Genomic DNA, 72,089 nt, shown 5'->3' with positions numbered 1-72,089 from the left:
TCAGAAGAAGAGACTTAACCAGAGGAAAAATTTAGGCCAACGGTGTCTAACCTTGGCAACTTGAAGACTTGCGGACTTCAACTCTGGGGAATTCTGGGAGTTGAAGTCCACAGGTCTTTAAATTGCCAAGGTTGGACACCGTTGGCCCAAATTTTTCCTCTGGTTAAGTCTCTTCTTCTGAGGAAGACCAAGTGAGTCAGAGGTTTTTGTGCAGAAATAACCCATGGAGATCCTTGCAGCGGGCAAAACTCTTGAATATTGGCCTAAGTCCATATGCTAAAGTCCTTTAATGGCAAGATGGGCAGCAAATAAATAAATACATAAACAAACAAACCCTCTGCATTCAGCTAAAGACTGAAGAGGTAAAAAGAACAACATAACACACCAGCATCATATAACATGCTGCCACTTGGATATGCAGTGCAAGCCGAATATCAGGGGATATAAGGCGACGAGGTGTCCAAGCCTGAGTTATACAACAAGTAGCTTTCCTGTTCATGTTGAACCACAACTTTTAGCAGACTCAGAGAGGGGTGACGGATGTTGTTAGCAGGGGTAGGCTGCTGGGGGTTTGCACGGATTCGGGCTATCCTCTAGCAAAGAACCCCCAAATCCCACTCCTGGCTGGTCCCATCCACCCCATCCTTCCAACCCCTCCCCTCTCCACCCAGGACTCTCCACATGGCCAGTTCCTCATGCCAGGTAAGTGCAGGGCCCACATGGAGGCTCGGGGAGGGGGGGAAATGGGCCTACTGGAGATTCCAGAAGCCCGGAAACAGGCCTGTTTTTGGCCTCCGGAGGGCCTCCGGAGTCTATGGTAAGCAGTTTTCACCCTCCAGGAGGCTCAAAAAAAGCCTCCAGAGCCTGGGGAGGGCAAACCCCTCCCTCACCCCTGCGCTGGTGCAGGAGGTCAACTAGGCTATGTTCACCATGGCCATGCCCACCCAGCAATGGGGAAGCGAACCCGTTCCTGCAATTTTTGAAGCCCATCCCTGGTTGTAAGTGGTAGTTGGGACACAGCGTCCATGGCTGAGCTTCCACAGCTAAGCCTTCATCTTACGAACAATACATCACTTGACTTTCTCTGCTGGTAAAACCTTAATCCCTTCACGTTGTTTTAGTCCTATTGTGATTCTTGTGTTGGACATGCATACGCCCCTCCGTCTTTTGCAAAGCAGAGAAAGGGGGGGGGGGGGGAAAGATTTGCTGCCGTTTCTCATCTCCGTCCTCCGAAACCCTCCCACGGACGCAACCAAAAAAAAAAAAAAAGCAAGCCCAAATTTCTGCAAGAGGGCCCGTTATTCATCAGCCAACTCCGAACCCAAAATGGTGGCTCTTGCCAGCCCAGCTGGTTCTCGCTGGCACCGTTGCTACGGAAGTTGCCAAGCAGCGACCAAGTCAAGAATCTGCAAGCTTTGTAGGGGGAGGACTATAATCAATTCCATGTGCTTCTTTCTTTTTGTTTATTGCCTAGCAGAAAGTAATGTATTCAGAGATTCCAAATCATATTTTAGAAACATAACAAATAGACCATTGTGCATCTGTGTGTTGGCCCGGGCTGGGAAATGTTCATTATATGCAATATTATAAAGGTCCCTTCTTGTTATTTCCAAATATTGTGACTGATTTATCTTCTTCACTTGTCACACTGAGACCTACTCTATGCAATTCCGCTTGGGAAGACAAGTAAAGCAATGTTTTGTTTTTTTTTACTTCCCCCGTGAATGCCATAAACAAGGGGAGACATCCACACTTCTGCATTTGCAAAGAAGAAGCCCACCAAGGATGCCTCACTTGGTTTGCCCCTATTTGGGGGGGGGGGGAACCGGCATCAATGTCAATCATGATCTTTGTAATTTGTAAGGCTTAGACAGAGCCACGTCAGTGGAGCAGGAAAATACGTCTCCTTTGCATAACAAAGGTCCAGATCATCCGATCTATACTCATAGGAGAAACTGGGGGGGGGGGGCGCGACGGCGAGGGGACTTCCTGATTTCCAGATTGAAATGGCTTTGTCCTGTAAAGATTAGGCTTAATTCCACTCCCTAAACACCTTGTGAGGGGCGCAGTGGCTCAGTGGCTAAGATGCCGTGCTTGTCGATCACAAAGGTCGGCAGTTCGGCGGTTCGAATCCCCAGCGCCGTGTAACGGAGTAAGCTCCCATTATTTGCCCCAGCTTCTGCCAACCTAGCAGTTCGAAAGCATGCAAGTAGAAAAATAGTGGGAAGGTAACAGCATTCCGTGTGCCTTTGGTGTCGAGTCATGCTGGCCACATTACCACAGAGACATCTTCGGACAGCGTTGGCCCTTCAGCTTTGAAACAGAGGTGAGCACTGCCCCCTAGAGTCAGGAATGACTAGCACATATGTCTGAGAAGAACCTTTACCTTTTAAACACCTTGTGAGGTTTTATGTGCTGTTTATTGATGCTTCATAGCTTAATTTGAGTTTCAAACAATTTGCCTAAGTCCTTTTGCTAGTATGGATTCTAACGCTTTCTCCCAAAGAGACGAGGCTCGATAAAGATGCTAACCATTGGAGCAGAACTAATTCAGCATGATCAGGATAACAGAATAGCAGAGCTGGGTTAAGGACCTTGGAGATCATCTAGCCCAACCCCCTGCTCAAGCAGGAAACTCGATACCATTACAGACAAATGATTGTCTAATCTTTTCTTAAACACCTCCAGTTTTTGAGCACCTACAATTTCTGAAGGCAGCCATTTCACTGATTAATTGCTCTTACTGTCAGGAAATTTCTCTTTAGTTCCAGATTGGTTCTCTCCTTGATTATTTTCTATCCATTGCTTCTTGTTCTGCCTTCAGATACTTTGGAGAATAGGTTGACTCCCTCTTCCTTATGGCAACTTAAATATTGTAACGCTGCTATCCTATTACCCAGTGGTGGGATTCAATTTTTTTTACAACCGGTTCTGTGGGCGTGGCATGGCTTGGTGGGCATGGCTTGGTAGGCGTGGCAGGGGAAGGATACTGCAAAATCCCCATTCCCTCTCGATCATCTGGGACTCGGGAGGCAGAGAATAGATGGGGGCAGGACAAGTCAGAGATGGTATTTACCGGTATTCTGAACTACTCAAAATCTCCACTATCAGTTCTCCAGAACTGGTCAGAACCTGCTGAATTCCACCTCTGCTATTACCACCAGTCCTTCTTTTCATTAAACTAGACATACTCACTTCCTGCAACTATTCTTCTTATAGTTTTATCCTCCAATCTTCTAATCAGCTTTGTTGACCTTCTCTGCACTCTTTCTAGACTCTCAACACACTTTTTGATATTTTGATCCATGGGTTTATAAAAGATAGCCCACTTTTGGAAAAGCTTATCTTTTTGAAGGATTGTCCAGGATGCATCCCGCTTAAGGATATCACACCCTTAATTGAATGTCTCATACCTTTTCATTTTTAATTATTGTTTTATATTTTATGATGATTGTTTTTCTATTTTTGATGTTTCATTTGACTGTTGTACCGAGCTCAGTCACTTCTTGTGAGGCGGGCAGTCATATAAATGTGAAAAATTAATAAATAATTATTTTTAAATGAAATGGGAGCTTATAAAATGTTCACCTATAATCACTAGATATGAACAAGGACATAAATCACAATCTACTACCGTGTTTCCCCAAAAATGGAGGGGGGGTTGGAAACACGGTAGGTATTGTCATGCTAGATTGCATTTCTCTGTAAATTATAGCAGTGCTTCCTCATTTTGGAACTGTACAAAAATAGCCATTTTTATTTTATTTTATTAAAGGTTTTGTTTAAGTTTGCATTCTTTTGCTGTTGCATTTTATGTTTGTTTATGTTTCTACATTGCCCCCCAAAATTCATAGCTGGTGAATTGTAGGGTATAAAAGCAGTGACAAGTTGGCAAGGAAGCATCATCAACAGATAGTAAAGGGCATTGTAATAGTAAAGGGATAGTAAAGGGATAGTAAAGGGATAGTAAATGGATAGTAAATGGATAGTAAAGGGATAGTAATCAATAGATAGTAAAGATAGTAAAGCTCAGGGTTAAACTGTGGGGTCATTGGTACTTGCTGAACTTGGTTGTTTTCTTGCAGATATTTCATCAAATAAAATGATAGCAAACCCTACACTCTCACTAGCACTGATGATGTTTCCTAGTTTGATCATGAAATGTCTGCAAGAAAACAACCAACCTCATAGAGCACCAAGGACCCCAAAACATCACCAGATCTAGTTATGGTAAAGTTGCACAACTAGAAAACATGTCACATTATTGGGTGCCCCTAAGATTGATCATGTTCCCTCAAATCCCAGAAAACAAAGCCAAAGACAGAGTTTGGGAATGAAATGAATCCTGTCAACCTTTCGTTGGAAGATATGTCTATTTGGGTTCAGTTCCAAGTGGGAAGAAACTAGGCACTGAAAACATGGAGACTGTTTGGAAAGATGGTTTAATGATGCACAGGCCACATGGGTGTTTTGGTCCTGGGCAAAGAAAAAACACATGGGTGAGAGAGAGAGAGAGAGATTTATATCCTCTCTTGGGACCCGCCTTGGAGCTCCCTGTTCCTGTGTAAGAAATGTATTCTGATTGGTTGTCAGACTACCATGGGGCCATGCAGGTGTAATTTTGTAGTGTCTTGAGTCCCAAGCTTGGATGAGCCTTGCTGGGTAATGTAATCTCCCCAGGTGCCGTGTGATGAGTTCTGCTGTTAGATGGGTAGAGGACGAATCCTACTTTTGTTGGATCTTGGGCGAGGGCATTTGCTTATGAATAGACCTAGCTATCTCTTTATCTCTTGTGCCGACATCTGCGTGGGGTATTGAAGAGGGTGGGGGCTATTAAGAGCGAGTCTGCTTCCTGCCTAAAAAAGCATGTTTCTCCATTTCTCATCCAGGGAAGTATAATAATATTTTTATTTTTAAAAAAATTAAAAATATTATTATACCTCCCTTTTTAATATTTCCTAGAATATTTCATTCTTCTAGGAGAGGGGTGGTTGCTAACTTCCTACATTTTCTCGGTAGGTTATTTAATGTCCTCCCTGGATTGGCCAAAAATGACAAAAATTCTGGAAGCCTGAGTAACAGAATGACTTAATTGGTCAATCAAATGACGCTTGCTGAGGGCCAACTGCTCAGTTTGCTCTAGTCCAGGGGTTCCCAAACTTGGCAACTTTAAGACTTGTGGACTTCAACTTCCAGAATTCTGGGCGTTGAAGTCCGCAAGTCTTAAAGTTGCCAAGTTTGAAGACCTCTGCTCTAGTCAACCAAATCCAGAGATCATGGATTTGAAAACTATGGAATTGCATGACCTAACATTGCTCTTCTCTTGGTAATCCTATCCCAGTGGCCAGTTTTGTTCCCTAGCAAAGGAAGAAAACACCCTGAAAATGTTGGCCACCTTTTCTAGTCTCACGCCAGAGTTTACAGTTGCTTATGTCAAAAAAGTCTCATTTGCACCTATAATCTAAGCATTTAAAAAAAAAAAAAACAGAGGACATTATGCCCAGTTCCAGCTGTATACCCAAGCAAGGGCAACGCACCCAAGTTCCATTGTTTTTGGCAAAATGTATGAAACATCTTCCAATGTTGTTGAAATTCTTTAAAAAAAATAATAACGAGTTTCTCAGAATCTTGCCATTAACATTGAATTGGTCTTCATCTCGCCAATGCTGGTTTTTTTATTGCCAGCAGCGAGGGCTATGTAAAATATCTTCTGATAGTGCTGAAATCCTTGGGAGGAAAATCAAAGAATGATCTCACCATCCGTTTTGCAAAACAGCAGACCTGCTGTCCACCCTGTTCCTGGTCATCCTATAAGCTGTTTTTCCTCTCTGATTCTTGTAATTGATGTCTTTCAGATTCAAACACTATTTTCAGCAGGGGAGGAAAATGTCACTTTGAATAGTTGGAGTGCTAACCATCATTAAAGTGTTTGTTTGTCTCAGACGTTTTACTCATTACAACTGCTTATTTGGCCTGCTTCTGTCGTGGCCCACCAGGGGCCATCCACAGCAGATTCGGACAGTAAGGAGGTTGGGAAGGAACATGGGCCACTCCTGGAGTCTGAGGAAGGCTCTGATGAAGGCTCTGTGACGGAGGCAGAGAGGGGGCCAGGGCTGTATGCCAGTTATTAGCTGCCTTCAGAGTCAGACATCAGTGAGGCAGACAAACAGCTGGAGACTGTTTCTAGTGTGTGCATGCGCAGTTGCCAGACGAAGAGAACAGCTAAAGAACAGGGGTTGACTTCGGAGTAAGGCCACAGGTGGACAATGAATGTCCCCTCCCAGAGGAAATAAAAGAGGAACAAAAGGGGAGTGGAGTTTGCAGAAGACAATTAGTTCATTTAATTGGTTTGTGACTCTCTGAGACTACTTGCCACGTTTTGCAGATATCGGCCTGGCAGCTCTCCAAGCCAGATAAGGTCTGTGACTGTAAATCCTCCCTTGAAAGACTTTGCTGGATGTGAATGAGCAGAATTCACAGTAAATTAGTAAAAGGGGTTTGCTTCATGCTCTTTGGAAACCTAGGCCAGAACAGCTCCATATTTCTATTTGTTCTGGGAAAGCAGGGAAAGGAATAATCCAAATAGTCTGTACTCTAAGTAATTCTTGTCCCAAAGATGTTTTTTCAGGAGGCAACTGGACTTTCTTGTTTTTTCTTAGAAGATGTTTTGCTTCTCATCCAAGAAGCTTCAAAGAGAAATGTCTTCAAAAGAACAAACAAGGAAATCCAGTTGCCTCCTGAAAAAGCACCTTTGGGACAACCGTGACCTGGATGACTGAGAATCTCTATAGACTTTTAGCTATATGAAGTAATTCTTGTTTAGTGACCAAAATTGGGACTGGCAACTCGGTCATTAAGCAAAGTTGGCACTAAATGAAACTGTGATATATGATCTTAGTTCAGTTTTCCTTTGCTTTAGGTAAAGTTAAAGGTTCCCTTCGCACATATGCACTAGTCGTTGTCGACTCTAGGAAGCGGTACTCATCTCCGTTTCAAAGCCAAAGAGCCAGCGCTGCCCGAAGACGTCTCTGTGGTCATGTGGCCAGCATGACTAAATGCCAAAAGCGCACGGAACGCTGTTACCTTCCCACCAAAGAGGTCCCTATTTTTCTACTTGCATTTTTTGCGTGCTTTCAAATTGCTAGGTTGGCAGAAGCTGGGATAAGTAACGGGAGTTCACTCTGTTACATGGTGGTAGGGATTCAAATCGCTGAACTGCTAGCCTTTCTGATCGACAAGCTCAACATCTTAGCCACTGAGCCATCACTTCCTTTGCTTTACAGACCTATGAAAGTTGTAAATATGATGATTAATTGTAAAGTTAGTTTTTCATCATTGTCATAACTGCAAATGGTGCTGAATGAGGACTACTTGTAACCACAGTTATGTGGTGGCACAGTGGTTAGAATGCAGTACTGCAGGCTACTTCTGCTGACTGCCTGCAATTTGGCAATTCGAATCTCACCAGCTCAAGGTTGACCCATCCTTCCATCCTTCTGAGATGGGTAAAATGAGGACCCAGATTGTTGGGGGAAATAGGCTGACTCTGTAAACCTCTTAAAAAGGGCTGTAAAGCACTGCGAAGTAGTATATTATAAGTCTAAGTGCTATTGCTATTACTATTGCTATTATTCAGCCACCATTCCTCAATCTCAGGAGGACCCTTTGTGCCATTATCATGAGAGAAATGAAAGGTAAAGAGATCCACACAAAAGAAGTAGATATGAAGTCACAGTGGTCTCATTTCTAGGTGCACTGGAGCGAGATGAGTCTGCTTTTGATCTAAAGTTTGTACCATGGATTTGTAACTGACAGCAACCTTGATTTATTCCTGTGACAATGACAAAATGCCAGTTTAAGGCTAGAAATGCCATTTCTGAAGTAGAAACGAAGATGGTCTCTGATCTTCTGGGGGATGAGGGGGATGGTGGATTTCCCCACCTTACATTCCTGGGATCCCATCCAGCCGCATACCAAGCAGAATTAATTAAAAGAGGCCAAGTACAGAATTGGCAGCACGCCAACATTATGTGTTTGGACAACACAGGCCTGGCACCACCGCACAGAAAGCCAGGAAAATGCTAGAAATCTGTTGTGCTTTTGTGAAGGAGAGGTGATGCGCCTTTTAGTCCCAGATATGAGAAATGCAAAGATACTTCATCCCTGTGGAGTTAGGAGGATTGACAGTTCTGTGCTTGCTGTTTGACTGGTGATTGGTTCTGGATAATAGCACTAGCACTTAGACTTATATATCGCTTCACATTGCTTTCCAGCCCTTTCTAAGCAGTTTACAGAGTCAGCCTATTGCTCCCAACAATCCGGGTCCTCATTTTACCCACCTCGGGAGGATGGAAGGCTGAGTCAACCTTGAGCCTGTGAGAATCGAAGTGCCAAATTCAAGAGGCTGGCAGTCAACAGAAGTAACCTGCACTCTAACCACTGCGCCACCATGGCTCTAAGTTCCAGATTCTCAAATGTAGGAACATGTAAAGGCTGAAGGCTTCCCGGTGAGCTGACAGACCTCAAAATGGTCAAAGCATTCTGGATTAATTTTGGGTACAGTTTAAGTGGACTTCTGAAAAGTTGGAATTTTGAAAGGTTGGCCGTTTAAAGAGACCATGAAAGGATGCATCAGAGATGACAATGTAAGCAAACAGCCTTTTTCTGCAGAAAACAATACAGTCAGCATAAGTAAATTAGTTTGTCCTGCAGCCTTAAGCGTGGCCTTTTTTGTTTCTTCGACAATAGTCACCTTGTTGCAAGTCAACGTTTTAGAGCCACTCCGCAGACTGTGTGGGTTTATTTATATATTTTTCACATTTCTGCTTTGCTGCAAATCAGAGATTCTCATCAGCTTCACAAAGCATAAAACACAAATATATTGTTATCCCCAGTATAACAACTATAAAAGGTCAAGGTTCCCCTCGTGCATATGTGCTAGTCGTTCCCGACTCTAGGGGGCGGTGCTCATCTCTGTTTCAAAGCCGAAGATGTTTTTGTGGTCACGTGGCCGGCATGACTAAATGCTGAAGGCGCACGGAGCGCTGTTACCTTCCCACCAAAGTGGTCCCTATTTTTCTACTTGCATTTCTATATGCTTCCAACTGCTAAGCAGAAGGTGGGACAAGTAATGGGAGCTCACCCCGTTACACGGCGCTAGGGATTCGAACCGTCGAACTGATGACCTTTCTGATCGACAAGCTCAGCGTCTTAGCCACTGAGCCACCCTAGAGCAACTATAAAAATACCAAAACACCACTATCCAACCAGAAAACAATCAATAAAGACAGGAAAATTATGAAAATTTTCTAAAACCAGGGCAAAGTTTTCTGGAACCACTCCATCTTCACAGTTCTCCTGTGGTGAGATGGGTGGCCAACACATTTGACAAATAAATAAAAGCTTCCCAAATCTCTATCAGGAAGTTGTACTTAGACAGCATTGGTGCTGCCACTGATAAGCAGCACCTCTGACCTTCACTACCTCTTCCTGCTCCAAATTTCTCCATGTTTCTGTTTCTCAGGTTTTGTACTCTGTCCCCTATCTAGATTAAGAGATTTGGATTTTACTGATCTGTTCTTTCATGTTTGAACCTTATATGTGTTCCCTCTCACGTCACTAAAACTTTACATTCATTTTCATCAGTTTTCCATCTCAGTTTGTTAGAGAACTGCCTATGGAGATTCTATCTCCCCCCCCCCATGTTTTATTTGTTTTATTTATATAACATTCAATTTTCATCCCACAGTGTGTATTCTGGGTACAATTATGCTTAAATAATCATATTATACATCTTTGTTGTTATAATTCCTCACCATCATATCAGTTATATAATAATATAATAACATTAACATTTGACATCATCTTCTTTAACAACTCTCCTCTTTACCATTTCCTCCAATTGTATCTCCTCCTTTCTAACCAGAGGTGGGTTGCTCCCAGTTCGGCCCGGTTCGGCCAAACCGGTAGTGGTGATTTGGCCTGGGTCACAGAACCAGCAGCAACCCAGGCTGGCCACGCCCCCAAACCAGTTCCCTGGTCTCTCCTCCCGTTGCTGGAATGTTTCTGCACATGCGCAGAACAATTTACAGTCAACTGCACATGCACAAGCAACAAGCGGCGAGTGGACATAAAGCATGCATGCAGCGAACCGGTACTTATGGTACAGGAATCAACCCCTGTTTCTAACTTCTATTATCTAACCATTGATAGAATATGTCCCATATCAAAAAGTACTGTATTCCGTTTCTTCTTTATCCTTAATAGCAAATGTTAATCTATCCATTTCTGCGCAGTCTAATATTTTCTTAATTACATTCCCCTCAAATGGGTTCTCCTCAGATGGAGATTCTCAATCATCCAGGCCATGGTTGTCCCAAAGCTGTTCTTTTTCCAGGCAACAGGACTATCTTGGTTCTTTCCTTGAAAATGTCTCATTTCTCATCCAAGAAGCTTCTTCAGTTCTGACTGAATGGTGGGGAAGAGAAGGATGAATATTGGTAGGGAACTGTACCTCTTAGTCATAGATAGCTGCAAGGATCTCAAGAGAAGAGGTGGTGGCCCCAAGTAGCATATTGCCCTTCACAAATAAAATGTAAAGTATGGGATTCATTTGTAATTGGTTGTCAGATGTGGGATGCTTTTCATGCTGTCCCAGACTGTGTAGGTTCTAATTGTCTGAATAATTTATACGTACAAAATGTCAAAGGAAACTGCTGAGTGCTGTTCAGCTTGGCAGTAAGCCTGAATGCTTGAACATCTTGGACCAAAGGATGAGAATTAAGCAATTCTACTGTCCAGCCACAAATACTACTCTGTGGGTCTGAAATTTTGTTGACAGTAGATTTCTATCATGATACAAAAGTGTACCTTAAAACAGAGCATTTAGAAATGCAGCATAGCTGGACCCCCACTCTAACACTCTTCCGGAAGGTACTGAAGACCTGGTTCTGCCAGTGGGCCTGTGGAACCCAGAGCAAGATGGAGTCCATTAAATGGCTTGTGTGATGTATTGTTGCCAGGGTGGAGGACTTTTATATTACTCTAGTAGTTGATAACCCGGTGTTGCCTGGGTATTTATTTATAGGGGGAAATGTCCAGACTGAATGTAATTTCTAATGTTGGATTTTCCTCTTCACCAGAGGGACCCCCCCCCCCCCGGTGGATTACTGTGAAGCCGTTACCATGGCAACTTCACTGTGCTGCACAGTTGAAGCCATTTTAAGGCACAACGGACTGTATCTTAACAGAACACACATACACCGAGGGGTTTTAGGGGTGTCTTACCCTCACAGTATTTTTTTCCAGAGAGCAAGTCAGATGATTTACTTGGTACAGATATGTACCAAGTTTGGTTGAAATTTTTCAAGGCATTCCAGAGTTATGCTGAAACACACACACACACACACAAACATACAGAGCCATTTAGATAGATAGATAGATAGATAGATAGATAGATAGATAGATAGATAGATAGATAGATAGATAGATAGATAGATAGATGACAGACAGATAGATTAATTTGTTATTTGATTATTTTCTTCTATTAGTTTTATTTTTTACATATGATGTTTTTATATTCCTATAAACCCCCTTGAGTTGCAATGTGCGAATAGGCAGCAATATAAATTTTCTAAATAAATCAATTATCCCAGCCAGGGAATTGGGGAGGGTCCCTTCTGAGCTTGTACTAACTATGCAGCTGCGGGCTCTATTGTGTCTTTTCTGACTTAGGTTATTTTCAGTCATCCAGTCATAGTTGTCCCAAAGGTGCTTTTTCCAAAAGGCAACTGGACATCCTTGCTTTTTTCCTCCCTTTGAAAATGTTTCACTTCTCATCCAGGAAGCTACTTCTGTTTTAAGTGACTGATGGGGAATGGAAGTTTTTAGATGACTGCAGAGAAAGTCCAGTTGCCTTTTAGAAAAAGGTCCTTTGGGATTCTTATCTGACCGTTCCCCAAATAGTATTACACCCTCCAGCCATATATTCAGGCAACTCACATTTCCTATTCAGGAACTGTGTTTAATATTTGAGTAGCTGAGAGAATTACAAGCTACCAGTCAGGATTTTTTATTCTTTTATTAAATATCAGTAAGATCATTTTAGGAATCATATTAGTTTTCACCTCTCTTTCTGTCTCATACCATATTGCCCTTTTTTAACAACAGCTCTCTAATAGGTTTCTTCTCAATCTCTCTGGACAATCACTTCATCCATTTATTATTCCAAGCTACCTTATACAAAACTCAATTTGTATATTTTTAAAACCTTTGGTGGAAACTTGGGTGGGTAGGTGAGGGAGTTATTAATCAACTGAACACGACTCTTCTTTTTATTGTCAACTCTGTTTCAACTCCTGGTGATGCTATCCATCAAACCTAAGTGGTTTATTGCTGCTTTCTTCCCTGATGTCCTAATCTCATCAACAGCCATGGGATACTTAAGTACCTCTCTCTTCCTGGGGAAGGGCTTTTTCCCAGAAGAACTTCTGGCTCCAAAATTTTCACAAATCTTGAAAGACCTGTCTCTTCCAACAATCCTCAGGACAAGATGGATTAGGTTCTCCTCTCCAACAGGAGGTTGGTTAGTTGTCTTAACAGAAAACAGAGTTGGAAGGTACTTTGGAGGACTTCTAGTCCAAATCCCTGTTCAAGCAGCAAACACTATACCATTTCAGACAAATAGTTGCCCTACCTCTTCCTAAAATCGTCCTAATCTTGTGTAGCTTCTTCTCTGGTAATATAGTACTGCTAACCAGAGCATACAAAACATTTGCTAGACCAATTCTCGAATACAGCTCATCTGTTTGGAACCCACACTGCATATCAGACATTAATACAATTGAGCGAGTCTAGAGATACTTCACAAGAAGAGTCCTCCACTCCTCTGCTCACAACAGAATACCTTCTGCCACCAGACTTGAAATTTTGAGCTTAGACAACTTAGAACTATGCTGGCTTCGGTGTGACTTAAGTGTAGCACATAAAATTATCCGCTACAATGTCCTACCTGTTAATGACTACTTTAACATCAACCACAACAATACACCAACAGACAATAGATACAAACTTAAGGTAAACTTCTCCAAAGTCGACTGCAGAAAATATGACTTCTGCAACAGAATGGTCAATGCCTGGAATGCACTACTTGATTCTGTGGTTTCTTCCCCAAATCCCCACAACTTTAACCTTAGATTGTCTACTGTCTACCTCACTCCATTCCTAAGAGGTTTGTAAGGGTGTGTGCATAAGCGCACCAATGTGCCTACTGTCCCTGTCCTAGTGTTTCTTTTTATTTGTATCCATTTCATGTATCCAAAATCATGTTTATACATGTATATGTTGTCTAATACATGCTTGACTAAATAAATAAAAAATACATACAAACATGCATACATACTTACATACCTCCAATGTTGGAGCATGCTCAACTTCTGAAGGCAAGTCATTCCACTGATTAATTGTTCTCACTGTCAGGACATTTCTCCTAAGCTCCATGTTGGTTCTTTCCTTGATGAGTTTCCATCCATTGCTTCTTGTCCTGCCTTCAGGTGCTTTGGAGAATAGTTTGACACCCTTTTCTTTGTGGCAGCCCCTCAAATATTGGAAGATTGCTATCACAACACTCTAATCCTTCTTTTCATTAAAATAGACATATCTAATCACTTTTTCATATACATTTAGCCTCCAGCCCCCTAATCATCTTTGTTGCTCTTCTCTGCACCCTTTCTTGAATCTCAACATTATTTTTTTAACGTTGAGGCAACCAAAAGTAAATGTTATATTCCAACTGTGGTCTTTTCAGAGCATTATAAAGTGGTATTAACTCTTGAATTATCTTGATTGTTGGGGTTTTGCTTTGTTCTTCCCTAAAGTCCTGTTAATTGCTATGGTTTATTGTGGCTATTACTGATATTATTATGGAGTGGTTTCTGTGTTTTGTTTCCTTTTAAATCTCAACGTGTAAACTATCTAGCGTTGACTTTGTGGCTGTGGTGGCATGCATATTTATTAAATAAATAAAATAATAAATCCAGATACTATGGTGCCAAGGACACATTTTACCCTCTTAAAATAGCACTGAAATTTAAGTTTAGTTCCATATCCTGAAGATACAAAGCCTCAATAGAGAAGTCATTGCTATAGCAGCAAAGAAATCTTGGCTTCTAGCTGGCTGGCCTATTTTTCCAGAATTGGCGTCCGGGTATTGAAATAAACATGCTGTAATTTTTGCTAACTGTTTTCTTAATGACATTTCAGCTTCGTCTCTATACTGAGGCACCGAACCAGCAGTAATGCAGGCAGCCACCCCCCCTGAACACTGCTATCATCTCACCCCCAGTCCTTTTCATTAAACGAGACATCTCCAATTCCAGCAACCGTTCTTTATATGTTTTAACCGCCAGTCCCCTAATCATCTTCGTTGCTCTTTGCTGCACTCTTTCTAGAGCAGTGTTTCTCAACCTTGGCAACTTGAAGATGTCTGGACTTCAACTCCCAGAATCTGGGAGTTGATGTCCGGACATCTTCAAGTTGTCAAGGTTGAGAAACACTGTTCTAGAGTCTCAACATCTTTTTTTTTACATTGTACACCTATTGGCTGAGGAATTCTGGGAGTTGAAGTCCACGCATCTTGGACTTCAAGATAGCTAAGGTTCAGAAACATTGTTGTACATGAATGACAGGGAATTAAACCAGCAGTAATTGGCCTTTTTACCACCATTCATACCTCCCCCCGCCAAATAAAATCGAAATGCCCCTCCTGATTTCTGCCAATTTTGGATGAAGGTGATAAACTGGGAAAGAGAGGTTGAAAATTCACAGTCAGATCTAAGCATTGTGTGATAGTGATTTACTAGAGAGAGGGCTCCCAAAGCCTGTTCTTTGTAAATAAGGGTGGCTGTATATCAGGGGTGTCAAACTCATGTTGGGACGGCGGCATCACGGACTGTGCGTAAGGCATCCAGCGTGTAGGCTGGGAGTTTGATGGCCCTGCTGTTAGAAAAGTACAATTTGAAATGCTTGCCTTTTATTTTGAAGCAGCTTCCTCCACCCCTTTTTCTCAGCGGACTAAACCAAAGGGCTAATTAGAGCTTGTGAGGTTTGTATGTATCTAAAAAACGAAAATTATACTGGAGACGGCAGTCAGACATGCTGTCAGCTTTTGAAGACAGACATGAAATTGGCTTCAACATCATCCTACAAGTCATAATCACATAACTAACATCACAAAAGTGTGGGGGGGGAACCACTTCATTGTTTAGGACTGATAAGATCCACTATTATATACCAACTTGATGTATTATATCATTTTCCTTAAAAGGATCAGAAAAAGTCAAGAGAAGTTCTTCTTCATATCTGTACTTGCTTAAATTCAAGACTTGGATTTGTATTTAGGGGTGAAACAGCCCAATCCTATTTATATACTATCTATGTTCTGTGACTGTCATTGTGTTTTATCTTTTTGTCTGTTTGTACCCTCAAATTAGCCCAAATTGTATATCATGCCAGAGCAATTTTTGAATCAAGATAGCTAAACTCTTGAAATTGAAAGAAAGCATAAAAAATCCAGGACTCCTTACTCCAGTGAAATTGAGATTTCCACAATGTTCAGATCATATTTATTCGCAAAATGGCAGCTATTTCAGTGTCTCTCTGATGACACAATTGTGATTTCCAATGCTCTCTGCCAACTTCCCTTAAGCAAAGGGGCTGTGGCCATTATACAGGTAGCAGTAAGCAAGTTTATTTGTTTAAGTAAGTTAAGTTAACCTGACAAGTATGTAAGCGTTACAGGGACATGGTGGCTCAGTGGCTAAGATGCTGAGCTTGTCGATTAGAAAGGTCCGCAGTTTGAATCCCTTGAGCGACGTAACGGAGTGAGCTCCCGTTACTTGTCCCAGCTTCTGCCAAACTAGCAGTTTGAAAACATGTAAAAATGCCTGTAGTGTAAAATAGTCGAAGGATGAGGCAGGACTCACTCTGAGGGAACTTTAACAGCGTTTATTACAACAGAAGCAAACAACAAGCAACAGGCGAAGATCAGCACCTTCCCTGCTTGACAGCTATTTATACGGAGCTGTCAAGCAGGGTAGCCAATGGAAACAGCCTGAACAGCCCGCGCTGAGCCAAGCTGCGTCTTAGCCAATCAGGTGTGACTTGGCTGTTGCTAGCTGTCAGGCAGGGCAGACCGGTCGTAGGTTGAGGATAGAACAAGTAGAAAAATAGGGACCACTTTAGTGGGAAGGTAACAGCATTCCGTGCCAGCCACATGACCATGGAGACGTCCTGGGACAGCGCTGGCTCTTCAGCTTTGAAACAGAGATGAGCACTGCCCCCTAGAGTAGGGAACGACTAGCACATATGTGCGAGGGGAACCTTTACCTTAATGTAAACATTGACTTATTATTGAAGTTCGTTTGCCATTATTATATTTTTCTGTTTATAAGATATACTTTTCTTAAATGATCACTGAACCATCCAGCATTGAGGTAAAAAATATGACCACCCTAAAATTTAATGTTTGGTACTGGTCATATCAGATGGCAATATTTTCTCTGAAAGGATGACCCAGTGAGCCACAGAGCTGTCTACTACAAATTAATTTAGGGGGAAGGATCACTCGTTCACAGAGGGCCTTAACCCTTAACTGTTCCCCTAACTGTAGCATGAATTTGCCTCAATAAGCATTTCTTTAGCCGGCATCCTCATGATGCTTTTGTCCTGTCATCAACCTATAGTTGAAGCAACTGAAAGCTGTTGTTTATTTTTCATGTTATTTATGCTGCCAAATTGTAACCTCAGCAGCTAAACACAAAATAAATCAAATAAAATTACCATAGTATCAACCGATCAAAATTAACAACCTACAAGAAAACAATAACACACTGCTAATAAATAAATTTAGAAACTTGGAGTAAACCATTGGAATACTGCATCCAGTTTTGGTTGCCAGGATATAAAAAAAGATGTTGAGATTCTAGAAAAGTGTGCCAAAAAGAGCATTAAAGATGATTAGTGGACTGGATGCTAAAACATATGAAGAACAGTTGCAGAAATTGGGTATGTCTAGTTTGAGGAAAAGAAGGATTAGGGATGATAGGATAGCAATCTTCCAATATCTAAGAGGCTACTACAAAGAAGAGGGGGAGGGGGTCAACCTATTCTCCAAAGAACAAGAAGAAGTGGATGGAAACTAATCAACATAGAGAACGAACAGAGAACAAAAGAGAAATTTCCTGACAGTTAGAACAATTAATCAGTGGAATGACTTGCCTCTTGATGTTGTGCCTCAACATTGGAGGCTTTTAAGAAGAGATTGGACAACAATTTATCTGAAATGTATAGGATTTCCTGCTTTGAGCAGGGAGGTTGATCTAGAAGACCTCCAAAGTCCCTTCCAACTCTGTTATTCTGTTAACTAATACATTAAACCTTGCTCAAAAGGATGCCCCATTATCTCCAAAGGTCCTCCAGAGGAGAACATCTCCACTAGCTTCCCAAAGCCCACCACTGAGGCAACCAGACAAATTCTGGAAGTCAAATTTACTGCTTCAAGCCAGATTTTGATTTGCCAAACAGCTTTCAACAAAGCTTCTGCTAAAATTTAGTATAGCCCTACCATGAAGGCATGCTTAATAAACAAATGTCCCATTCTAACAAACTATCCTGAAGCAGGAGTGTGAGAGAAGCAGACAAAAATCCCCATAAACAGAAATTTGGCTAAGAATAAAGTGGAAAGTTTTAGCAATGGAAAAACAAATAAACTTCAGAACAAGGAGTTTGGAAGTTATCTTGTTATATAATTAATTGTTCCAAATTCGTGAAAAGGAATGCCCAGAGCCTCACTGTCATTGATCGGTTGCTTAGATTGAGTGATTTGCTACCAAAAAGTTTTCAACTCCTAACCAAAATTTAAGATGTGTGGACTTCCAACTCTTGGAATTCTGCAATTTCAAGTCCACACATTTTAAAGTGGTCTCAAGGATGAGAAACACTGAGGTTAGATCAGGGCAATGAGAGGACAGACTCAGGTTCAAGGCAGCAACAGCTCTTTATTCACAGACAAGTATGTGCAATCCAGCAACTGTTAGGTCTGACAGCTCTCATTTTATAGGGAGCTGTCAGACCTCTCAACCAATCAGGTTAACCCTCTGTTCCCGCCTAAACAGAGGACTGGAGTGGAAACCACAGCAGCTTGTGTGGATATCTAACACCCCTCCCCTCTTAGTTGGAGTGTTCCAATTAGTGACGTAGTCTTTTAGGGAGGCGGGTCTTTGCCTAAGTATGGCAGACCTACGCAGTTCATTTTGAACCGGTTCTTGGAGCAGGTCGGAGGGACCTGTGTGCTCCTCAGCTCCTCTCGGTGGAAGCTGCTGGAACTTACCTCAGGCCGCGGCTGGAGTCCTTTGAGCTATTTCACTCGGGGCTCGGTGTGGGCTTGCAACAACCTCAGTTAAGTCTGCCGATTCTTTTGGGATTGAGAAGTCTGTGGAAGGAGTGACTGTTTGCTCCTTTTGGGTAGGGCCTTGGCCAGTTGGCGTCAGAGTTTCGTCTGGTGCCCTAAGATTGGAGTGGGTTAGGCGACCGCGGAGTTGGTCAATGTGCCTCCTCCAATTTCTACCATCCTCTAGCTCTAACAGATAAGAGTGAGGCCCGGTGATGCCTATCACCGTGGCAGGAATCCACAGAGTTCCCCCTGCATAGTTGTGGGCGTATACTGAATCCCCTATGCTAAAGTTCCAAATCTTGCTAGTGGAATCTGGGGGCGATGTGGCAGAGTAATTTGCGTGTAGCCGGTCTAGGTGGGACCTTAGCCGGCGACCCATTAGAAGGTCGGTGGGGCTTCTCCCAGTGGTGGCGCTAGGAGTAATATGTTGTATTAGTAGATAGTGATTAACCCGTGTTTGCCAATCACCCGGGTCCATTCTGGCGAGGGCCTCTTTTGCTGAGCGCACCATTCGTTCCGCCTGTCCATTCAAGGCCGGATGGAATGGCACGACTAGGGCATGCCAAATTCCCTGGCTAGCTAGATAGGTCTCGAAGTGCATGGCCATAAATTGGGGGCCGTTGTCGGAGACCAAGACATCAGGCAGGCCGTGCGTGGAGAAAAGTCTCTGTAGCACCTTGATGACCGCCTCTGCCATGGTAGAGGTCATCGGGGCTACCTCTAACCATTTTGAATATGCATCCACAACTATTAGGAATGTTTGGCCGTGAACGGGGCCTACAAAATCTATGTGCACCCTAGACCAGGGTGCCTGAGGACGCTTCCACTCCTTAGCGGGCACCTCTGGAGGAGCTGGTCTGGATTCCTGACACGGAGTGCAAGTGGACACCCATTCTTCTATCTCCCTGTCCATGTTAGGCCACCAGATGTAGCTCCTAGCCAATGCCTTCATCCTGACGATGCCGGGATGCCCCACATGCAATGCATCTAATACTGCTTGTCGCAGTTTGTTTGGAACAACCACCCGGTCCCCCCACAGTAAACATCCCTTGAGAACTGACAGTTTGTCACGCTTTGCAAAAAACATTTTAAAATCGGCCCCAACAGGCCCCTTGGGCCACCCCCTCCACACCCAGTTAAGCACTTGCTTAATTCCATTGTCCTTCACAGAAAAGCGGGCAACATCAGCAGAGGAGACTGCTCCAGAGTCCAAACAGTCAATCAATAGGACCGGAGTCTCAGGAGTGGGGTCGGCCAATAGTTCGGGTAGGGGACAGCGGCTCAAGGCGTCGGCGTGTCCCAGTGTGGAGCCTGGTCGGTGTACCAGTTTGTATGTGTAGGCAGCCAGGAAAACAGTCCACCTGGTCATTCGCGGGGAAACGGACACCAGGGTGGGTCGGTCCCCAGCCAGCAGCCCCAGCAGCAGCTTGTGGTCCGTCACAAGTTCGAAGTCGCAGCCGTAGAGGTACTCGTGGAAGCGCTTGACTCCCGCTACTGCAGCCAAAGCTTCTCTGTCCAGTTGGCTATAGTTCCGTTCAGCGGGAGACAAGGTTCTCTAGTAGAAGGCGATGAGGGCTTCAGCGCCGTTGGGCATTCTGTGGCTGAGGACCGCGCTGATGCCAAAGGGTGAAGCGTCGCACGTTAAAACCAGCAGCAGGGTCTGGCTGTACTGGACCAGCAGGGAGTCGGCTGCGAGCAGGCGCTTTACTCCAGCGAACGCGGCAGCCTCGGCTCGTCCCCAGGTCCATCTAGCGTTTTTGGCTAGTAGTCGGTGCAAGGGCTCAGCGACGGTTGCTTTCTGCCTGAGAAAGACGCTGTAGAAGTTAAGGAGCCCAAGGAAAGCTTGCAACTCGGTCTGATTGCGAGGTGTAGGGGCATCCTGGATTGCTTTAACTTTTTGGGATGTCGGGTGGATCCTAGAACCGTCAATCATGTACCCTAGGAATTCTACCCTGGGCACATTAATTTTACATTTTTCTTTTTTGAGGCAGAGGCCTTTTTCCCGAATTCTGGTCAAAACGGCCCTGACACGTTTTAAAAGTTGCACCTCATTTGCAGCCGATACTAAGATGTCGTCGAAATAGGGGACGACACCTGGTATCCCCTGCAAAAGACGTTCCATGACGCTTTGGAACAGTCCGGGGACGATACTAACTCCAAATTGTAGGCGGTTGCATTTGAATGCACCCCTATGCATCACAATGGTTTGGGCCTCTGCTGTGGTGCCATCTACAGGCAACTTCTGGTATGCCTGCGCCATATCTAATTTAGAAAAAAAAATTCCTGGCCCTAGCGAATGTAGTAGGTGCTGTACAATGGGCACAGGGTAGGCGCTTTGTTGTAGCGCATTGTTTACTGTGCATTTATAGTCCGTGCAGATGCGGACTGACCTGTCCTGCTTGACTGGGGTCACTATTGGGGTCTCCCAGCAGGCATGGTCGACTGGTTCTAGGATCTCCTGGCTCACCAGCTTGTCAATTTCCCTATCGATTTTAGGGCGGAGGGCAAAAGGCACTCTCCTGGGTTTGAGCCTGATTGGCGGGACGTTGGGGTCCAAATTAAATGATATTGGCATCCCCACATACTTACCGAGGCCGGAGCTGAAGACATCCTCAAACTCCTTAAATATTGCCTCGGCTCTGCCGTTCGCGATGGCGTTGATGCCGGTGACTTCCAAGCCCAGGGCTTCGAACCAGTCTAGCCCCAGGAGGCTTTGCAGTGGTGCGCTGGCCACGGTCACGGGAAGCTGGGTGGTGATGCCCTTGAATTGAACTCGGAAGGTGCCCTGGCCCACAATGGGGACTCGGTTCCCCTGGTAGTCACGCAGCATGATGTCTGGCGTGTGAAGCTGGCATTTTTTGAGGCTTGGGATAGCCTGTTTTAGGGTCGACCAGGATATGATCATGAGTGACGATCCAGTGTTGACTTCTAGCTCGCAGGGAGTGTCCTCAATGAGGACCGTGAGCTTCAGCTTTTTGGGCCGCCGTGTGCGGACTTGACTTATCATAGTTTGATAGGTTTTCAGTGGCTCTCTCTGAGTGTACTCTCTCTGGGTGTACTCTCTCTGGGCTGTCTCCCTTGGTTCTCTCTCTGGGTGCCCTTGGTTCTTTCGCCAGGCCCCTGGGATGGGCCTCTGTTGGCGATATGTTTGTGGCTACCAAGTGGTGGCAGGGACTTCGCTCCGGCACTCTTTAGAGATGTGCCCCTTCTTATCGCAATGCTGGCAGGTTGCGTCCCGGAATCTGCAGGTAGACCGGGGATGGTTCCCTCCGCAGCTTGCGCAGGGCGGCAAACAGGAGTCAAATTTTCATGCCTGCTTCGTGCAGCTACCGCGCATGTGGTAGCTGTCATCGCACTCGCTGTCATTTGTTTCTTGGTCTGCGGCCTCGTGGTGGATGCGCGCCTGCTTAAGGACAGATGGGGCGCATTGTACTGGCGCTGTAGGGCTTCCGTGGACCTGTCGGCTGACTCTGATGCCCTGGCCTCGTCGAGTGTGATCTGCAGAGACATGTTGGATTTTGCCAGCAGGCGTTTCTGCAGATGAATGTCCTGCACTCCGCAGATCAGACAGTCCAGGATCTTGTCTTCCAGGTCACAGAAATCGCAATACGTGGCTGCTTTTTGTAGGGCTGCGATGTATTGGTTGATGGTTTCATCTGCCTTCTGGTTCCGCATGTAGAACTCGTGTTGGTGGACATGTCTGGAAGGCTTGGGCACGTAGTGTGTCCGTAGCGTCTGCTGCAAGGCTGTCCATGTTACTGCCTGGATCGGAGTTGGCTCCGACAGGTCTTTGGCCATCTCTAAGACCTCCCGGCCACAGTAACCCAGGAACAGGTTCTTTTTTCGGGAGTCCAGAACTCCCATGAGGTCGTTTGCCTCGAGGAAGCATTCAAACCTCAACATATAAGATTCCCAATGTTTGGCCACTGGGTCGTACGGAGTTGGTGGAGCATGCATGGCCATTTTGTCTTGCAGTTTGAATTTGCCGCTTTAAAATGGCTGCTCGATGCCGCGCTGAATGCTCCTGGCTGGATTCACTTGCTGGATTGTCTGGTTGTTCATTCTTTGCCTTATCTGCCTCTCAATCCCATCCTTGTCGCCAGTGTTAGATCAGAGCAATGAGAGGACAGACTCAGGTTCAAGGCAACAACAGCTCTTTATTCACAGACAAGTATGTACAATCCAGCAACTGTTAGGTCTGACAGCTCTCATTTTATAGGGAGCTGTCAGACCTCTCAACCAATCAGGTTAACCCTCTGTTCCCGCCTAAACAGAGGACTGGAGTGGAAACCACAGCAGCTTGTGTGGATATCTAACACACTGAGGTTAGAGTCTGATGGAAAAATGGCTTTGATGATAGAGGCAGTTTGCAAGTTCACAAAGAAAAGGAATAACAGAATAATAAACTTGGAAGGGGCCTTGGAGATCTTCTAGTCTAAGAGATGGTGGCCTCCAACGTGCTGGCCAAAGTTTGGCCTGAACTTGGATTTGTTTGTAATAAGCAAAGTTTATTCTACAGGGACACAGTGGCTCAGTGGCTAAGACGCTGAGCTTGTCAATCAGAAAGGTTGGCAGTTTGGCGTTTTGAATCCCTAGCACCGTGTAATGGAGTGAGCTCCAGTTACTTGTCCCAGCTTTTGCCAACCTAGCAGTTCGAAAGCATGTAAAAATGCAAGTAGAAAAATAGGAACCACCTTTGGTGGGAAGGTAACAGCGTTCTGTGCGCCTTCGGCATTTAGTCATGCCGGCCACACAACCACGGAGACATCTTCGGACAGCATTGGCTCTTTGGTTTTGAAACTGATATGAGCACCGCCCCCTAGAGTCAGGAATGACTAGCACATATGTGGGGGGGGGAGGGAACCTTTACCTTTACTTATTCCAAAATATCTGTATGTGAGGACAATTAACAGATTAACAGAGGGACCTTGCAGGTCATCTAGTCCAACCCCCTGCCCAAGTAGGAGACCCTACATCTGCCTCTACCTAGGATTGAACTTTACCTGAGAAGGGGAAAATCCATCACTGCATGTTCTGCCTATGATGAGAGGAGGGGAAGACACCAAGCAGGTTGGATCTTAAATGAAAAGCTGAGGTTAATTGTATAGAACTTTTGTGCTCATTTTTTACTAGGACATCTGTTTCCTCTCTGCAAGCTAAGACTTGCTCATTGTCCCTACTCTGAGAAATGGGGAGGGGGGTGAGATTTCTGCTGTAGGCTGCATTAAGTGCAGATGGCTGGAAGCTGAGTGGACTTCCTCTGACTACAAGGAGCACCTATTAGCACAGCTGTATAGAAACTGCTGCTTTGACTCACGCACAATCGTCAGTGGAATAAGAGAAACTGCTGAGCAAGGGAGGACCAAGAGTTACTTGTGAAAATGTTCTCCCTCCCCTGCACCTGGACAGTCAAAATATTGTAAAATGGGCGGGCGGGGGGGGGGGGTGTTTTCCAGTCTTGGCAACTTTAAGTCTTCTGGACAGATGGCTGTGGAATTCTGGGAGTTGAAGTCCCCAAGTCTTAAATTTGCCAAGGTTGGACACTTCTGTTTATAACCTGCTCAGTTCTGTAGAAAGTTAGCACCCACCGATCTCCTAGAAGAATGGAATATTTTGAGAAATATTTAAAAGGCAGAATATTATATTTTTCCCTGGATGAGAAATGGAGAAACACGCTGTTAGAAAGCAGCCCCCACATATCTAAATAGCCCACAGCGGATGTCAGCACTTAAGAGATAGCTAGCTCTATTCATAAGCAAACACCCTCACCCAAGATCCAACAAAGGTAGGATTAGCCCTCAGCCACAATAGGAATTGCCCAAAGCCCCTTCATTGCATCACCTCGGTTGCACCACCCCCAGTAAACTTCAACCAAACCTAGCTCAGACAAACTCCTATGATTTGTACATGGCCCCATGGGAGTCTGACAACAGCTAATAGAATACATGTCCTTGCACAGAAACAGGAAGTTCAAATGCAAAGCCCCAGAGGAAGTATAAATACCCCCCACTCTCAACTCCATGTGGTCAGCTGCCCAAAACCCATGTGCTTGGTGATTCTGCTTCACCATTAAACCATCTTTCCAATCAACCTCCATGTTTCCAATTTCTTTCTCACGGCTTGGAACTGAACTAGATGGATATTTCTTCCAACAGTTCTATTGAGACTGTCTGGTTTATTATACAATTGGACTGCTAGTTTTAGGCACCTTTGCACCATGTTTCTATTATCCAACCCCAAAACAAATCTATCTTTAGTTCTGCTGCTCTAGAAAGGCACAGAAGATATGGTGAACCCCATGAGTCAATCAATGGATCTCCTTCACTTCCCAACTAAGGGAGCACATTGAATCTCACACATTCAGGGTCCCGCTCATGAATTATTGCTAAGCATGGATTGTAGCCAGTGACGTGCGGTGAGGTTTATGACTGGTGAGGCACTGACACAGTGCTGGGTTTCAAATATTTTTAGACTTGTGGACTTCAACTCCCAGAATTCCACAGCCAGGCATGCTCAGTTCCAATTTAAAGCGACAGCATTTGTTTTTCTCCTTTGCTCCTTCTTTCTTTTTCTTTTTCTTCTCCTTCCCCTCCTTCCTCCCTCTCTCTCTTCCTCCCCCTCTCAAACACACACACACACACACACACACACACACACACACACACACACAGAAGTTGGATTGGACTATCTCTCCTACCCCTTCCCTCTCTCACTCACTCTCAAACAAACCCCCACACACACAAAAGTTGGATTGGATATCTTTTCCAGTGGCTTGAAAGCAGCTCCTCTGCCATCCCCCCCATTCCCCTGCTGCCTTTCCCAAACACCTCCACCATTGCAAATGCAGCCTGCTGTGTGGGTGGGAAATGCCTGGAACACAATAAAGGCCACCCACCACCTCCTGCTGGCAGGCTGGGGTGAGAGGAGAGGCAGAGAAGCCGGAGGAGAGCTGAGCCTTCCAAAAGAAAGAGGCTGGGGGGAAGTGTGTGTACTACAGCATGGCTCTTTGCCTGCTTCCTGCCTCCTCCTGTGGTCTCCTCAGTGCTTGCTTGTGCTCTCCCTCCCCAAGTGTAGTTTGATTGCAGGTGGAGCCACGTTGCCTTTTCAAACTTGTAATCAGTGAAGCTGGGCTAGATTTTTATATAGTTTTATCCAGCTGTGTGTGTGTGAGAGAGAAATGAATGGGGGCCTGGGGAGGAAGTCACTACACTTGGGGAGGGAGAGCACCAGTGAGGTTAAGCAGAGTCATCCACAGTGAGGCAGCAACTAGCTCAGCTTTTTCCTTTTACTTTTTTTTTTCATGATGAGAGTGGTGAGGCTGTGCCTCACCTGCCTCACCTGACTGCACGTCACTGATTGTAGCGGGTGGGTGACCCTTCTTACTCCCAGTGCCTACAAAAAGCATGAAGTATATTGACAGTGATTGTAGAATTGGAGGATGGGGGAAAGAATAATCCATGCTTCTGGAATACAACATTAACTTTCTATTTGCAATTGAAAAGTGAAAATACCCTTTCGGAAAAAGAGATAATAAGGAAGATATTAACTTGCGCAGAAATGGATAGGCTAACGTTAGAATTAAAAAACAAAGGGGAGGCAGAATATCATGACACATGGAACAGATTTCATCAATGGTTGGAAATACAAAGTGGGAGTCAGAACAGGAAAAAATTAGGCTAAGTAGACCTGGAATGAGATATTTTATATGTATTAGAATGAATACGTTGGTTAAAAATAATTGTACAAGACTAGCACTGTTTAAGTAGTATATATGTTATTTGTCTTTCAATTTGGTTTCTATGGTGGATGAAATGCCAGGACGGTCACACTGTGTTTGATATACTTACATGTAAATAATAAAAATATATTTTTTTCTTAAAAAAAATTAACTTTCTATTTGTTTATGGGGGTTCCAGGAGATGGAAGATGAAGAAGAGTTCCTACCAATCTACCTACAACATTTAGAGAGTCACGATTCAGAGGAAAATACCAGCAATGCAGATATTCCTTTACCTGAAATGTAGAATAAAGAATAGAAATATTCAATCTTGGAAACTCCACAGATCTAAGTTTTAGGAAAATGTAAAATGGGTTTCTTATGATTTAAGAATTAAGCTACCTTATCAGAAAAAAACACAAGTGAATTTACTTGTAATTGTTTGATCTAGTGGTTAAGGCATCAGGCTAGAAGCCAGAAGACTATCAGTTCTAGTCCTGCCTTAGACATGAAAGCCAGCTGGGTGACTTTTGTTCAGACACACACACTCTCTCTCTCAACCTAACTCACCTCAGAGAGTTGTGGGAAAAATAGGAAGAGGACGGAGTATTATATATGTTTGCCATTTTGAGTTATCTCTCTATATAAAAATGGCTGTGTGTGCGTGTATTCCAGCATAACTCTAGAAAGCCTTCAGTAATTTCAACCTGTTGTGCCTTAAAATGGCTTCTACTGTACTGCAGTAAATGGCTTCTACTGTACAGCGCAGTGGAGTTGCATGGTAATAGCTTCACAGTACTCCACAAGGGGGTGCTCCCTCTGGAAAGGGGAAAAATCCAACATTAGAAATTATGTTTGGTCCGGACATTTCCCCCCTATAAATAAATACCTGGGCAGCACCAGGTTGTTGGCTAGTTTATAAATAAAATAAAATTCAACCAATAGCATTTTAAAAAAAATAGTAATCTGTAACTTTCAAAGAAACCAAGAGTCAGAATACATCAGTTCAGCACCTTAAAATAGGCAATCGTATGAGATCAGAGAAGTCTAGAACTGAGCTCAAAATGATGGAAAACACATGTGGAGGAACCCTGCCTTGTTCCCAGGAAACCCCTGCTCTCATGGAAGGTTGCCAGGCACTCTCTTAAGGCTCTTTTTTTTTAAAAAAACAAGATTTTTATTGGTTTTACAAAAAATAGACGGGAAAAGGGATGGTGGATAGGGTTACAAATTTTGACAGCTACATTATGCAGGAAATGGCCCTTCCCCCCCATTCTCATAACTTTCATTTGTTAATACATTAAGTTGTTACTACTTAGTAATAATTTGTCAGCATATTTTAACCTTTTGTCTTCAAATAGATTCAATCATTTTATATCAAACAGATTTTCTAACTCATTTTTGTGATCTAAGTTTTCTCAGTGTTGCCTCTTCTCCCACCACCAGCAAGGCTCCAGCACCTCCCGTGTCCTGTGTATCCCATGTAGTGTCATCAGATTTATCCAGGAGGACTTTGTTTTTTTCCATGAAGGCCTCAGCCTCCATAGTTGTGTTGATTCTAACTCTAGTGTCCTCCCAGAATATTAACATACCTTCTGGCATAAGCCATCGAAACCACACCCCTTTCTGGTATAATTTCTTCGCTAGAAGCGAATATTTTTTTCTTTTATCTCTAACTTTCTTTGGGATTTGTTTCAAGATGGCTATTTCTCTATCCTTGTATTTTAATACTTGCCCCCTTTGTGCACTCAGAATCTCATCTCTTGTAGTCTTTCTGAGAAATTTGATGTGGACCTCCCTTGGAACATTGTGTATTCTGGCGTATGCTGAATTTACTCTATAGACCAGGTCAATATCCCACCCCATCTGTTGTCTGTCTTTTTTGATATATTCAGCCAATAAATTCGTCATGATGTCCCTCAAGTCTTCATCATCAGCTTCAATTACATTTTGAAATCTAAGAAAAGAAGACATCCTTTCAAACTCCATTTTTATCTGATGGTTCTCAAGTTCTTGGTTTTCTTTCTGGACCCCCCCCCCACCTCCCTCCTCATCTCAGCCGTCCCCTCCTCCAAAAGTTCCAATCTTTGTGTATTTTGGGCCGTTCGGTTCCGGTTTTCTCTGAGCTGTTCATTCATTTCTCTTAGTTGACTCTTTAGTTCCTCCTGCCCCTTTAAGATCATTTGAAACATTTGTTGGGTTATGTCCACCTCAAGGGGCTTAGTCTGGAGCAAAGATGTTAAGGTCTGTTGTCCACTGGAGCTGGACGTTGAGGATGTTGGGGCAGAGCCAGCAAAGCCTGGTTTCCCTGGTGGTGGTTTTTTTTTTTTTTTTTTTGGTGCCATTGTGTTAAGAAGAGCTCAGAAATGTCTGTGTCAATACAGGGAAACAACGATTGTAAAAGTGGATAGCCGAGAGAGATCACGAGGCAGGCAGTCCAGACAAATAAAGACCTTATCTAAAGCCTAAATCCAGGCAGCAAAATCCATTGTTCCAAGTCCAGGATAAAATATAACAAGAGATATCTCTGAGTGTCACGGAGACAAAGACAAAGTGCCAGCAATTTCTGTGGGTGGAGTCAAATTTCAAAGTACATGAAGACAACGGAAGTATGCCATCTTGCCTCACCAGCACCGGGATCAGAAGGCAACAAACCAAAAGTTTTCAAAGTTTTCGAAAAGTCAGATCATCACCTCATTTCACAATTGCAGTAAAATAAATCTGCTGATTGCTATGAGCTTGACTTCATTCCAAAGCTCACCCCCCTCCTCCTCCTCTGAGGGCAGAGAGCAGTTTAAAGCTGCTTGTCCAAGGGGGGGGAATCTCCCTCCCTCCAGTCACACTTCCCAGGAGCGGATTGAAGTTTTAAAAAGCCGACATTCCTTTTTTTTCCTTCAGTCAAGAAAGGGAATGGGGGGAATTTCCACCTCACTGCATTGTAGCTACAGCCTTCTAATCGTTGATCTCACCCGGCTGCCTCGACGCGAAGATGCGGAAGCACCTCCCCTTTTGCCTCCCGGTGCCTAGGGCGATGCAGGGAGCCCCCCCGACCGCCGCCAATACAGGGGGTCCCACGCTAAGCCGCCCCCTTGGCAGGGGCCCCTACGAGGCTCCCTGTGCCCCCCCCCAATCAGGGGGGAGCCCACCAAGAGCGTGCGGGGCGAGCAAGTCATGCCCATCGCGATCCGCAGCGGGAACCGGAAGTAACCCTCTTAAGGCTCTTGTTGTCATGCTAAAGTGGTAACTATATTTCAGCCAACAGAACACTACACAGATGTAAAATTTGCTGTCCCCATCTGGCGTCTCTGTCCTCCCATAGGCACAAAGCAGCAAATGGTGCTATTCCTATTTACAACATATCAGTCCTGCTCAGGGGTGGTATTCACTTACTTTCCCTACCGGTTCACAAATGTGTGCATATGCGCTTTGCTCGCACGTGCCCCGTCCACACATGTGCTCGGCCTTCCATGCATGCGCTTTCATCGCGCACATGGCTTGCACACATGCACAGGGCTTGAAAAGTGCCTAAATAGCACGGTGTAGAGCTGGGGCGATTTTCCCTACCGGTTCGCATGAACGGGTCCAAACCGGCTGAATACCATCTCTGGTCCTGCTATGAACACGGAGCGGTGGACTTCCTTGGTTTTGGTGCCTTCTACTCCTACTACGGGTTGTAATGGCTCAGTGGTTAAAGATGCTGAGTGTGTCAGCTGGAAAGCTGACAGCTCGGGTTTGAGATCCGAGCACCATGCAATGGGCTGATCTCCCATTTCCTGCTCCAGTTCCTGCCCACCTAGCAGTTCTAAAACATGCAAATGCAAGTAGTTTATCAGGTACCACTTTAGTGGGAAGGTAATAGTGTTCTGTGCGCCTTTGGCACATAGTCATGCTGGCCACATTTCTATGGAAGTGTCTTCAGGCGATGCTGGCTACCTCGGCTAAGAAACAGAGACGATTGGTCACGACTGTATAGAGAAACCTTTACCTACTCCTACTAAATGTCATAAGCTAGTAGTAAAACATCTATATGCAAGTCTCCTTAATGTGATCTGGGACTGGAAAGGAGGTGAGTTCTGTCCACAAAAATCTCAGGAAGAACAATGAAAGGATTTGTGGATATGTGGATTATGCTTTTTGGGGGGATCGATTGTCCTAAATTTCCACAGGCCTTTTGCATGAAAATAAGTTAAAATATAAACCAAACTGTTATTTACTATGTATTTCTACTCACATGAGCACAGACTTAAATGGGGGGGAAAACTACATTCAATGAAGAGAATAAAGAAAGGGATGCATTCTAATAAGAAGACAATTCTATGGTCTCTCTCTCAAAAAAAAGGCTGTGACCGTTTCCAGACCATGGAGACAGAATGAGCTAGATGGGCCAATTTTCTGACTTGGTAAATGGCAACTGAGACACAGATCAGGAAGCTTCTCTGAACAGCATCATAAAGAGATGGGTGGGTGGGAGGGAGGGAGGAAAATAAATGAGAAGGGGATGGAAGGGAAGGGAAGGAAGGAAGGAAAATAAATGAGAAGGGGATGGAAGTGAAGGAAGGAAGGAAGGAAGGAAAGAAGGAAAGAAGGAAGGAAGGAGGGAGGGAAGGAAGAAAGGAAAGAAGGAAAATAAATACAAGAAAGAAAGAAAGAAAGAAAGAAAGAAAGAAAGAAAGAAAGAAAGAAAGAAAGAAAGAAAGAAAGAAAGAAAGAAAGAAAGAGGAAGGACGGAAGGAAGGAAGGAAGGAAGGAAGGAAGGAAGGAAGGAAGGAAGGAAGGAAGGAAGGAAAAGAGGGTGGAAGTAGGGAGAGAAGGGAAGGGAGGAATTACCATTATATCATTTCAAATGATGTGATAGGCATGAGTTTGTAGATCGGGAAGGACATGAGTGAGGAAGGAAGGAAGGAAGGAAGATTAGTTAGTCTGATTATTCTGAACCAAAACACAGCATAATTAAAGCTGCTTCCCAGATGGACATGTCTCGCTGATGATATCTGCCTGTGAGCTCCTATCTCAGAGCCTTAGAACTATTGGACTCAGAGCTGATGTTGAAGGGTGGAGCCTGTGATAATATCTATCATATATAAATCATCCTGTCTGGACTTAGAAAGCATATCCACCCCTTACTTAACAGCACAGTTTTATAGTTTATGAAAGGCCAGATCCTAATCTCTCCGGAGTCCATGGGAGGCCTGCCATTGGTCTGAATTGGACTGGGAGTTCCTATAAGTAGTAAACACATTTGACCTTTTCAGCCAAACTCTGGTCCAATAAAGCTCAGTGGCAAATGCCCAACCATCTTAACTGAGCCAGGATTTTGACCTTCTGAAACATCTAAGATATATAGTTCTAGCAGAGCTTAACAAGTGACGAACTGTTCTAATTCTTGTAATTCCAGCAATGACTTTATTCCCAATGATGCAATGTGAATCCTGCAATTGGAATGTAATTTTTTCACCTGTGTAAAAGTATAGATCACCAAGGTGAACCTACCTGCTTTGATATCTGCTGCTTTTGTCTGATTTCATGCTGCAGAGCCAGATGTTTTTGTGAACATTTCGTTTAGTCACACTGGGTTACATAATTGTAAGAAGAATATCTATCTATCTATCTATCTATCTATCTATCTATCTATCTATCTATCTATCTATCTATCTATCATCATCTATCTATCTATCTACATTATTTAAGGATCTTAAGGAAATAAGGAAATAGTTTATTATGGCTTCTTCAGGACAGAAAAATAGAATAACCACGTTGGAAGGGACCTTGGAGGTCTTCTAGTCCACCCAACTGCTCAAGCAGAAACCCTATACCATTTCAGACAAATGGTTGCCTGATCTCTTTTTAAAAACCTCCAGTGTTGTACCACCCACAACTTCTGTGTGCAAGTTTTTCCACTGGTTTATTGTTCTCATTGTCAGGAAATGTCTCCTTATTTCTAGGTTTCTTCTCTCCTTGATTAGTTTCCACCCATTGCTTCTTGTCCTGCCTTGAGGTGCTTTGGAGAATAGCTTGATTCCTCTTCTTTGTGGCAACCCCTGAGATGTTGGAACACTGTTATCATATCACCCCAGTCCTTTTTTTCATTAAACTAGCCAATTCCTGCAAGTGCTCTTCATATATTTTAGCTTTCAGCCCTCTAATCATCTTTATTGCTCTTCTCTGCACTCTTTTTAGTCACAACATCCTTTTTATATCGTGGCGACCAAAACTGGGTGCAATATGAGAAAGAAAATGGTTGAACAAGAGAAAACAGACTAGAAAACCAGGGATGGTCCAAGGTAAAACAATTTAAAATATTTGAAGTATAAGGTAAAGATAAAGGTTCCCCTCGCATATATGTGTTAGTCGTTCCCGACACTAGGGGGTGGTGCTCATCTCCATTTCAAAGCCGAAGAGCCACCGCTGTCTGAAGACTTCTCCGGTCATGTGGCCGGCATGACCGGTCACATGACCGGAGGCGCATGGAATGCTGTTACCTTCCCACCAAAGGTGATTCCTATTTTCTACTTGCATTTTTACATGCTTTCGAACTGCTCGGTTGGCAGTAGCTGGGACAAGTAATGGGAGCTCACTCCATTACGCGGTGCTAGGAACTCGAACCACCGAACTGCCAACCTTTCTGATCGACAAGCTCAGTGTCTTAGCCACTGAGCCACCCTACTTGAAGTGTACAGTACATCTTATTATTTATTTATAGCCTCCTTTATCCAAAAGGCTAGCAAAAAAAGTATCCAAAGAATAAAAATACTTATAAGAGAAAAATCAAAGAGAGAAAAATATGTCATAGTCTACAGTATAGGGAATAGGAAGTGCCACCAACTAACAAACATTTAAAAATACATTTAAGGTGCTGTTTATTTCTTTCCCATGCAAGAGCCTGGACCTCTCAGGAATGGAGAAAGCCAACAGAAAATTCCCTAGGATTGAATCATCACATCCGGACATGCAGGCAAATCCAATTTATAAGTACTGGGTGGGGAAAAAATGGGAAATGTATACTACACAAAGGGATACATATCCACTATGGGTTGGCAAAGATGCTTGGATGCAATAGAACGTAAATCGCAAAAGGAAGAAACATCCCAGGTGAATACAAAGCAAATGAGCCATATCAATTGACAGAAATTATTAGTATGCTGAATTTTCCAGTTTAAAAAAAAGAGATTTTTCTTTTGTAAACTAAAGTCCATGCATATTTTTTAAAGGATTAATTAATGGAATATAATGGGATGGGATGGGATGGCATGTGTACAGCATCCCTCCCATAAAAATCTATATCAAGGTCCAATTTTTCACCCTTTCCAATGTTGGGGGGGGCAAATGGGGTACATTAACCCCCCAGAGCAGTCTATGGAGATTCTCCAGTCCCAAAGGTGCTTTTTCAAAAAACAACTGGGCTTCGTTTTTGTTTTTTGAAGATGTTTCGCTTCTCATCCAAGAAGCAGAACTGAAAAAGCCACTTGGATGAGAAGTGAAATATTCTTCGAGGAGAGGGGAGAATGCCCAGTTGCCTTTTGAAAAAGCACCTTTGGGACTCCAGAGCAATCTTAGCAACTCAATCTTATCAAATTAAGATGCGTGAACTTCTACTCCCAGAAATCCCTAGGCAGCCAACTCCCATGCTGCCTGAGGAATTCTGGGAGCTGAAGTCCACTCCTCCTCAAATTGCCTTAAGGTTGCAAAACACTGTTACTGAGAGATGTGTCTGTGTGGGGGAGTTTTCATCCTCTCCAGGCTCCGGAGGCTTTCCTGAAGTCCGGGGAAGGCAAAAACGGCCTCCCGCAGCCCTCCCCCCAGGCTTCAGGAAAGCCTCCGGAGCCTGGGGAGGGCAAAAAACAGGCCCAATGGGTCAACTGGATGTTTCCAAACTTCCAGTTCACCCATTGGGCCTGTTTTTCATCCGCCTGCAGAGGGCTCCCCTGACCTTACAAAAGGCCAAAAATCAGTTGGCCGGCATGCTCATATGCGCTGGAGCTGAGGCCTGCGTGCCAGCAAATATGGCTCTGCATGCCACCTGTGGCATGGGTGCCATAGGTTCACCATCATGGGTCTACACTGTCCTTCCCTTGTGATATCTGCCCACCTAAAGCAATGCTTTTAAACTTGCAACCTTGAATGCTGTCTTGTGATAAGGTAGGTAGACTTAAATATTTGGCTCCAGACATGGCTTCTTTCTAGCTGGCTGCCTAAAACAGGATGGGAATGCTGGGAGTGAAGCATACAAATCTGTTATATGCTGAAACTGGTTGTGCTTTATAGTTTTTGATTTATATAATTTTTAATCTTTGATTGGGAGCGGCCCAAAGTTCGCAGTAAGACGAGTGGCTACATAAATGTTATCAGCAAATAATAACAGCAAATAGACTTATATACCACTTCACAGTGCTTTGCAACTCTCTCTGAGCTGTTTATAAAATCAGCAAATTACCGCCAGTTCCTCATTTTACTGGTCTCGGAAAGATGGAAGGCTGAGTCAACCTTGAGCCAGTCAGAATCGAACTGCTGGCAATCGGCAGAGTTAGTTTGCAATACTGCATTCTAACCACTATGCCACCACAGCTGGCAGTGGTTAGAATGCAGACTTTATTTATTTATTAATAAGTGAATTAAAATAAAATAATAAAATAATGCAATACAATACAATACAATACAATAAAATAAATAATAAAATAAAATAATAAAATAAAATAAAATAAAATAAAATAATAATAAAATAAAATAAAATAAAATAATAAAATAAAATAAAATAAAATAAAATAAAATAAAATAAAATAAAATAATAAAATAAAATAAAATAATAAAATAAAATAAAATAATAAAATAAAATAAAATAAAATAAAATAAAATAAAATAAAATAAAATAAAATAAAATAAAATAAAATAAAATAAAATAAAATAAAATAAAATAAAATAAAATAAAATAATAAAATAAAATAAAATAAAATAAAATAAAATAAAATAAAATAAATAAAATAAATAAAATAAATAAAATAAATAAAATAAAATAAAATAAAATGAAATGAAATGAAATGAAATAATAAAATAAAATAAAATAAAATAAAATAATAAAATAAAATAAAATAAAATAAAATAAAATAAAATAAAATAAAATAATAAAATAAAATAAAATAAAATAAAATAAAATAAAATAAAAATAAAATAAAATAAAATAAAATAAAATAATAAGATAAGATAAAATAAAATAAAATAAAATAATAAAATAAAATAAAATAAAATAAAATAATAAAATAAAATAAAATAAAATAAAATAAAATAAAATAAAATAAAATAAAATAAAATAAAATAATAAAATAAAATAAAATAAAATAAAATAAAATAAAATAAAATAAAATAAAATAAATAAAATAAAATAAAATAAAATAAAATAAAATAAAATAAAATAAAATAAAATAAAATAAAATAAAATAAAATAAAATAAAATAAAATAAAATAAAATAAAATAGCAGGTAGACTGTCCCATCACTGTGCAGTTCTCAGCCTTGGGATGTTTTCCTTAACTTTAAATGAAATCCATAGAGCTGCACCTCACATCCATGAGTTCAAGCCCTAGTTTCTGTGGCTACGGAAAATAATTATTTGTCATTTTTCCTTAGCTTCCCTTTATCCACCAGTAGCTAACTATCATGTCTTGTTTTCTCCAAGTGAACTGAAGTCTATCCTCATATGGTTTGTTTTCAAATCTTCATGTCATCTTCATTGCCTTCCTTTGATCAGTCAATATTTTTTTTCTGGAAATATAGTGCCCTGTACTCCAGGAGTGATCTCACCAGCATTTAGAAGAGAGGAATAATGATTTCATGTCTTGACTTCATAACAAATGCTTTCCTATCTTGAATCTCTATCTAAACCAAAAACATTTTCCTGATCTCCACCCCATTATCTAACCCAGTTTTGATAAATGAGAGTTCCTATCTGTGAAGGAAAACACATGAACTCCTATTAATAAGGAATCCCCTATACAAGTTTTATTTTACATTTTGAGAATGATAAATCTCTCATTTCCTACAGTTCTGTGGGGGGGAAATCAAAAGACTGTGTGCATTTGACAGAGAGGAAACCACCAACATGTGATAATGAATTTAGGTTAGCAAGATGACCCTGTATTTATTTGAAGACCGTTTTTTCTGAAAAGGAGATAAATCAAGATAAATTGGAATGGGTTCAGAGAAAAGCAATAAAAATGATTAAAAGGAAGGGGACTCAGTCCAACAAGAAGAGATATGGGGTAATAAATATGTTTAGTCTCGAGAAGAAAAGAGTAGAGGATGTGAAAACAAACTTCAAGTACAAGACATTTCCTACCCAGAAGAAGCACAACACCTGTTCTTCAACATTCCACAGTGAAGGGCATAGAACCATGATGGCAAACCTATGGTACGCATGGCAGAGGTGGCATGCACAACCCTCTCTGTGGGCACGCACACCATCGCCAGCTGCTCTTCTAGTTTCTGCCACACTGGCCAGCTGGTCTTTGGGGTGCGGGAGCACTGGAAAACAGCCCCCAAATGGCCAAAAACTAGGCTGTTTTCTGAGCCATTCTCCGGCTGTTTTTAGGGCCATTTTTAAGGCCAAAATGCCCTGAAAAATGCCCTGAAACACAGCCTAAAAGGTGACCTGAAAAACAACCCAAAAAGGGCCAAAACCTGGGATGTTTTAATTGGGGAATTTCATGTGTAATTATTTTAAATTCAATTTTTTGGGGTATTTTTAGGGGTTGTTTTTAAATACTGCTTTTAATGCTTTACTTGAAGGTACAGTTTTATATAGCCTCCTCCATTTATGTATTTATGCATTTATGTATTTATGTATTTATTTATATGCATCCCATTTGTGTTTTAGCCTGACTGTACACCGCCCCGAGTCCCTTCTGGGAGAGGGGGCGGTCTAGAAATACGAAATAAAGTAAAGTAAAGTAAAGTAAAGCCATTTTCCATCTGTTTTTAGGGCAATTTTTCGGGCATAAAATGCCTTGAAAAACACCCTGAAACGCAGCCTGAAAAGCAACCTGAAAAACAGCCCCAAAAGGGCCAAAGATAGCCCAAAAAAAGAGGCCAAAAATGCCCCCCAAAACAGGCATGTGGCCACCGGCCAGCTGATTTTCAGATTTCCGGGGCTCTGGTATGACCACATGCACATACATACATGCACGCTCCAGTTTGGGCACTCGGTGCCGAAAAGGTTCACCATCACTGGCATAGAGTAATGGATTTATGTTACACAGAGACCGTTTTTGGTTGAATGTCAGGAACATTTTTATTACAATTAAGTTTACTTGACTGAGGAATCAACTATATAAAAAGCTATCTAGAACATGGAATGATAGAGTTGGAAGGACCTGAGCTCTTTTAGTCCCACTCCCTGCTGAAGGCAGGAGAACTTATACAACTTGGTCAAACAGTTATCAAATCTATTTTTGGAAACCTCCAGTGATGGAGCACCCACAAGTTTGATACACAAGCTATACCAGTGATGGCAAATCTTTTCAGCACCGAGTCCCCAAACCGGAACATGCATGTATGTGGGTACGTGCACACGCTGGAGCGCCAGAAACCCGAAGACTAGCTGGCTGTTGTGTGCATGCCTATTTTGGGGGCCATTTTGGGGGCCAAAAACATGCTGAAAAATGGCCCCAAAACAGCCTGGGAAAACAGTTTTTGGCTGTTCTTTAGGCCATTTTCAGGCTGTCTTTCAGGTCATTTTCAGGCTGTTTTCCGACCCTTTGCCGCCTGTAAAGACCAGCTGGCCAGTGCATGTGCCTGCCAGAAAGCAGAAGAGCAGCTGGCGACGGCACGCATGCCCACAGTGAGGGCTCTGCGCGTCATCTCTGGCACACGTGCCATAGGTTCACCATCACAGAGCTATACCATTGATTAATTAATCATTCTCACTCTCAGAAAATTTATCCCTACTTCACATTAGATCTCTCTTCGGCAAGCTTCCGCACATTAGTTCTTATATAAGGAACTGGAACTGGATACCCATGGTTCGCGATGAAACTATGTGATCAGGCTATGCACGAGAAATTTGGTTCACAATCTGTTGGCTCAGTGGTGGTCAGTGATTGAAACACTTAAGGGAATATCGCTCCCACCACCTTGAGTACGGAAGCAGTTCCATAGGTGGAAGGCGTAGACATTTTGGTGAGGTTTAGTACTGTAAGGAGCCCTAGATTGCTCCTGAGTGAAGGAGTGGAATGCCTGCCAGTTTTAACTGAGGTAACAGGATGTGAGGCAACTGGCAGTTGGGACAGAGTTCTTTTCAGGTGGGGAGGGGGTGTAGAATTCCTTAGCATCAGAATGTGTTAATTATTGCATAAGAAATACTAATGATCTGATGGTCATTTTGAAAAATCCTTTCTTAGCAACCACCTAGAAGCCAAGAGGAACATACGTGCCAAATTTCAAGTTTGTAGGCTTTATGGTTCCTGAGATTTCATGATGAGTGAATAGTACTTGTCTTATACACACACATACACACACACACACACACACACACAGACAGACAGACAGACAGAAAGACAGACAGACAGATAGAGATAGACATAGAGATAGAGATAGAGATAGAGATAGAGATAGAGATAGATAGAGATAGAGATAGAGATAGAGATAGAGATAGAGATAGAGATAGAGATAGAGATAGAGATAGAGATAGATCAGTGTTTCTCAACCTTGTCAACTTGAAGATGTTAGATAGATCTAACATCTAGATAGATTTTCTGTTCAAAATTAGAAGCTATGTTAACCCTTTGATGAAGCTGCTTAAACTGAGCTGAGAATTGGACTCATAGATTTCTGTGGCATCTTCCAAACTATGACTGAGTTCACAACTGCCAGCTGCATCCATAACCAGCGCCCACAGAATCCCACCTATATTTTAAAAACTTAAAAGGGCACAAAATCTCATGAATCGGCCAAACCTTATGAGAATGTCAGGTTGCCATTCTATGTGAAGTTATATATTATGGTTGGTTTGATTCTTGCTTAGCATGTTGGATGAGCTCAGCCACTTGTGATCTATTCCGCTAACAAGGCTAATGAAGTTGTTTGCTACGGTAATGTGTGAATAGCTCTGTTTTGCTATAAGCCCATGAAGGCTTTACCTGGCACAGGTTTTGTTTCTATCAAATTGAGACAGTTTCATGGAGAACCAAGCCTCTCTAGTATGTCTTTTATAAGACCATAAATAATAAAACCGATATCCATATTGTTCTGAAGAATGTTCTTAGTTCCTCCAAACATCCGTGACTTCCTGTCAAGCCTGATTTACGTTTCTTCTGCTGCTGACTTTGGCAGTCTGTTGTGCCTGTCAATCACTGACCACCACTGAGCCAACAGATTGTGAACCAAATTTCTCGTGCATAGCCTGATCACATAGTTTCATCGCGAACCATGGGTATCCAGTTCCAGTTCCTTATATAAGAACTAATGTGCGGAAGCTTGCCGAAGAGAGATCTAATGTGAAGTAGGGATAAATTTTCTGAGAGTGAGAATGATTAATTAATCAATGGTATAGCTCTGTCAGTGTTCCTTTTTGTGCAAGATTGTTGGCCTTCTTTTCATGAATAGGTCATTAATGTTTTCGAAGGAGGGTTGTGAAATGCTTCTTGTTCAGGGCCCAGTTCTGCCCACTTGAACATTGCTCAGGTGCATGTCATGAGCAGTTTCTGGGGGCCAAAGAGCTCATGTGGCTTTCTCTGGCTCGAAGAGAGGGAATTTGGTTCTAATGGCCCTCATTGCTCATTGGGCAAAGAACGAACAATGGCTTCTATCTTCCACTACTTTGCTTTTTTTGTTAAGTGGGGGAAGCACGAAAAATATTTCTGAATGATTATTACAGGAAGGAGGAAATGGGAACGTAGATGGAATCTTCAAATGATCTAGACCAAGGAAAACAAATGCTCTCCATTGACACCCCCCCACACACACACACACTGAAGGTCTCTTGAAAGAGAAATACTTGTGGGACATGTGGAATGAAAAATATCAGCTCACACACTGCCCAGACTTGCAGGGAGCACTGCTCCTACCTCATGGCAGGCTCTAACATTGATATAAAAGAGCCTCTTTGTCTCTGCAAAAAAATATAACTCTCAGGGACAAGAAAAATCCACCAGCAGCCTCTCACTTTGACACAAAGGTCGTGACATTAAAAGAATAATGCAAGGAATCATAAAGACACCAACAGAATCCAAAAAAAGGCAACCAATCATTTTGTGTTGGAAAGACAAGGAGGTAACCCAACCTCATATGGTCTGCTTTTTCTTTTTCTTTTTTAAAAAAAACATTTTAATTAGGTTACAAAATATTATAAAATGCAAAATAAAAAAGTAAATAAAAGAGCAGTGGGAGGGGAGGGGAAGGGGTTGAGAGGAGTGAGGAAAGGTATTGAAATCAGGGTTGTGTTTGACCTTGGGGAGCTGAGGTAGGTGTGGCTGGGGTGGGCATGGCCAGCTCAACGTCACTCATGTCAGGGGGACCTGTGGTGGCCCAAGCACTCTGTCAGCAAAAAACGGACCCCCGAGTTCCGTTTTCAGCTGCAACCCTCTGCCAGTGAAAACAGCCCTCCCAAGCTCCGTTTTTGGTTCTGACGTCCTCCTGCAACCTTCTGCCAGTGAAAACAGAGTTCAGGAGAGCTGCATGTGGCCCTCCCGACCTCCATTTTTGCTGGCAGAGGCACAGCAGGCCAGTCCTTTGCTGTTTCCAGGATGGCCCTGCAGGCCAGATCTAAGCACTCTGAGTGCCGGATTCGGCCCCTGGGCCTTGAGTTTGACACCCCTGATCTAATCTATAAAACCCATAGTCAAAGTTACATTCTTTTCCACATTAAGCACAAAATTTAGAAGCGGTTTCCGTGTGGAAACAAAAGTACTTATGTGACCAGAGGAGTCAGTTTTGCCATGATGTGCTTTTTCTGAATTTATTCCTTATTAAAACAGATTTGGGGTTTTTTAAACCATGCCGCTAGATAATAATGATTTTTCACTTTCTGTATCTCCAGCAGGTTTACCTCCTCTTCAACTGTACACAGATTTTATGTTGTGGGGAGCAATTAGGTTTTGGAATCTCACTTTTACCAAAATCTAGATGTTTCTGGGCATGCAAGTAATTGAAAACTGGCAGAGCAGGAATGGAGGGAGAGGTCTGAGAGTAGAGAATTAGATATTTTTAGCTGTGGTCATGCAGTGGTTAAAGAGCACTATTGTAGGCTAACTCTGCCCACTGCCAGGAGTTTGTCCTGATGGGCTCTAAGTTGACTCAGCCTTCCATGGTTAGTAAAATGAGGACTCAGATTGTTGGGAGCAATATGCTGATTCCGTAAACTGCACAGAGAGTGAAGGAAAGTGTTATGGAGATGTATATAAGTCTAAGTGCTACTGCTATTATCCGAAATTTTTGGAGGCCCATAAAGTCAATATGAAAACAAAATGTTGTATTTTTTGGACTATAAGACACATCAGGGTATAGGATGCACCATGATTTTGAAGAGGTAAATTAAAAAAAAATGTTTTTGCACTCTGCAGGCCTCCCAAACCCTCTGCATGCCTCGTTGGTTACAAAAAAAAAGAGGGGATGGGTGGCATGCAGAGCTTTGGGAGGCTTGTAGAGTGCTCCTGGGGACTGGGAGGGTCAAAACCAAGCAAAAAATGGGCTGGTTTTTTTTCCAAAAAAAGGGGGAGGCATGCAGAGGCTTTGGGAGGCTTGCAAAGTGCTCCTGGGGGCTGGGGGCCAAAAATGAGCAAAAACAGCCTGTTTTTTGTCACTTTTGCCCTCCCCAGCCCCCAGGAGCACTTTGCAAGCCTCCCAAACTCTCTGTACGTCCATTTGTGCGAAGGGGGCTGTGTTTCGTTAGGCCAAAAATGCTGTATTCGGTATATAAGATGCATCCAGATTTTCACACTCTTTTTTGGGGGAAAAAGGTGCATCTTATACTCTGAAAAATACGGTAAGTTTTTACTTTTACTTTAAGGTCCTTCATACTCAAGGAGAACCCATGTCTGGTCTGGAAGGCATCCTTATTGTTCATAGTTGAATGCTGCAGTCACGTAGTGATTTAATACAGGGAGCCGAAATTTCTGCAAGCTCTGCAGGCCACAGAAATTTGGTCATTTCTCTCCCACATGTCTTTGCAATGGGAGGAAAGCACTTCCTGGCACGTTTCTTCTGTCTTCTGCTTCTCAGTTACAGTGGCTGACTTCCCACCATGTTTCTTGGCACCCAACAAATTCATGAGAACTCAAAAAAAAAAAAAAAACCCATTAGTGAAGTGAACTGAGATGAACGCCAAATGAGTTAACCCTCCCTTGGCAACAGCTTCTCAAAACTTGCCATCCAAGAAAGTGTGTCATCAACAAAGCTCCTTATTGTAAAGCCTTGGGGGACTTCTTTTTCTATAATGTTGTGGTTTCTGTCCCATTGTCTGTAGTGGTGGAACCTATGGGTCCAGCTTCCAAGATATCTCCTCCATTGGTTTCCCTTTGGTTTTAGGGATACTGGAACTCTAAAGTAATTGGTAGTGTAGTTTTCACATTAGATGGGAAAGAACTGACAAAGTAAGATCTTCCCATCTGGGAGACATTCAAAATCTCTCCCAGAGCGTTCCCAAAATTTGTACGCAAAGATCATGCTAAGATCCTCACTTAGTGTAGAGATTTCTTTGATCCTCTTTTTCAGATGGAGAATGGACTTTAACCTTTGAGAGATGTGTTAGGGTGTCAAACTCACAGCTCACAGACCATATGCCTCACATGCTGCCCACGCTCACCCCCAGTTTAGCAAAGGGAAAAAAGTCATAATAAGTCAAGTGACAATCAGCAGTGGGTTTCACATTTTGTTACCACTGTGTCAGGCCTGTAGTTATGTTTCTTTTAGGATCTTTGGCCTGCCACACTTTCTATTAATTTCCTATGTGTTTCATTAGTGTAGTAGTTGGGAGGGGGGAATAGAAAGGAGTAGATTTGTGGAATGTATTGTTGTCATTCTTTTATAGAAGCTCAAGGTCATCTTTTGTCTCCGCACCTCAACACCTGACCAGAAGCAGAGGGGTGTAGATGCCAGCGTGGAAGTTGATGTTTGGAACATGTGATGGATTTGTGGGTGTGGGGATAGATCATGAACTTTCAACTGGGTGGAATTCCAGGAAGAGAATCAGAGTTGGAATTCCACAGAAGTGCCAACATGCCTGTATGATTAAATTGGAACTTTAAGGATGATTCTGCCTTGGTCTCTGATTGATTTCATGCATGGTATTTGGAATGCTGACACACCGGTTTGCCGTACATGTGTCCAGCCTTCCACACATGCACTTTGCTTGCACACATGTCTTCCGCGCATGCACCTGGCCTCAAAAATGTACCTAAATAGAATGGTGTAGAGCCGGGGCAAGTGGGCAGGCCCACCTGCAATTTCCGCTACCAGTTCGGGTGGACCGGTCCGAACCAGCTGAATACAACCTCTGGTGATGATGTGACATTGCAAATTTGAAACCTGTGTGTTAGGGGCTGCTTTCTGAAAATGGAAAAGTCATATCCTGCTCAGCACCTGGACAGGAGACTAAAGAAAGTTCTAAGATGAAGTTTAAAGTAGAAGCCCAAAAATATCCCAAAGAAGGCATTGGCAAACCATTCTGAAATTGTTAAGATGAAAACTATATGATACACCTCTCAATCAGTCACTAGAAGAAAGCCTGAACTCAAAGCAGTCTTGACCATTTTAGGAGAAAGATTGGAAGAAGGTTAGGTCAAAACTGAAAATGGGACTGAATTTAACGTGCATTTAGATCTCACTAAAATTAAATTAAGGAATGCAATTGTAGGAGAAGAGCAGGCAGAGCTGGGGGTGGAGTTAAATGTGTCATAAGTTTAGAATTGTTACATTCCCATAAATGCTGTATGTCCAACCCCTCTTGAATACTATTGACCTTATCTGGTGCCAAATTGGGATTGTACCCTAGTTGACTAAATCCTTTTATTTGCACCTTTCGTTGCATTAAAAGTTAAACTGCATCAGCAAATATTGGAAAGGGGCTTTGTTATGTAGTAGGCCTCAGGAGGAATATGTCAAATTTACTATTGAGGGTTTCTTTACGAGGAAGAACATTCGGAGGAACAGAAGAAGAGCTTTGAGAGTTTCCTATTATTTCTAGAGAGTCTGCTCACTCAAAATCCTGGGTCTAGGACTAGGTTTTCATTGATTAGAAACTGGGACCTACAAATCCAAATTATATAAAAGTTTCTATCGTACTTAGCATTCTTTGCTTCGTTAATTGTGAGAATTGAAAGTTTACACTGACCTCACCCATTGCCAAAGAAGATGTGTTTGCATAGAAACACTTAATTTTTTTACGGGCATAGAGGGAAAGCTTTACCGCCATGATTCAAATAGAAACACAAAACATTTCATTGCCATGGTGAAAAGGGCGATCTGGATTCCTGTTTTATATGCTGATAAGCTTGCCAATGTCAAGCACTGGTGATGTTACCTAGTTTGGGTAATGAAACATCTGGAATAAAACAACCAAGTTCAGAGAGCACCAAGGACCTCTGATGACAATTTCAAAACCCCTCATTTTTCCTTCTTACTATTTGTTATTATTCCACCAGACTCTATAATGGCAGACATCTTCAGTTGCAAAATTGCTTCAGATAGCCTTCTTATTGCTGTCATTTGTAAAGTAAGATACATAGCCATTCAATAATATTTTAAAAACTGGGCTTCAAAGACCTAAATAATGTTAAACTGAATGTCTATAGGGATTCTCAGTCATCCAAAGGTGCTTTTTCAAGAGGCAACTGGACTTTCTGGTTTTTCTTTGAAGACATTTTGCTTCTCATCCAAGAAACTTCTTCATTTCTCAACCTCATTTGTGAAATTAATGTGTCTTATTCTTTCATTGAGAAGTTGTGGGTGTGCTTTCCACAGGATGTTTTCTGCCCTGTGTCCCTTCACTGTTGAGCACAAATGCAGGCTTTTAGGTGGATGAGTCTAAGCTTGCAATTCACTGAAAGCAGAACTTGAAAATATATTTTATATTCTGAATTTCTATCAGTAGTGAAAAACTATACAAGCAGTTAGTCATACTACAATACTGAACATAAGGGAAGTGGTGGCTCAGCGACTATGACGCTGAGCTTGTCGGTCAGAAAGGTCGGCAGTTCGGTGGTTCGAATCCTTCGCACCACGTAATGGAGTGAGCTCCAGTTACTTGCCCCAGCTTCTGCCAACCTAGCAGTTCGAAAGCACGTAAAAAATGCAAGTAGAAAAATAGGAACCGCCTTTGGTGGGAAGATAACTTTCAGTGTTTAGTCATGCCGGCCACATGGCCACAGAGACGTCTTTGGACAGCGCTGGTTCTTCGGCTTTGAAAGGGAGATGAGCACCACCCCCTAGAGTTGGGAACGACTAGCACATATGTCCGAGGGGAACCTTTATCTTTAATACTGAACATAAGATATGAATCAGATCTAGCTTAAGGAAGAGAAGGAAAGGGAGGAGAGGGTAAAGAGGGTAAAGAGGGAAAGAGAATAGGGAAGAGGAAAAGGAAAAGTAAGGGAAGGAGAAGGGATGGAGAACTTCTTTTTTATCCCATAGTATCAAATGTAACACAATGATTTGAACCAGGAATATGTTTCCACATATAAAATGGATTTATTTATTTCCTTGAAAATAAAGACAACGCAGGAGGCAGGCATTTTGGTTTTAACACTTTTTGATACGTATTTTTGAGAAGAAAGCCAACAGATATTTATTGGACCCTAGAGTAAGACAAATCATTATTCAGATATATTACACCATAGCTAGCCATCAGCCAATAACTAGTGCCATCAGCCAATAACTCATGGAAGATGGCTAGTTGCATTTTCCAAAATTATTGTGCAACCATTCTCCCTGATTTCCAGAATTTTATGGTATTCCATAGGCTATTGTCCTCTATTTCTAAGTTTTCTTTCCTATCTTTGGGAATTTTTGATTCCTCCAAATCAATCTGCTAAAGGGAAGGACAGAAATGGCAGCCCAGTGACTGTTGATTGTTTAATCTAAACACCTTTTTTGTGAAACTGAAATCTCAGTTTGCTAGCTAAAAGAGAGAGGGGAGGGAGGGAGAAAAGGAGGGAGGGAGGGAGAGGGAGAGAAGGAGAGAGGGGGGAAAGAGGAAGGGAGAGGGGGAGAGTGTTTTTTTTTTTATAGACTCTAGCCAAAACAGTATGCAATGCACGTTTTATTTCTGCCACACAAAAGAATGGGGGAGGGGGGCAGAAATGCAAAAGAACATTTAACAATAGCAACCAAAAACTTTTCCTTATGGATATTTCCAGCAAGCGGCAGCTGTTGCGTCAGGCATGATAGGACCTGTAAACTAACTAGAAATATTGCATTTCTTGAAAGATTTAATGAGCTTCAAGTTTTCTCAGCTGTAAGAAAGCTGATATTTTATTCTGTCACAATGTTTATTAAAATGGTCAGTGGTTATTTTTGGCTTGTTCCCACCACAATCTGAGCTCACCTCTTTTAAAATCCAAATTACACAGAAATATTAAACGATAATAATAATACGTTTGCCACAATACATGATGTACAGACATATTATTAGATTTTAGGATTTTCTTCCTCTGCTTCTTTTTTGCCATCCTTTCACACAATCTGTCTGAAAAAAAAAAAAGAACTTAAGCATAATAAGTGCTGTTGAAACTTTATTATTGAAGTGGGAAGTCAATCTAGATATCATTTCCAGAAATACCTTTAGATAGGTATATGGATAAGAGCAGAGGTGGTATTCAGCAGGTTCTGATCAGTTCTGGAGAACCGCTAGTGGAAATTCTGAGTAGTTCAGAGAACTGGTAAATACCACCTCTGACTGGCCCCGCCCCCATCTATTCCCTACCTCCCGAATCCCAGCTGAGGGAGAGAATGGAGATTTTACAGCATCCTTCCCCTGCCATGCCCACCAAACCATACAACAGCCACCAAGCCACACCCACCAAGCCACACCCACCAAGCCACACCCACCAAGCCACACCCACCAAGCCACGCCCACCAAGCCACACCCACAGAACCGGTAATAAATTTTTTTGAATCCCACCATTGGAGAAGGGAAGATTTCCCACATGCATCCATTCCATGTGCTTGTGATACTGCAACAAAAACTGACTATACTTCTAAATTGTGCATGAGAATCATTTGTTGTGTTGGAGTTTTTTGTGGTTGTTGTTGTTTCTTAGTTAACACTTGCAGTGCAACTATGCCTGTTTTTTTCACAATATTCCATTCTATTCCACTCCATTTTTTAAAAAAAAATTATGCATCATATTTAGAAAACACCCATATCCCTCATAGAGTTATTGAGGGTAGTGTACAAACAGACATACAAACATAAAGGCTAGATATAATCTTATAATAAAAATAATTTTAAAAGTGAATGGAATAATTAAAATTCAAAAATAAAAGGTAGGGGAGGGACTTCGTGGCACCATTCAGCCCTGTGGCTGCATTCTTTTCGGTGAACCCCCAAGCAGGTTGGCAGATCCAGCTCTTCAAGCATTTATAAAAGGCAAGGAGTGTGGGGGCCCTTGTGTCAGGAGGAGGTTTGTTGTTAGTTGCGAAGTCGTGTCCATCCCATAGTGACCCCATGGACAACATTCTTCTAGGCCTTCCTGTCCTCTACCATCCTCTGGAGTCCATTTGAACTCATGCCTAATGCTTCGGTGACTTCATTCCAGCCACCTCATTCTCTGCTGTCCCTTTTGTCAACATCTAAAGCATTTCCATGACTACTATCAACTTGAGAAGGGGGGGGGAATGCCATGCATACTTTTGGTCAGAGTAAAAAGTCTCATATTTCTGTAACTGGGATGTGAATGCGCATGTCCAGAACCCTGCAGTAACCTCCTATTGGAGAATGTGATTGATGACTTCAGGCAGAGGGGAGGGGACACAGGGATAAAGTTCAGATGTCATTAAGTGGGATTTAGTTTTGGCTCCACAGAAGTCTATGCCAAGATGTTAGTCCTAATAAATGAATGGTTTTTTTTTTAACTTTGTCTCGAGGCTTGTAAATTAATTAGGTCAGCTCTTGGAAACTTCACAGAGAGAGATATCCACCTAGAATGCTATGGGCACCTCTACCCATTCCCCAGAACCATGGTGAATGCCATCGCAGAAGGTCTAGAGGGAGAAGCAAGGTAATGGCTAGCAACCCTCTACAAGAAGAGAGCCACCCAACTGCAAGACATAGATGACTTCCTGCGACTTCTAGAGGCCAAGTTTGAGGAGGGGGAGGAGGAGGACCCATATGCGGAAGAGGAACTCAGCAAACTAAAGCAGAGGGGCCGCCCCATCAAAGAGCACATCCATGAATTTAGGAGGGTCATAGGAAGGCTACCCCCTTTACCAGAGCGACTGCTGGTGCATTTATTCAGAATAAGCCTGGACAAGCAAATTGCCCAGGTAACCGCATACCGCGACATCCCAAATCAACTCTCTGAGTGGTTCCGGGTAGCAACAAAAGTCGACAACAGTCTGCGTGCCAACAACACAAGAAAGCAACCAGACACAAAAGAGAGAAGACAACTTGACCTGAAACCACCCAGCCGGTGGGGAACCACAGCACCACAACAGGCCCTGAGACCAGCCCTCCCTCAAAGTCCGCTGAAATGCTACAGATGCAGGGGGATGGGCCACATGGTAGCTGCATGCTCAACCCCAGCCCCAAAACCAAGGCCAGACCCACCGTCCAGGGCACAACCAGAACAAGGCCCCAAACGGACCACCAACATGTCTGGGAAAGCCCTCCAGGCTGCAGACACCCTTTCCCCCCAGGCGAAAGTGGTGGAACCCCAGGCAACGACAACCAGTTGCCCGAACCATATGACAAGGGAGAAAATGACCCAATGGTGAGAGAACCAATTCACCCTTTCCTTTTTCCAATATGCCTCACAGCCCCAAAAACAGGAAACCAGGGGGATTTTCAAGCCCTAATAGACTCAGGCTGCACAAGGTGCTTGATCAACCTAACCACAGTCCTGAAACTGGGGATCAGAGCAAAAAGATTGGCCCACCCGATCTGGTTTGAGCAGGTCGACGGGTCCCTAATGGGAGGAACCTATGCCACCCACCTGACTGAACCAATGAGGCTAAAGCTAGCAGATCACTGGGAAGTAATTCGATTCATAATAGCCCCCAAAATGACAGATGCAGTCATACTGGGACTTTCCTGGCTAGACAAGTGGGGACTGACCATCTGGTGGCAAGGGGGTACCCGCAGACTTAGGATATCAAGGGGCCCCCAACCCCTCCCACACCAGAAAGCAGAAACACCACCCATGCTGGAAACCCCTCAAAAGAGCCCACAAGAACAACTGGCAACCACATCTGACAAAACCCCAGAGGCCAAACAGATCCCGAGGGAATATCAGGACCTCACAGAAGTATTCAGTGAGGCTGAGTGTGATGTTCTGCCTTTCCACCAGGAGACAGACTGTGCCATCGAAATCATCCCCAGGGCAAAACTACCCAAGCCCAAACTGTACACCATGACACCCCAGGAAAAGCAAGAGATGCACAAATACATAGACAAAAACCTAGCAAGAGGGCTCATTGAGCCAGCCAAGCCACGGGTCGCAGCATCAGTCTTCTTCAAAGAAAAAAAAAGATGGAACTATGAGGTTGTGTGTGGACTTTCGAGGGATAAATGGGGTGTGTGTACACAATCTATACCCCTCCCACTCATGAAGGACGTGCTATCTCATCTGGCCAAGGGAAAAGTCTTCACCAAACTAGACCTCAGAGAATCATACTACTGAGTACGTATCAGAGAGGGAGATGAGTGGAAAACAGCATTCAACTGCCCCCTATGGAGCTTTCAATTCAGTGATGCCTTTTGGACTGCAGGGGGCCCCAGCGGTATTCATGCAGTTAATAAATGAGGTGTTGCACGAGTACCTCTACAAGGGGGTCCTCGTCTACCTAGATGACATCCTTATCTACACTGAGACCACGGATGACCACGTACCCCTGGTCAGCCAAGTACTGGAAAAACATCTGGCAGCCAACCTGTACGTCAAGGTATCAAAATGTGAATTCCACCATGCATGGTTAGACTACCTGGGTTACCAAGTGTCAAATGAGGGAATAGAGATGGACCCAGCCAAAGTGCAAACCGTCTTAGGCTGGCAACCCCCTCGCACCCGCAGACAACTACAAAGTTTCCTAGGTTTCGTGAACTTCTACAGGCAATTCATCCCCTCCTTTGCAAAAATTGCCAACCTCCTAACAGACCTCCTGAAGATAGGGAGCCCAGGAATGAAACCCTATCCAGGATAACCCCTACAGTGGGACCTAACCTGCCAAGAGACATTCGAAACACTAAAATAAATGTTTGCAAAGGAGCCGGTGCTGAAGCATCCTGACCCCAAGCAACCTTTTGTGATCCAGGCAGACACCAGCGACATGGGAGTGGGAGCGGTGCTACTCCAAAGAAACAACCAAGGAAACTTACAACCCTGCACCTACACCTCCCACTGGCTCACAGACACAGAGAGACGATGGTCCGCATGGGAAAAGGAGGCTTTCGCAGTGAGATGGGCACTGCTAACTTGGAGACATCTGTTGGAAGGGGACCAGAAACCATTCAAAGTCTGGACCAACCACAAAAATCTGAAGGCACTTAGGACCCCACGGAAACTATCATCCAAACAAGTCCCATGGACTCAATAGTTCAACTGTTTTGATTTTGTTTTAAAGCACATTCCAGGGGGGAGGAACTTTCTAGCTGACGCCCTCTCCTGCATGCCTCAGTACAAATGCGAATGGGAGCATGTAGTGGACACCATCATTCCCTCTACCCAAACCGCTGCCCAGGTGACCACCAGATGGCAATGCCATGACCGGCAAGACCAACCCGCAAGTGACCTAACTACGAGATTCAAAACTGAACTGCTAGCAGACCCCTGGTTCCAAAACAACCAACACATCTTGACAAAAAGAGATGACCTTGCATGGAAGGGGACGAAACTCTATGTCCCAGAATCCCTTCGTACCCTAATTCTCCAGAGGAGTCATGATGCCAAACCGGCAGGCCACTTTGGGTTCCTAAAGATTTTATACTTAGCCCGGAGGCAATTCTGGTGGCCTGGCATGAAGAAAGATGTAGATAATTACGTGAAAACCCCCTGGACTACTGCAAACAGTAGCAGAGCCAATGAGGCTGTGGGAGGAAATCGCAATGGACTTTATAGTAGAGTTGCCAAAAAGTGGGGGGAAACACGGTGATTTGGACTGTAATAGACCTGTTCTCCAAACAGGCACACTTCATACCCTGTAGTGGACTACCGTCAGCTCACAAGCTGGCTAAACTGTTCATGAAGCATATCTACCAACTGCATGGAGTACCTTGAAGAATTATCTCAGACAGAGGAGTCGAGTTCATGGTTAAGTTCTGGAGGAAGTTCCTGCGGTCCATTGGATCATCTCAGGATCTTAGTTCAGCTTTTCATCCAAGCACCAAAGGGGCAGCACAGGGACTGAACGCCATGGTAGAGCTGTACCTGAGGTGCTACATGAACTATCAGCAGTCCAATTGGGCAGACCTTTTATCTTTTGCTGAGGTGGCATACAATAATGCTGTTCACAGTAGCACAGGACTCACGCCATTCAAAATAGTGAGCGGTATGGACTTCGTCCCAATGCCTGAGTATCCAAGGGATCCCCCCTCCTCAGTCAGCTTGACTGATTGGATGTCGATGCTGAAAGCGACCTGGGAAAATGTCAAAAAGGCTAAAGCGGAAGAAACAGGCAGATAAACACCGGGCTCCACAACGGCCATTCCGGGTGGGAGAGAAGGTTTATCTCTCCACAAAATATTTGAGATTAAAGCTGCCTAGAAAGAAACTGGGGCCGAAGTTTATGGGACCATTCCCCATAGTAAACTGCCTCGATTGTTGGAGAAGATACACCCAACATTTCATAGTAGCCTCTTAAAACCCGTGATTGGATCCACTCTGAGACCACTACCCAGGAACCCCCGGGCCCTATGGTCATAGGGGGCCAAACCCATTATGAAGTTCAACGTATCCTTGATTCAAGGTGGCACAGGAGACAACTCCAATACTTAATCAGGTGGAAGGGCTACCCCTTATCAGAGGCATCTTGGGTGAAAAATAGAAATATCCAGGCTGATCGCCTTATAGCAAAATTCCATGTAGAGAATCCAAGCAAGCCTGGGGGAGGGACACATCCCTAAGTTATACACCTGTACTCAAATTGCTTTTTTTTACACAGGTCGCTTTCAGGAAGTGAGGGGAGCTGAATGTCAACATCTAAAGCATTTCCATGACTACTATCAACTTGAGATGGGGGGGAAATGCCATGCATACCTTTGGCCAGAGTAAAAAAATATCATATTTCTGTAACTGGGATGTGAATGCGCATGTCCAGAACCCTGCCATAACGTCCTGTTGGAGAATGTGATTGATGACTTCAGGCAGTGAGGAGGGGACACAGGGTAAAGTTCAGATGCCATTAAGTGGGATTTAGTTTCGGCTCCACAGAAGTTGTGCCAAGATGTTAGTCCTAATAAATGAATGGTTTTTTTTTTAACTTTGTCTCGAGGCTTGTAAATTAATTAGGTCAGCTCTTGGAAACTTCACACCTTTCTTCTTTTGCCCTCAATCTTTCCCAACATTAGGCTCTTCTCCAGTGAGTCCTTCCTTCTCATTAGGTGGCCAAAGTCTTTTAGTTTCATCTTCAGGGTCTGGCCTTCTAAAGAGAAGTCAGGGTTGATCTCCTCTAGGACTGACCGGTTTGATCGCCTTGCAGTCCAAGAGACTCAAAGGAGTCTTCTCCAGCAACATAGTTCAAAGGCCTCAATTCTTTGGGCTCTGCCTTTATTATGGTCCAACTTTCACAGCCATACATTGGAGGGAGGGAATATTCCAAAGGATATGGGCAATGACATTCTCTTTCTGGACTATCTACCCAATCAAAGTTCTTTAACTGACAGGGTCTGCAGCATACCTTCCCTGCCTGACTGGAGGAGACTGGCTGATGAAATGGAACATAGATAACCTGGCCCCATGTAGGGCTTTAGCCAACACATTGCATTGAACTGTAAGCAAAGTGGCACCTAATGCAACTCACATAGCAGAGGGGTTATGTGCGCTATCCTTGGGGCACCCCAGATTACTCGTGTGGCCACATTTTGCACCAGCTAAATCTTCCTCATACTTTTCAAGGGTAGCCCCATGTAGAATACATTGCAATAATCCTGACAGGAGATGACTATAATACTATGACGTGAGTAACAGAGCCATTTCCTTCTCTTCCTGTCTCCCTTCTCCAATAGTTGGATTCTATGTGCACCAAGTAATCCTTTACTGAAAGCCGTGTGCCTGAAGTAGGATCTGGTTAGGTCATGTGCACTCACTGGCATGGCCTCATGGGAAAGGAAGATCATCTCATTCTGTTGAGGGATCTACTGCTTCATCTGGACTGCTTTAGATGTTATTTCTCTTTGGAAGTAGCAAAACCCAAATCTTGCAGTCAGCAAAATGATTCATTATCTTGTCTTTCTTTCCTCTCCTTTCTTCAGCAGCTGGCTGACATTTTATAGAATAAGAAACAGTGGATTAGGTTGTGTAAATCATGGGTAGGAGAATAAGACACAGCCAGTGTCATGGAGATCGGAAGGAGGAGAGACTTTCGTTACAAAATTCTTTCCAACCAACAGGATGTTGGAAACACATTAGGTAGATAGATTGTCCATCTGTCTTTCTCTCTGTTTGTTTGTAAGCAGGATACAACTCTTCGCCAAACTGAACAAGACAAGACCAAAATTGGTATGGTGGTAAAAGTCACCAAAAGAAGGGGGGGAAAAACCCCACTGTGTTTGAAAGTGATCTAGATCCAGGCAGGGGAAAATGTCTCCAGGACAATCCAGTGGAATAGACAATTCAGCAGCATCTTGAAGGTTACCATCAGCTCCCTTCCCTCTTCTTGATCTTGCAACCCATTATGGAACTACCAATAAACACCTCGAAAGAATGACAGAAGTCATGTCCGGCATGCTTACCTTTAGGTTAGTAGCTCTGAAGGTTTTCAGCTTTCTGTTTGGAGAAGAATGTGACGGTTTTTATAATCCAGGGAGAGTGAACAAGATCTCCATTTCTTCCAACAATGACTAGGGATGAAGCTATATCAATCAATTAAATCAGGGTGGAAAACTATGACCTTTTTATGATCTGTGGACTTCAACTTGCAGAATTCTTAAGCCAGCATGGGAGATGAAGTCCACAAATCATAAAGGGGTCATAGTTCCCGACCTCTGAATTAGATGATCTCACTTGATAAAGCACACCAAGCAATGTCCTAATTATCTTCTCTTAGAAGCATTGCCCAGCCCAAGCCCAGATTAAAGATGAAGAACCAGGAAACGCAGAGCTCCAGAGAAGAGCATAAGGAGAGTGTGTAAGGAGACATACCAATCATCTGAGCCAGTGGTGGGTTTGTTTTACTACCGGTTTGCTCATGCACATGCACAGAAGCATCCAGGTGGGTGGGCGGAGCCTCCTTCTGCTGCCACTACCGGTTCAGCGAACTGGGAGGAATGCACTTCTGATCTGAGCACATTCTTTCTCCCAGTGTTATGCTCTTAATTTGTGAGATGTGTTGAATGTCTAAACAATGAATTGGTGAGGTGTATCGAACTTCTACGAGGAACACAGTGGCTCAGTGGCTAAGACTCTGAACTTGTCGATCAGAAAGGTCAGCAGTTCGGCACTTTGAATCCCTAGCATTGCGTAACAGAATGAGCTCTCGTTATTTGTCCCAGCTTCTGCCAACCTAGCAGTTTGAAAGCACGTAAAAATGCAAGTAGAAAAATAGGAACCACCTTTAGTGGGAAGGTAACAGTGTTCCATGCACCTTCAGCATTGAGTCATGCTGGCCACATGACCACAGAGACATCTTCGGACAGCGCTGGCTCTTTGGCTTAGAAACAGAGCTGAGCACTAACCTCTAGAGTCGGGAATGACTACCACATATGTGCGAGGGGAACCTTTACCTTTACCTTTGATAACTTCTATTTAAATTACTGCAATATTTTCTAAACAGGCCTGTACATTTTATGCAAATTAGAACCTTCTTTTGTAGTGATACATGGAACCATCATAAAACATGGGAAATACATTTAGCATCTCACATAAAAACCGGTGGCTCAGATGCTGCTGTGCATGTGTACATGGAAGCCAACTGAAGGACAGAGAAATTAAAGAGGTCTCCATTCTTTCCACTCTTTGCTGACTGTTGTCATGTAGTTTGTCCCACTTGCTTGTCTAAAAACTCTAAAAAAATCCCAAAAGAGCAAAACCATTTTACTTAAAACACTGTTCCTCTGAATTGTTGTAAACACATTTGAAATAAATCCTGACATGATCCACATTGTGTCTAGGATGTTTGTCCCAGGATACCATATTTTTCAGAGTATAAGATGAACCTCCCCCCCTCCAAAAGAGGGTGAAAATTTGGGTGCGTCTTATACACCGAATGTAGCCCTGCCCACCCACCAGCCCCCCACCCTTTGGCCTCTGCCTCCCAGCATTTTACCTCTTGAAGCAAACAGGAAAATGGGATTTGTTGAGGCGGCAATAGGCTACGGCAATCCCTGAAGCCTGAAACAGCTGATCATCAGGGTGCCCTGCTGGAATTGAAAATGAAACTTGCTGTTTGCTTCAACAAGACAAATTGCTGGGAGGCAGAGGCAGATTTTTTTTTCCTTGTGCTAATCAGGCTAAACTGAAACAGGCTTTTCTTTGCTGCAAAGAGGTAAGTCAATAACTATAAATGCCTATAGAATGTTCAAATTATTAGACTTATTTTTTAAAGGCTGCTTTATTATTGTCATAGACAACTTAACAAAATGAAGACATTTTTTAAAATAAATGCTTGATCAGGCCCAATGCTATTGTATCTTCTTTTAAATAGCAGAGAATAACGTATACTTCCAGAAAGCCACATCAATTTTAACAGTATCTGTACAAGTATAGTCTGAAATGTAACACCACAAACAGTATATATCACCTGTACTGTTTGCTGTTTGCTACTTGCTGCAAGGAGGCAAATTGCTGGGAGGCAGAAGCAGACTCCCCCCCCCCCCGTTTTATACTTAGGAGTATCTTATACTCCAAAAAAGATGGTACTTTTTGCCAGCATCTTGTCAATATCCAAGCAATATTTGAATAATACCTAAATCTAAATTCACATGATACGTGAATTGAGGTCTGGATTTCTAGCACATGAGAGATCCACTGGAGGCTTGGAGGGGAGGGCAAAGAGACACACGTCACACAAAAACTGTGTGGCCTATAATTGTATCCCTACCCCCCAGCCCAGCTGGCAGAGGAAGGTGGCAGAGTGCCATTCTCAACCACACTGGTTATTTTATCTTCTAGCTTAAACTCAGAATTATGGATGAATTATTCTTTGTTCCAGAATATTCTACTTCAGTCGTGGCCAAGTGCAGATTTCTGTTCCAGGCTCAACAAAACAGTGGATCAACGAACAGTCCAAACCACTTCCTCCTACAGAAAATTCTGGATAAATTATTTTTAAGAGTTCCCAAGCATGTATCTGAAGAGGAGGAAAATGTACAGTAGCTGTAAAAGCATTTAGCTACACTTAGGCTGCCCTCTAAGTGAAAATGTTCACGAGCTGCTGCTACTTGAGTGCTAAATACTGAAAACTAGATCCCATGCAAATGGAGAAAGAAGATAAAAGTCTCCCTTGAGCTGAACTCAAATCCTCTGGTGTCATTGGTGCAGCCACATCGTTTTATGACATATGTTGTGTCATGATCAGCATTATGTCAGTTCAAATAAGCCTTGGATGTCCTCCGGTATCTTTTGAACATCCGAGTGATATCTGAATACACCACAAAATAGTATATGAATTCAGGTTCCAACAGTATGGAAGTAGTTCACCATTACCCTTTTCAACTGCTAAATACAAGTCCCCCTGGGGCTTTTTGGTGGTCTTTCATCCAAGACCTAATAAGGACTGACTCCACTTTGAGGTTAGCTATAGTCAGCTAGATAGTGTCAATGACTGTGACACGAACATATAGTTAACAGAGTTGGAAGGGACATTGTAGGTCATCGAGTCCAACCATCCACCCAAACAGACCCTACATCATTTTTGACAGATGGGAGTCTAGTCTCTTCTTGAAAGTTTCCAGTGATGAAGCTCCTACAACTTCCGAAGGCAACTTCTGTTCCTTTGGTTGATTATTCTCACTCTCAGAAAATTTCTCCTTATTTTCAAGTTGAATCTCTCCTTGTTCAGTTTCCATCCATTATTCCTTGTCTGGCCTTCAGGTGCTTTGGAAAATAGCTTGACCCTTTCCTCTCTGTGGCAGCCCCTCAAATATTGGAAGACTGCTATCATGTCTCCCCTGGTCCTTTTCTTCATTAGCCATGGCCAGTTCCTGCAACATGCTATATTGGTTAAATAATATTGGATTTTTTAAAAAAAAATCCAGTGGGAGTACAATACATCCATTCTTCTTCCTCAAGAATCCTCCTTTTTTCATTTCTCTGGAAACTTATTTATTTGTATCCCATTTTGATTATTTTTACCAATAACTCCAGGTAGCAAACGTATCCAGCACACCATCCTTCTCCTATTTTTACCACAACCAGAACAACAAATCAAGCCACTGTATCTTCTTTATCCTAGTAGCATAAAAAAAAAATACTCCTATTTTACTGATCATTGATTTCAAAGCAATTTTGATAATGCTAGATGTCTTAATTTAGGAATGATTTGTAAGTCATTTAGGACAGTATTTCTTAAAAGTGTGCTCCTAGGACCTCCGAAGGACCTCCCCAAGACCTTCTGAGAGGTCCACAAAAATCAAAATTATTTGCCAGCTTATGTTGAAAAACAATACATATTAAAATACTGTCAATCATGAGAGGCAGTAGTGACAGTGAATGTTTTTTTTTAAACATGGTAAATGTTGATAAACATAATCTATACCAACAAAAACTCTTTTGGAGTCCTCCAGAATTTTTAAAAGAGAGAAGGAGTCCTGAGAGAAAAAATGTTTAAGAAACACCGATTTAAGAGATGGAGGTTGCTGGTTATCACCATAGTATATCTGTCAACTTCAAAACGAACCTGGCATCAGCCATTTTCCTTTTCCTCAGTTGCCAAACAGAGGGGAAAGAGGGGAAGGAGGCTGGAATGCCTTACTAGAGAGCGTTCTCCAGAGAACCAAGGTCATCTCTGCTGGCAATGGATATGATGAAGGAAGGATTGCCTGAAGAGCCCACTAATCGACCTAATTGGACAACGTGACCTGTGACACTTGGGGATGGGATTATTTCCTATTTTAATTACACTGAAATATTTTAATTACATGAAATACTTAGAGTTGGTTTTCCTTTAAAGCAGTCCCGATACGATGTATTCAATAAAAAAGTTATTTGAGGAGGATTCTAGTCTCAGAGTTCTGATTTGCTTGGGTTCATTAGTCGGGACCTTGACATTACCACCGTTAGGCACAAGAAACTAGGATAGAGTTCAAAAGCACTGCAAGTTTATTCCATGCAACTATACATAAGAATCTGGTCTACTAATGGTCAGTGCAAATTGGCACCTCATAAGAGTCAATGGACTTCAAGGGAGACTGGTCTCTTTCAGGGGTCTAGGGATTCCAGACTGATGATGCTTTTGACTCCACCTTCAGACTTTGCCAGGTCATCTCCTTTCCATAAATGAGGAGAGGAAAATCTTTTGCAACTCTCAACCCTTCATGAAAGAGGGTGCCTACTTTCCCTCTTTTTAGATTCCTCTGGTGGGAAGCAAAGGTTTTATTCTACTTTAAATCTCAATCGTTTCTGCCAATCTTTTTCCCCCCCAGAAAATAAAAGAGTTATATCCCTTGTATCTTGGATTCTGAGGCTCACCCAAAGAAAGAATGAGGAATGGATAATAACGCCTTGGTGGCCATCTTGAAGAGTTTGAGATCCTCTTGAAGACCTCCCTACCAGGGGTGAAATGCTACCGGTTCGGACCTGTTCACCCAAACTGGTAGTAAAAATGCTACCGGTTCGCTCAAACTGGAAGTAAAAAAAATGCTACCGGTTTGGGCGAACCAGTATTTCCAAAGATCAGCTGTGATGTGTGATTTATATTAGTTAGAATTGTCGGAGTTCCTGCTTTCTAGCTAATCTAAATAGCCTGGAACAGCAGATTCCCTCCCTCCCCTCACTGTTCTACTTACTTTTGCAGGCACACTTGGTAGCAGGCTCGTCCCGTTTTGACACTCTGCACATGCAGAGTGTCCTGTGCATGCGCGGAGGTGACGTGTGCGAGCGAAGTGAGCAGGGATGCTCACATTGCTACCGAACCGATTTCACCCCTGCTCCCTACCCAATTCTCTGATATCAATGCCTAAATCACATTGCTTCCCACTACTACCTTGATACTGATAGTAATTGTGACTATCTGCTGTTTCCCCTTTAAAACACTTTTAAAGATCTTTTGAGCATGGAGTTTCTTCAGGTTTCTGTTAAGCAGCTTCTAGTGGTTCCTCTGGAGACTTCACACTTCTCTTCTGGTGATCTAACTCTTATCTCTCTATTGTTGCTCATTGTAATTCCCTGTTATCATCCAATAAGATCTCATCTGATTAATGGCACCAACCGTTACATGGTTGTTTAATTCAGTATTTGGCTAGCCAGGCCCATTGGCTCTCAGGCACATAGAGTTCAATAGGCACAAAGTCATAATTTTCAAGATGTCTTCCCATTAACTGAGGAGAGCAGGCTTCAACGTTAAGAAGTTGTGCATGAGTATTGTAACTTATTTGACAAGTAACCTCTCATAGAACCTAGGGAGAAGAAACCTACATTAAAACAAATTATATAACACATAAATTAACATGTTATGCATAGAAGCATGATTGGAATGGTATATTTGTAAAATGTCTGTCTGTCTATCATCTATGTACTCTATCTATCTATCTATTAAACTATCTATCTATCTGTTTGTCTATCATCTATCTATCCCATCTGTCTAACAATCTTTAATTTATCTATATTTCTAATCTATCCACCTACCTACCTATCTACATTTCCATCCATCATCTATCTATTTATCTATCCATCCATCCATCTCAATTTCTTATATCTATCTATCTATCTATCTATCTATCTATCTATCTATCTATCTATCTATCTATCTATCTATCCATCCATCCATCCATCCATCCATCCATCCATCCATCCATCCATCCATCTATCTATCTATCTATCTATCTATCTATCTATCTATCTAATTATCTATCATCTATCTATGTATCTATCTATGTATCTATCTATCTATCTATCTATCTATCTATCTATCTATCTATCTATATCTATTTATCTAGATAGAGATAGATAGATAGATAGATAGATAGATAGATAGATAGATAGATAGATAGATAGATATCTCTATCATCTATCTATATTTCTAATCTATCTACCTGCCTACCTACCCATCCATCCGTCCATCTCAATTTCTTATCTATCTAGATAAATCTATCTATCTATCTATCTATCTATCATCTATCTATCTATCTATCTATCTATCTATCTATCTATCTATCTATCTATCTATCTGTATCTATCTGTCTATCTGTCTATCTGTCTATCTGTCTATCTGTCTATCTATCTCTATCTATCTATCTATCTATCTATCTATCTATCTATCTATCTATCTATCTATCTATCTATCTATCTATTTCTATCAGTGCAGTTAAACTGTGTTACTCTTGAATTATCTAAATTATGTTAATATGAACTGATGGGGATTTCTATTTGGGCAAATGTAGTGCTGGGAGCTCTTCAAGAAGGATCAAAATATTAAGAGCCCATTGTTATATATGTCACACCTACAAAAAGATAGCCCTCTGTTTGCATGGGAACAGCCACTATCTTAACTTTTCTGACCTCCCCTGCTTAAGAAGTGCAAGAAAGTTCATCTGTTAGTCTTTAAAACCTGCTCCATGCATCCTCTCGCTGTTGTTTCTTCTGCCACCGCTATGAATTATCTATGTTGATACAAATTGCTGCTTAGAAAACATCTTTTTCACACTGTCAGTATAGAAAGGAAGTCTACAGACAGTTCATTTCCTTTCTTCTTTATGTGACTGGATTTCCTGATGCCATTGTTCTGTTTTGATTTCTTTCAGGGAGTAATTTGCTCTTTGTTCCCTGTAGAGTATTGTAAAGATTATATATGTATGTATAAGGAATACATTGCAGCTGCTAGAGTCACCCTCTAAAATTCTATACCGGCTTTTTCTCTTTGTTTCTCTAAATTCAATATCCTTTCAGCTTCCTTTTGGCTTATTTTGATAGATTTCCCAGAGTGCCTCCTTACCCAATTGTTTACATTATGTTAAAGCCTCTCCTCCTCTTTACATCTGTACCACTGTGGCTCCCTCACACATGCTTTATAACTGAATAAGACAATCAGACTTTCCCCAAACATCCTTATTTAAAACTGTGTCTTGTTCCCTCTGCTCATTAGAGAAATCTAGTCAAAACAACCCTGGCTATTTCATGTTACCTCAGTGGGATCTTTGCTAATGTCAAAATGTTTGCATTGGTCTGTTCCTGCCCAAACTCTTAAACCTAATTGCTTTGAAGAACACCAGATGTTCAGTGAGAGGGGACAGGTCACTTCCTCTCTGCTAAAGGATGCTGTGCAGTTGTACCACTGTGTGAGACCTCAGCTAAGGTGGGTTCCCTTATCAGGGATTGCAAGGACTAGAAAGGACACCACAATCTTGTTCTTATTGGTTTAAAACTTTTGGATTGCAAAGGGATCTATAAGATGGATCAAAAGAAAAGTCAAGAAATGAGCTACAACCATGTGGCCGAAGCTCACAATTTGGTACAGCAAGGGACATCCAGGATGGATCAAATCACCCTTGTTTACTTTGGCTTCCAATAGTATAAACTTCTGTTTCACATCAATATAACTGAAGACAAGGTTGTCCATTGATGGATGAAGGCAACATCTGTGGTCATGGCAGAAAAAAGAAGGTACCAAGGCATGATTGTATCAGAATTAATGCATGTAAGGAATGGTCTTCAATAAACAGAACACAAAGAAGTATTAGCAGTGGTGGGATTCAATTTTTTTTACTACTGGTTCTGTGGGCTCAGCTTTGTGGGTATGGCGTGCCTTTGTGGGTGTGCCTTTGTGGGCGTGGCAGGGGAAGGATACTGCAAAATCCCCATTCCCTCCCCACTCCTGGGGGACGGTTACTGCAAAATCCCCATTCCCTCCCCACCCCACTAACCTACTTTCCAGCTCCGTTCTCCTATTCAGGGCAACAAAAGAAGATCAGTTGGGGGCAGCAGGTGGGGCAAGCCTATTTGCCGGTTCTCCGAACTACTCAAAATTTCCTCTACCGGTTCTCCAGAACTGGTCAGAATTGGCTGAATACCACCTCTGAGTATTAGATATGTGTAGTCCAGGGGTGTCCAAACTTGGCAACTTTAAGACTTGTGGACTTCAACTCCCAGAATTCCCCTGGGGAATTCTGGGAGTTGAAGTCCACAAGTCTTAAAGTTGCCAAGTTTGGACACCCCTGGTCTAGTCTAATGAAGAGAAAATCTAAGTATAATATATTAATAGTCTTCTACTACTTGAAAGCTGTCATAGAGAAGCAGGGATTGATCTATTCCCCAAAGCACCAGAGGGCAAGACAAGAAGTAATGGGTGGAAGATCATTAAAGAAAGATTCAACCTAGAACTAAGAAGAAATTTCCTGACAATGAGAACAATTGATCAGTGAAATGATTTACCTCTGGAAGCTGTGGGTGGTTGTGAAGTTTTCACAAAGAGATTGGACAGCTATTTGTCCAAAATGGCATAGGGACTCCTGCTTGAGCAGAGGGATAGACTAGATGACCACTGAAATCCCTTCCAGCCATATTACAGGCAGTTGTCGACCATAATTGAGCCCAAAATTCGTGTTGCTAAGTGAGATATTTTTTAGGGTTTGCCCCATTTTATGACCTTCCTGGCCACAGTTGTTAAGTGAATCACTGCAGTTGTTAAGTTAGTAACGCAGCTGTTAAGGGAATCTGGCTTCCCTATTGACTTTGCTGGTCAGAAGGTCACAAAAGGTGATCACATGACCTCAGGATACCACCACCATCATAAATAGCAGTCAATTGCCAAGAGTCTGAATTTTGATCATGTTATCATGAGGCTGCTGCAATGATTGTGTGAAAATTGTCATAAATGAACTGTTGTAAGTCAAGGACTACCTTTATTCTATGTTATATGTTCTACGCTGAGACATTACATTAATACGATTGAGTGGGTCCAAAGGTATTTCACAAGAAGAGTCCGCCACTCCTCTGCTCTCAATAGAGTCCCTTATGCCACCAGGCTCGAAATTTTGGATTTGGACAATCTGGAACTGCGCCGCCTACAGTCTCACCTAAGCATAGTACACAAAGTTGCCTGTTACAACGTGCTACCTGTCAATGACGACTTCAGCTTCAACCACAATAATACACCGGCAAACGATCGATACAAACTCAAGGTAAATGGCTCCAAACTTGATTGCAGAAAATACGACTTCAGCCACAGAGTGGTCAATGCTTGGAATGTTCTACCCGACTCTGTTGTTACATCCTCAAACCCCCACAGCTTAAACTATTTACCGGGACGTCACCCAATTCCTAAGAGGTTTATAAAGGGGGCCTACAAAAGCATAGCAGCATGCCTACCATCCCAGTCCTACTGTCCCCATTTATTTGTATTCATTTCTTTTGTTCATGTCCATGTTTATACTTATATCTGCTATCTTGTACATGTTTGACAAACAAACAAACAAACAAACAAACATATAAATAAATAAATGTAGGTCCCATGCCCCAGGAAGCATCACAGTTACTCCCTTATTACCTTGTACTCTGGACACACTTAAACTGGTACTCCTTCAATGTAGTAAGTAATTGAGTTACAGTTACTACTACTGAGCAAGGTATCATCTATACTGTACCTGTGCATTCCGTTTTTTTCCATTTAGGCAACAAAAACGGAATGCACAGGTACAGTATAGATGATACCTTGCTCAGTAATAGTAACTGTGAAAGGGATCTTGGAGTCCTAGTGGACAACCATTTAAATATGAGCCAGCAGTGTGCAGCAGCTGCCAAAAAAGCCAACACAGTTCTAGGCTGCATCAACAGAGGGATAGAATGAAGATCACGTGAAGGGTTAATACCACTTTATAAGGCCTTGGTAAGGCCACACTTGGAATACTGCATTCAGTTCTGGTCGCCACGATGTAGAAAAGATGTGGAGACTCTAGAAAGAGTGCAGAGAAGAGCAATAAAGATGATTAGGGGACTGGAGACTAAAACATATGAAGAACGGTTGCAGGAACTGGGTATGTTTAGCTTAAGAGAAAGAAGGACTAGGGGAGACATGATAGCTGTGTTCCAATATCTCAGGGGTTGCCATAAAGAAGAGGGAGTCAAACTATTCTCCAAGACACCTGAGGGTAGAACAAGAAGCAATGGGTGGAAACTAATCAAGAAGAGAAGCAACTTAGAACTGAGGTGAAATTTCCTGACAGTTAGAACAATTAATCAGTGGAACAGCTTGCCTCCCGAAGTTGTGAATGCCCCAACACTGGAAGTCTTTAAGAAGATGTTGGATAGCCATCTGTCTGAAACGATATAGGGTTTCCTGCCTAGGCAGGGGGTTGGACTAGAAGACCTCCAAGATCCCTTCCAACTCTATTATTTTATTGTATTGTATTATTGAGTTGGAGGAAAGGGATCAGCCAGTTCTAAGCCCTGGGCCTCCGTCTTAGTGCCCATTAACACAAATATGTCAATAGACATTTTTCACCATATCCATCAAGGTCCCTATCTCTATTTGATTTATTTTAAAGTTTCTTTCATAGTTAAAAGAGAAAGAGAGAGAGACAAGAGAAATTGTGCAAAGATAAATTTGTGAGAATGTCCATACTTTTGTTTATTCGTTTTCTACTTGGAGAGAAGCACTATATTCGGAGCCTCAGGGCTTGTAAGTACCTAATGGACTCTATTCACTCACTGGAGAAGAGCCTAATGCTGGGAAAGATGGAGGGCAAAAGAAGAAGGGGACAACAGAGAATGAGGGGGCTGGATGGAGTCACTGAAGCAGTAGGCGTGAGCTTAAATGGACTCCAGAGGATGGTAAAGGACAGGAAGGCCTGGAGGAACGTGTCCATGAGGTCACGATGGGTCGGTCACGACTTCCCAACTAACAACAATGTACTCTGCAGGCGTAGAAAACAAAAGAGAGGAGAGAGGAAACAACTCATTGCAGGGACCTTTCTCAAACAACGCAGATTAGTTATGAGGAACGCTTGAACCCTACTGCCTCACCAATAAGGGAAGGATCTGGTGGCAATTTCCTGACCAGCAAATTTTATTAAAAGGCATCACCTTTCATGAGCTGCAACTCACAAAAAATCATATACACATAAAAACATTTTTTTTTAGTCTCAAATGGTGCTATCTGATTCCTCCTAATTTTTATTTTTATTTTGGTCACCATGTCTATAGACATTCTTAATCATCCAGGTCATGGTTATCCCAAAGGTGCTTTTTGCACTAAGAAATTTAGGAAGTTCGCACACACACCCTCTCCTACCATGTTTCCCCAAAAATAAGACAGGGTCTTATTTTCTTTTTACCCCCGAAATAAGCGCTTGGCCTTATTTTCGGAGAGGTCTTATTATTTGTGGGGTGCAGGAAGCAGCGAGTGTAGTCACCTCATGGCTGCTGCTGTGTTGCAATATTTTCAGGGAGGGCTTATTTTAATGCATGCACTCAAAAGTCTGATTGGGCTTATTATCCGGGAAGGTCTTATTTTCAGGGAAACAGGGTAGAAAAATGAAATATTTTAGGAAATATAAAAAGGACAGAATATTTTCCCTAAAAGGGAGACAGAAATTCAGCCCTTCGCCCTCCACCTTTTGTCAATGGGCCATTAAGGCCTGGGCCAGTCTATTCTACATAACAAAGATCTACCTCCTTCAGGCAGAGCCATAATGGGGATCCCAAAGCTTTTTCATTACATCATCATCATCCAGCAAGGCTCAACCAAGCCTCAGGACAGCCTACAGAGTTGCCCCTGCATGGCCCCATGGGAGTCTGACAACCAATCAGAATACAACCTCCATTTCAAAAGCCCAGAGAGGGCATAAATCTCAGGCACTCACAGCATCTCTGCCCCTTTTTCCCAGGATCTCAAGCCATGGGATCATGTTCATCAATAAACCTTCTTTCCAATAAACCTTCTTTCCCCACTTAGAACTGAACCCAGAAGGATATTTTTTGCAACAAAGTGAACTGAAGAAGCTTCTGGAAAATTCTTTGAATTTTCAAAGGAAAAAATAAATAAATACAGTCCATTTGCCTTTTGGGAAAAAAAAACACTTGGGTTTTGCTATCACACTTCTACTAATAGAGTCATTTTGGATAGGGATATGGGCAGCAGGTAAATTTAATAAATTAAAATTTTTAAAGTACAGGTTACCTACAACATCATAAATACTATATTTTTTGGAGTATAAGATGCACTAGAGTATTAGACACACCAAGATTTTGAAGAGGCAAATAAAAAAAAGGTTTTTGCACTCTGCAGACCTCCCCAAAATGGCTCTTTTCCTGAAAATGGGCCCATTTTTTTTAAAAGGACATGAATAGCCTTTAGGAGGCTTGTAGAGTGATCATGGGGGGTGGGGGCCCCAAAACGAGCAAAAAGCAGTCCATTTTTTCATGAAAACAGGCCCGTTTTTTGTCACAAAAAGGGCATGCATAGCCTTTAGAAGGCTTATAGAGTTTTCCTGGGGGTTGGGGGGAAATGAGTGAAAAATGGACCATTTTTGCTCAATTGTGCCCCTCCCTCAGCCCCCAGGAGCACTCTATAAGCCTCCTAAAGGTTATGCATGGCCATTTTGGTGAAGGAAGCAGGGTTTCGAGAGGCCAAAAATGCTGTATTCAGTGTATAAGACACACCCAGACTTTTAACCTTTGGGGGGGGAGGTGTGTCTTATACTCCGAAAAATACGGTAAGTGATTTGTGTCAATCATCCATCTGGGGAATGGCCAAGGCCTTTTAAAGGCAATGATTCTGTGTGAGCCTCATAGCATCCATTTGATTTGATTCTTTTGTGCCCTCTTTATGACTTTTCTAAATAACTCAAGGCAGGAAGCATACCTAATACTCCTTCCTCCTCCTCCTATTTTCTCTACGACAGCTCTGTCTAGGAATGTGTCTAGAAGAAAACTAGTAGACCCTATTTGGAGTTCCAAAAATCTTTGATCAAAACTGTATTTCCTGAGTCCTGACCAGCGATTTTTGCTGGCTTATCTCATTCTTGCTTCAGAAAAAAAAAGAACATCATTATTCTAGTAAAAAAAAAAAAAATCTCCAGAACAAACCTCACTTTATTAATGACATTCAACTGCTTGGGCTTGCTTGCTAATGTGGTATATAACGTCATCTCTTTGCTTCTTCCTTGCAGTTGCTTTTTCCTTTCAGGAAATGCAAAACGATATTGACTTCTATTTAAACTAGCACAGCTGCATAGCGACGGAGCAAGCCAACATCTGGAAATTTGTATAAGAAGGATTCTGGCTAAAAGCACGAGTGAGAAAGATGTTCAGGTTTTCTCTCAGGGTGGAAACCACGCAAGTTATTTTTTTCTGAATTTGATTCTTCGGTTATGGTGGAGTATTTCCCCCCCCCCCCTCAAGTACTTCCTTTCCAAAGTGCTTCAGGAAACCTCTTCAACGTTAATTTGTCTGCTGAGGAACCTTTGCACATCTGCTGTGTGTGATTCCATTGTGTCACAAAGAATGCTGGATTTTTGTGCATATTGAGCATTGGCAAAGTTTTTAAGAGTCACCATTGTCCCTTCTGAAATCTCTGGACCCTAGAAAGATGATTGCCTGGCTTACTAAAACTCAACTCTACATTTCATTTCAGCCTGCAGGGTAAATCATTCCTTAATTTTGTTTAACAACTCCATGACATCTCTGGTTGAAATCATCTGTCAGTTTAGGTGGAGGTAACCTCAATATGCAGAAGATATCCAGTTATGTATTTCCACCTGAGCCAAAGGGAAGATCTGGGGAAGTTCTGATTCAGGACCTGGAGGCTGACTAGGCTGTCATGGGAAGCAATAGATTCAGACTCAACCCAAGCAAGGTGGGAGGATTGTTCACCCAGAAGCCAACCAATTCTGGGATTCTACCACATTTGTTTCTATATGGCACTAGCCAATAACCCGGAGTTGCCCAGGTATTTATTTATAGGGGGGAAATGTCTAGACCAAACGTAATTTCTAATGTTGGATTTCCCCCTTACCAGAGGAGCCCCCTTGTGGAGTACTGTGAAGCTGTTACCATGGCAACTCCACTGCGCTGTACAGTAGAAGCCATTTTACAGCAGTACAGTAGAAGCCATTTAAAGGCACAACAGGCTGTATCTTAACAGAACACACACCCCGAGGGGTTTTAGGTGTGACTTACCTCCACAATATTCTTTCCCAGTAAGTCATCTGTGTACCAGGTTTGGTTGAAATTGCTCGAGGCATTCCAGAGTTATGCTGGAACATACACACACACAGCTACATAAAATCTACGAATATATATATATATATATATGTGTGTGTGTGTGTGTGTGTGTGTGTGTGTGTGTGTGTGTTGCATTTGTGCTGATAAATAAATAAAGGCACACATTTGTGTATCAGCACAAATACAACACAAATATAAAAAGGCAACATTAAAAATAAAAATATGGTTTTCTGTAATGAGCCAAAGGACAGAAAGAGGGAGTAGTGAGCTTCCTCCCATATTTGGGCATACCAGGGGTTGTAACACAAATGCATGTGTGTGTGTGTGAGTGTGTGTGTGTGTTGTATTTGTGCTGATAAATAAATAAAGTGAGACTAGTATAGATCTATTTCAAGCTATTTAGCTCTCATCAGCTAGCCATACCCTTACTGGGATTCGAACCTGGGCTGTATTACATATTAGGCAGATATATTAGCCACTAAGCCACAGGCTCTCCTCCTTATCAGCTGAGCCAGGGAAATAGGTATGTATTTGTGTTACAACCCCTGGTATGCCCAAATATGGGAGGGAGCTCACTACTCCCCCTTTCTGGTTTCCAGATGTCTGGTAAGCAGGAGGTATCATCACATTTATTCATGTTGTGGGGGTGTTTCTCTATTTCGATAGCTTCCATAATTATTCTCTTGTTGAAGTGTTCAGTTCTGCTTAAATGAACACTTCAACAAGAGAATAATTATGGAAGCTATCGAAATAGAGAAACACCCCCACAACATGAATAAACATGATGATACATCCTGCCTACCAGACATCTGGAAACCAGCCCTAGTCAACAAATGAGCCCCACCCACCACCCAGGCCATTACAACATGAAACAACAATGGACACACAGCCAGCACCAATCAGCACCAATCTACCAATCAAGATACAACCACACAACCAATCATTCCACTTACTGAAACAAAGCCAGCATTGCCCCACCACCACCACCAAAATTTATAGAAAGACAGCACCTCCGACCACGCTTTAAGCCCAAAACCCAGCCTGAAGATGGTGAGACCACACCGGTTTGGACCGGTTTGGCCGAGTAGATAGTAACTTGGTCGACCACACCTCTGAACCGGTTCTATCTTGTTTTTTGCTTCTGCAGAAGCAATTTTTACTACTGTGCATGCAAAGCACATCCCTGAGTGAACTGGCAGTAACAGAAGCTGAAACCCACCCCTGATATATAGATATAGATAGAGGTAGAGGTAGAGGTAGAGGTAGAGGTAGAGGTAAATAGAGAGAGAGATAGAGAGAGAGAGAGATGAGATAGATAGATAGAGAGAGAGAGATATGAGATGAGAGAGGGAGGGAGGGAGGGAGGGAGGGAGAGAGAGAGAGAGAGAGAGAGAGAGAGAGAGAGAGAGAGAGAGAGAGAGAGAGAGAGAGAGAGAGAGAGAGAGAGAGAGAGAGAGAGAGAGAGATTGTGTTTTCCCCAAAGGATAGGCCCACAATGTGAAGGCTCATTGCTTCTGCTCAGAAAAGCATGTGGAAACTGGATTAGGAAGGCCTAGAATTGAATCCAATGGGGATCAGTGCTTCCCCATTCAAGAATGGCATGCAGTCTGGGATCTTCCTGGGTTTACAGCTCTTGCTCAATGAGCAGGTGACAGCTGGGCTCAAGGTAACCTTTGCACAATTTCATCTTGTGAACCAGTTGTGTCTTCCGCTAGATTGAGAGGCCCTTCAGAAGGTCATTCATGCTTGGTCTCTTGGTGGACTGACTATTGCAATATATTGTATACTGGACTGCACCAAGAAGCGCCAACTGGTCTAAAATACAGCAAAGCAGGCAGTGATGGATACGTGTCTCCTCCATAAACTGCACTGATTGCCAGTTTGCTTTGGATATAAGTCAAGGAGATGGTCTTACCCATACATGCATATTTCTCAGAGCTTTGAAGATCAAGCATTTGGCAAAGATCATTGAAACCTCTGTCTGAGTAATGTGGATTTTATGTTATGGTTACTATTATATCATTTTAGATTGATAAATGCTGCAGTGTATATACTGATCTGCAAATCAATAGAATAATCCTCAGTTGAAGGACATAAAGTTGCTTTAATAAATTAAATCTTCCTCCTCCTCCTCCTCCTCCTCCTCCTCCTCCTCCTCCTCCTCCTCCTCCTCTTCCCATCCTAGGCAAGTTGCCACTTTGAATAGGATGCAATTCATTTTTCAGCTCCTATCTAACCAGTTGAAGATCAGTGTCTTAAATCAGGCCTAAACAATTATTACAATCCTTTTGAAGCAGTTCCAAAATCTGATACTTATAGCTCTTTTCTTCTTTGGAGAGAAGAAAAAATTGGACTGGAATATTGTCTGCTTCATTTATCTGTTTCCTTTTGTCTTGAGTTGAGATGTATGTTTTGAAGTTTGTGTATATTTTTTCAGTCCTTCATAACTTAGGAAACAGCTTGAAACCTACAATTCAGTTTCTGTGTTCTTGTTAAATGTTCAAGTCATGGCCCATACTATCTACTTCATTGCCTGTTTTGCAGGGCAGATTAGACAATTGAGAAATTAATACTCAGATTGTATATTTTAAAAATTCAGAAATGACTTGCTGTTCTGCATAGGATGTAATGTCCAGGGCTGTTGACTCCCTCTTAGTCTACCTCCCCAATAAAAATTGTCTTGTTTAGGATTCTCTAGACCAGCTGTTTCTTCATTGAAATGGGAAAAAAAATCCTCTGGTTTTCAAAGAATCCTGGGTGAAATTCAAGTACAGTATAGGTGGTACCTTGCTCAATAGTAGTAACTGTGAGAGGGATCTTGGAGTCCTAGTGGACAACCATTTAAATATGAGCCAGCAGTGTGCAGCAGCTGCCAAAAAAGCCAACACAGTTCTAGGCTGCATAAACAGAGGGATAGAATCAAGATCACGTGAAGTGTTAATACCACTTTATAATGCCTTGGTAAGGCCACACTTGGAATACTGCATTCAGTTCTGGTCGCCACGATGTAAAAAAGATGTGGAGACTCTAGAAAGAGTGCAGAGAAGAGCAACAAAGATGATTAGGGGACTGGAGGCTAAAACATATGAAGAATGGTTGCTGGAACTGGGTATGTCTTGTTTGATGAAAAGAAGGACTAGGGGTGACATGATAGCAGTCTTCCAATATCTCAGAGGCTGCTACAAAGAAGAGGGAGTCAACCTGAAGGCAGGACAAGAAGAAATCAAGGAGAGAACTAACCTAGAACTAAGAAGAAATTT

The sequence above is a fragment of the Natrix helvetica genome, assembly GCF_964273705.1.
Source record: "Natrix helvetica genome assembly, chromosome: 4".
NCBI lineage: Eukaryota > Metazoa > Chordata > Lepidosauria > Squamata > Natricidae > Natrix > Natrix helvetica.
Note: the sequence above shows the minus strand (reverse complement) of the source record.